The sequence below is a fragment of the Crinia signifera genome, chromosome 11, assembly GCF_055691185.1.
Source record: "Crinia signifera chromosome 11, ASM5569118v1, whole genome shotgun sequence".
Taxonomy (NCBI): Eukaryota; Metazoa; Chordata; class Amphibia; order Anura; family Myobatrachidae; genus Crinia; species Crinia signifera.
Genome location: NC_139227.1, coordinates 27920682 through 27992770, shown reverse-complemented (window position 1 = coordinate 27992770; position 72089 = coordinate 27920682). Strand labels below are relative to the sequence as shown.

The 72089-nt window shown below is 46.4% G+C and overlaps 2 protein-coding genes across 6 annotated transcripts; one reads left to right on the top strand and one right to left on the bottom strand.

Annotated features, from left to right (window-relative positions):
* Window positions 1–31605: 31605 nt before the first annotated feature.
* On the bottom strand, window positions 31606–45530 carry LOC146045985 (uncharacterized). 2 transcript variants are annotated; one of them, XM_083165138.1, is made up of 7 exons: window positions 45008–45530; window positions 43430–43575; window positions 41566–41664; window positions 39367–39468; window positions 37895–37993; window positions 34375–34456; window positions 31606–32680 (listed from the first exon to the last, which is right to left on the bottom strand). In XM_083165138.1, exons 1-7 carry the CDS (start codon window positions 45054–45056, stop codon window positions 31737–31739), a joined length of 1521 nt encoding a protein of 506 aa, XP_083021264.1. In that variant the 5' UTR covers window positions 45057–45530; the 3' UTR covers window positions 31606–31736. The 2 variants fall into 2 exon arrangements, with proteins under 2 accessions (XP_083021264.1, XP_083021263.1); XM_083165137.1 differs by having other exon boundaries at window positions 43430–43596; window positions 45008–45524.
* Window positions 45167–70655, top strand: MARVELD3 (MARVEL domain containing 3). Of its 4 annotated transcripts, none has more exons than XM_083165142.1 (4): window positions 45167–45334; window positions 56337–56898; window positions 59830–59939; window positions 68380–70655. In XM_083165142.1, the coding sequence occupies exons 2-4, from the start codon at window positions 56345–56347 to the stop codon at window positions 68967–68969; spliced, it is 1254 nt and encodes a 417-aa protein (XP_083021268.1). In that variant the 5' UTR covers window positions 45167–45334; window positions 56337–56344; the 3' UTR covers window positions 68970–70655. The 4 variants fall into 4 exon arrangements, with proteins under 4 accessions (XP_083021268.1, XP_083021266.1, XP_083021265.1 ...); XM_083165140.1 differs by lacking the exon at window positions 68380–70655 and adding an exon at window positions 64750–65589 and having other exon boundaries at window positions 45168–45381; XM_083165139.1 differs by lacking the exon at window positions 68380–70655 and adding an exon at window positions 64750–65587 and having other exon boundaries at window positions 45168–45334.
* The last annotated feature ends 1434 nt before the right edge of the window (window positions 70656–72089 follow it).

Below are 72089 nucleotides of genomic sequence, written 5' to 3'. Positions count from 1 at the left end.
ATATTACACAACTGCTTGAACAGTATTTCGAGAGTAGGTTTCTCTGTATGTCTTTCATACGAGATGAAATGTTTGAGTAGGTTTCATCAGCAGGTCTTTATACTGAAATCCTCTATTTGTTAAAGAGTTTTTTGTGCCGATAAGGAACTCTGATGCCAGGTTACAGCAAAGACAGGGCCAAGCTGTGAGCCAGCTGCAGTGTACAGAATTGAGTATGCAGTATTATTCCACCCGCAAACTACAGGTCTCTCCCCACGTATTACCCCAGGAATTATTCAAGAGTCAATGGTGCCAATAATGTCACTAAGCAGATAACGTGTAAATAACGCCAGACACCATTGCTGTGAGTCAGTCACTTGATCCAAATAACAATGAAATAATAATGTAGGGAATACAGGGGATAATTCGCTGCCTAGCAAGTAGGTAACCGCCACCCTGCTGAACGCCCCCTGCCCCCAGCGCATGCAGCCGCCTAGCTTCCCAGCTAGGCTGCCAGTCATATGCTAGCGGTTCGCTGTGGAGTGCTTACACAATATCGCTGGGCGGGACCTGGCATGCATGGGGGCCCCCTGGAGACTATCACTGGGAGCTGCGGTTTTGCAAAGTTTTTCCGAAAAGCTGCAACCAGTTCCGAATCAGGCCCCATATTCATAAAAACTCTCTGGCCCTTATTCTGATCGGTGCGGATATATCCGCGTGCGTTCGGCCCGCCGATGTTTTGTGTCTGCGCATGTGCAGAGGTGTCTCTGCGCATGTGCGAGCGGGGCATACGGCCAAATCCCGCATGATATGTGAACACTCCAAACAGGGGGTGAAGAGGGGCGTGAAGGGCTATTTGGGCTCATTACCATATGCATACGCCCCGCGTTTCATGGGAGTTCCCATGAAAACGCTGGGCGTACGTATGGTAATGTGGCCGTGACGCACGTGTAGGGGGAGGACATATGACATCGCCGGATGTCAGCTGCCCGCCCAGATCCCTGCTTTTGCACGAAAAAATGTCTGTGTGGTCTGAGGTTGCGGGTGCTGGTGGAGCACACGGTCCTGCATTCGATGGTCTGCGACCATCGAATGATGGGGGAGGTTCCCTTAGATGGAGGAGGCGTATTCCGTGAAAAATACACGTGCGGTCCGTTCGGACAGCTTCTTACCGCATACGGATGGAGTTGGCGATCCGTATGGAAGGCGGGGTTTCGCACGCACGGCCCTGGCCGCACCGATCAGAATAAGGGCCTCTATGTGGTAGCCAACTGTCAGTAAATTACTAACTACCAGTGATTTGTAAAACGCATGACACAGAACATATGGTTACACTTAAGTCCTAGGTCCCCACCATTCATTGTACATTTTAGAATGACATCAATTCTGTGTCTATAGAACATTCCATAAGGTTATCAATGCTGATGTTTTCATGCATCCTTCCCTATACCTGTAGGCTGTATCTGTTCCTGTGCGAGGACAATTGTATCTGTGATTCCAGCACACACACCTCTGATACGTCAGCATTTCAAGGCCAGCTTGTTCCACCTCCAGTCCCTACTGATTGTATGTTGTGATGACACATTTAGCCAGGCTTCTCAGAACTGCCAGGAAGAGTTCACCAGAGGGCATACAGCGCCCAACAGCCTCTTACATCATCCTGCCCCCTGCGTGCAGCTTACGCAGTGTACCTGAGATAACGGCTCCGTGGAAAGACGCACATCTAGACTGAGCATCACAACTTGTGTTGTGACCGGGCCTGGTCTTCCCACCTAAAAGAACCAGTGACGTGCACATTGGACTCATAAATTGTCAGATGTGTTGCTGATCAACCATGTCAGTTCCAAACACATTTTGACAATCCAGTGCAATTGCTTCTCTGGCTATGCCTGATCCAGTGTTGGTCCGCCCGATCCAGTGCTAGTCCACCCGATCCAGCGCTGGTCCGCCCCATTCAGTGCTGGTCCATCTGATCGGGCGCTGGTCTGCCCGATCTAGTGCTGGTCCGTCCAATCCAGCGCTGGTCCGCCCGATCCGGCGCTGGTCCGCCCGATCCGGCGCTGGTCCGCCCGATCCGGCGCTGGTCCGCCCGATCCGGTGCTGGTCCACTTCGCTTAAATAATAAATGCATAGAGAATGGTTGTACATGCTGCTATAAATAAGCAGTGTCAGAGTTTTACCGTATATGCTACCACTCTACTGTCCCACTGTGTTCAGCTTAAGGGGGAGTTTATCAAATTTTGGCAAGAGATAAAAGTGGCACAGGTGACCATACCAACCAACCAGCTTGTCTTATTTTACAAGCTATGCTATAGACCAGGGGTGGGGAACATCAGGCCCGGGGGCCGTATGCAGCACCCGTAGCCAGGCTGAGTGGCCCGCCCACTCGCCCGGACGCTTTGCGGGGAGTCAAGTACAGGGGAATTCTCGCAAGAGGTCGGTCGTTCTCGCGAGATTCCTCTTCATCAACAGCAGCCGGAGACTGTCAGTCCTATTCATCAACAGCAGCCGGAGACTGTCAGTCCTATTCAGCAGCAGCCGCCGGAGACTGTCAGTCCTATTCAGCGGCAGCCGGAGACTGTCAGTCCTATTCATCAACAGCAGCCGGAGACTGTCAGTCCTATTCAGAACCAGCCGGAGACTGTCAGTCCTATTCAGCACAGCCGGAGACTGTCAGTCCTATTCAGCAGCAGCCGGAGACTGTCAGTCCTATTCAGCAGCAGCCGGAGACTGTCAGTCCTATTCAGCAGCAGCCGGAGACTGTCAGTCCTATTCAGCAGCAGCCGGAGACTGTCAGTCCTATTCAGCAGCAGCCGGAGACTGTCAGTCCTATTCAGCAGCAGCCGGAGACTGTCAGTCCTATTCAGCAGCAGCCGGAGACTGTCAGTCCTATTCAGCAGCAGCCGGAGACTGTCAGTCCTATTCAGCAGCAGCCGGAGACTGTCAGTCCTATTTAGCAGCAGCCGGAGACTGACAGTCCTATTCAGCGGCAGCCACCGCAGTGTGGGACGGCTGCAGCAGGACAATTTGTAAGAATTTTTTACTTACGGCCCCCGAAGGATTTTTTCCCCATACAAACGGCCCTTGACACAAAAAAGATTCCCCACCCCTGCTATAGACTGTCGGAAGCTATGAGAACTTCTCTACTCTCTCTTTTGTTTCATAGATCTCCCCAGGTTATGGGTCATTGGGTTAACCAAATTTCAGTCGACAGGTATTGAGTCGACAACTGAAATAGGTTGACATGGCTAAGGTTGACCTAAGCATTAGGTTGACAGTGGAAAGGTCAACATGAGTTTTTCAAGGGTTTTGTCCCGTATGTCAACAGTCGACATGGACACCATCAAAGTGTACCGCAGTGCTCACCATTCTTTAAGAACGATGCCTCACTGCTCTGGGCGCAGTGTTTTATTTTCCCACCACGCCACAGTGGATGGAAGGGCATGAAATACTGTCTGTCGGCACAAAAACATAGCTTGAAAAACTCATGTCAACCTTTCGACTGTTGACCTTCCCATTGTCCAATTAATGCTTGCGTAGACATTAGCAATGTCTACCTATGTCAGGTATATACCTTCAGGGGTCGACCACTTAAATGGTGTCAACCTAGTGACCATATCCCTCTCCCCACTGGTGAGAGAGGTGTCAGCAGTAACTGTGAGTAGATCTTTACCAGTGATTAATCCATCAGAAGCAACAACATAACTACTGTGCAAATGCCGATTCTTCCAATGACGAACAGCCATAAGATCAGATCATTCAGGAGGACAAGCGTCTTTCTCCGGCCATAAACAGACGTACAGTGCGGCTGAAACACGTGAGTCACAGGGTGGTTTTGCAATAAGTTTGGTTACTTTCCCAATAAAAAGCCACAGCAAACATACCGGTTCTGGTGTCACAACAGTATTTATTATTATTATACTTTGTATTTCATTACAGACAAAAGTCAGACACACATACACAACGGGTGAATGTAATAGGATAAGAGATTCAGAAAGTGAGAGATTTGGGGGGAGATTCTCTAAGAATCTCCGCCCCCCTTCGCCGCCCATCGCATTTATAATTATCGCATATGTTGTAACATATGCGATAATTATAGCAAAGGACAGCTCTTGCATTAAGAGCTGTCCTTTGCGGTGAGAGTCGCCGGGTCCCAGCAGGTCCCGGCGGCTCCCCCCTCCCTCACACACCCGGCGCTGCTGCTGCTGCGCCGGGCTCTCCTCCTCCCTGCACCTGGAAGAGGATCAGTGCAGGGAGGAGGTCACAGGTATGGGCAGCACAGCTCTGTGCTGCCCGGACACAGGTGAGGGGGCGATGCGGGGCGGCGGGGGTCCGTGGGGGGTCGGCGGAGGGTTGCTGTAGAAGCCCATTGGCTTCTATGGGGCATCGCAAGATTTTTCTGGCGATGCCCCCCGCCGCAGTAACCCGCATTTTTTTTTTTTTACCGCATTTTTAGCTTAGAGAATCTCCCCCTTGGTAAGTAATCTCCAGTTTATTTAAAGCGGCAATCATTTACACTGCAAAATCATACTGGTTTTGCAGTGTAAATGATTGCCGCTTTAAATAAACTGGAGATTTCTTACCAAATCTCTTACTTTCGGAATCTCTCATCCTATTAAATTTCCCCCAATATTGCTACATAAACAGGTAAGGCGTTAAACATTGACCATATAAAAAATATCTGTTCTGTTAAACAGAGAATGAATAAATTAGCTTCAGACAGACACAATGCCATTTACCTGGAGCAAAACACAGCATAGAAGGGAACAATACAGTAGTTGGTCACCGCATTATTCACAGCGACAGGACAATATCGCTTCCTTTCGGTCATATGAGGCCCCATTAGGGTCATATTTGCTTTGTGAAACATCAGCAATTTCTATATTGTCTACATTTATATGTTATATCTGATTCCCAAACTCACTCACATGCCTCAGTCCAAGTTTGTAGGAAATCCATGCTTGAGCTCAGGTGACATACAGGTTGATACCTGGTCCTGCGAGGGTGGCTTCAGGGCCACTGTGCTACGGGATCATTTTAAAGCCGAGAGGACCATTCTCCATATTTTCTGTATACTTTGGGGATCACAGTGAAAGTGTAAAAGAGCGAAACTGCGTGACCTCTTCAGGCGCGCTACGGTCACTAGGTCTACAAGCATTAGGTCGACACCACTAGGTAAACATTCATGAAGGTAGACATGACTGAAAGTCAACACGGGATAAGTCGACAAGCATTAGCATGGGGATGGTTGATGGTCCTGTTGTTTGGAACCGTCATGTGCCAGCAGGTGGTATTCGATGCTCTACCATCCACTAGAGCAGTGGCGTCAAACTCATGGCCCTCCAGCTGTTGTGGAACTACACTTCCCAGCATGCCCTGCCACAGTTTTAGCACTCCATTAAATAAAATCTGTGACAGTGCATGCTGGGACGTGTAGTTCCACATCAGCTGGAGGGCCATGAGTTTGACACCGCTGCACTAGAGCGTGGTGGGAGAATAAAATAGTGCGCCGAGCGCAGCAATGTACTCTCCCCGAGGCATGGCGAGCGCAGTGAGCCATGTGAGGGGACGCGGTGCTAGGTTTTAGGATCCATGTCGACTGTCTTGAAATTCAGGAAAAAACACGAAAAACCCCATGTCGACATTTTGACTGTCGACCTTCCCCATGTCAACCTAATGACCCTGTCGACCTAACCCATGTCGACCTTCCTGCATGTCGAACTAGTTGCTGTCTATCCAATGATCCCATTCCCTTCAGGCTATTATGTAGTTGTACTAATAGCCATGTATTATGGCTCTGCCTGGTTGGCACTGTGGTAAAGTCCTGATCAGGCTGCATCCTGGAGCGTTGGAACAATAGATCCGCGGCTGTACCGACTACTGGAAGCCGCAGGGGGAGCCAGGTTTCTGTAGATCCCATGCGGGCGACATATTGCAAAAATGGACTCCCAAAAAAAGCCACCGCCTTCTAGGAGTAAGATGCAAGAGGTTCTACTAGACCTGTAGCATTTGTCAGGGAAAGGCAGTGAGCCCAGAATTACCGGAAATGCAGAATCTGGGAACAGTAAATCCCCTGGCAAAGGGCAGTCCTGTCTCCTACAGATCTGGCCTATAGGAGGGCAGTCCTGTCTCCTACAGATCTGGCCTATAGGAGGGCAGTCCTGTCTCCTACAGATCTGGCCTATAGGAGGGCAGTCCTGTCTCCTACAGATCTGGCCTATCGGAGGGCAGTCCTGTCTCCTACAGATCTGGCCTATAGGAGGGCAGTCCTGTCTCCTACAGATCTGGCCTATAGGAGGGCAGTCCTGTCTCCTACAGATCTGGCCTATCGGAGGGCAGTCCTGTCTCCTACAGATCTGGCCTATCGGAGGACAGTCCTGTCTCCTACAGATCTGGCCTATAGGAGGGCAGTCCTGTCTCCTACAGATCTGGCCTATCGGAGGGCAGTCCTGTCTCCTACAGATCTGGCCTATCGGAGGGCAGTCCTGTCTCCTACAGATCTGGCCTATCGGAGGTCAGTCCGGTCTCCTACAAATCTGGCCTATCGGAGGTCAGTCCGGTCTCCTACAGATCTGGCCTATCGGATTGCAGCCCTGTCTCCTACAGATCTGACCTATCAGAGGGCAGCCCTGTCTCCTACAGATCTGACCTATCAGAGGGCAGTCCTGTCTCCTACAGATCTGACCTATCAGAGGGCAGTCCTGTCTCCTACAGATCTGACCTATCAGAGGGCAGTCCTGTCTCCTACAGATCTGGCCTATCAGAGGGCAGTCCTGTCTCCTACAGATCTGGCCTATAGGAGGGCAGTCCTGTCTCCTACAGATCTGGCCTATCAGAGGGCAGTCCTGGTAGGAAACACGGTATCCGGACTGATCATAGACTGACTCAAGATAGACAGTCATATGGTCACCATTAATGACAGTCAAAAGGTTGACAGGGTCAAAAGGTACACAGGGTTTAAAGGACGACAGGGTCTAAAGGTCAACATGGTCAAAAGGCCGACATGGTCAAAAGGCCGACATGCATTTTTTTTACAAACTTTTCAGCCAACATGTGCCGACAGGTGGTATTCATGCCCTACCATCCACTAGGGCGTGGTGGGAGAATATAATAGTGTGCCGAGTGCAGCGAGCCCAAAGCATGGTGAGCGTAGCGAGCCATGCGAGGGGACGCGGTACACTTAGACAGCGTCCATGTCGACCTATGTCGACATAGACATCCTAAACACATAAAAAAATCATGTTGACGTCTTGACCATGTCGACTTTGTGACCATGTTGACCTTTTTTATGTTGACTTTTTAACCATGTCGACCTTTTGACCCTGTCGACCATATGATTGTAGACCTAGACACTGAAGAGGTTTTATACCATAACCGGACACACCACAGTGCCTGAGGGAGATTCTGTGGCCACAGATGGAGGGGGGGGGATGTTCTAACATCCGCACCCCAGCTCCGCCCCCCTTCACCGCCATCGCATTCATAATTATCGCATATGCACTAACATATGTGATAATTATGGCAAAGGACAGCTGTTACGTTAAGAGCTGTCCTTTGCGGTGAGAGTCAGCGGGTCCCATGGGGACCCGGCGTATCCCCCCTTCCTCCCTTACCCGGTGCGGCTGCTGCTGTGCCGGGCTCGCCTCCTCCCTGCACCCGGAAGAGGATTACAGTGCAGGAAGGAGGAGGTCACAGGTCCGGGCAGCACAACACTGTGCTGCCCAGACACAGGTGAGGGGGGTCGGTGCAGGGCAGCGGTGGGTTGGTGCGGGGCGGCGGTGGGATGCGGTAGAAGCCCATAGGCTTCTATGGGGCTTAGAGCTTCCCAAAATGCAGTAAAAACCCAGATAACAGGGTTTTTACTGCATTTTTAGTTTAGAGAATCTCCCCCGGAGTCCTCTTCCTCCAAACACTAGAGCTCCTGTTGCACCCCAATTCTATATTCCCTTCATCATTAATAATAAATCTGTCTCAATAAATTCATCTTTTTTATTATATATATATATTGCTATATACATTGTAAATGCTGGGTTTAGTAAGGAGTAATACTATACATAACGGGGGTGATTCTGATGCATGTGTATGGTATATTATGCACATGTGCAGGTCCCCTTAGCGAACGGCTTAGGATCTGGGCTGCCCAGGGGCAGGGACAGGGGTCGCCCATGGGAACACCAAGCTTTTTTGGGGCGTCCCCATGGGTACATCACAGGACGTCAGCCTCCTGCCGTCTTAGCCCCGGCTGCCGCAAATAAAACTCCGTTTCCACTGACTTTTATGTGCAAAAGCAGGAGACATGAGAGGAGATGTGTTTTCGTTACACCTTCCCTCGCATCTTAAAGAGGGGAATCGTCGTGGCGGGGGGCGATGCTTGGACCAGCGGCATCTCTGGTGCTTGGTAAGCTGCGATCCTCTAGAGCCAACTAGAATCACCCCCAACATTCCTTTGGGTCCGGAATGCCCACCAAAACTGTCCACACCTTGGGATTGCCAAGACCGCCTCTATCACTGATGAATTACTGACACCAGATCATCATAACAAGGACGTGCACTATTCAGTACCACTGTTACCAAATACAAATGCACTCAGTGCGTAATTATATAACAAAATGTGCTGATACATTAAAAATAAACTAGTATATTACATTTCCTATTCGTACCTGGAATCACTGCAGTCATCTTAATACTGCCGCTACCTAGAAGTAGCATAAAATCCATTAGGGAAAGGTAAAAGTGACGGTTCTCCTTTGCTCATTTAGGGGGTTATTCTAGTCCATTCTTTCTGACAAAATCCTTCTTAGATGGACAAAACCATGTGCACTGCGGGTGGGGCAGATGTAACTTGTGCAGAGAGAATTAGATTTGGGTGGGGTTTTTCATCAAAGTGAGATCTATATTAAAGTGTAAAATCATGCAGCCAGTATTTACCCTGCACAGAAACAAAATAACTCACCCAAATCTAATTCTCTCTGCACACGTTACATCTGCCCCCCTGCAGTGCACATGGTTTTGTCCATCTAAGAAGGATTTTGTCAGAACGAATGAACTAGAATAAACCCCTTGGGCGGGATGTTGTAACATCCGCGCCCATTATCGCCGGCTACCGCATTATTAGTAACGGCATATGCTATAACATATGCCGTTATTCATGCAAGGGACAGCTCTTGCGGTAAGAGCTGTCCCTTGCGATGCGGTGCCGGCGCTGGACTTCCGGGTCTGTGACCCGGGAGTCCATCTGCGCATGCGCAGACCCCGGCGCCGGCCGCAGGGCACGCTGGGAGGGATCCGTGACGGATCCCTCAAACAGCGCTGCGGTAAGAAGCCCATAGGCTTCTGCAGGGATTCGCCAGCTTTAGCTGGCGATTCCCTCCGCAGCGCTGACACTGCGGAGGCGCCATATAGCATATATAGATGCGGTAGAAACCCCGAAAACGGGGTTTTTACCGCATTTCTGCTATATAGCATCCCGCCCTTTAAGAGCCAGATGTATCAATCTTTGAAAAGTGATAGCATGGAGAGTGATAAACAACCAGCCAATCAGCTCCTATCTGTGATTTCTCAAACCCACCCTGTAACATGGCAGTTAGGAGCTGATTGGCGGGCTGTTTATCACTCTCCATTTTATCACTATTTGAAGCTTAATACTGTACATCTGGCCTTATGCACCTGACACAGACGTTCCCTAATAGCCATACAGGATGTATAAAGGACGGAAAGCAAGCCTACGCTGGTTCTAGCCTTTGCACATATGGAAAGTGTTTGCCTGTTATTGTACTTTCTGCAGCCGCCTCTCCCCTTGTGATCCTCAGAGCGAGGGGCAAGTTTGCGGAGAGCTTAGTGTACACAACGGCAAAGAACAAATAGTTCGGCTTCCCGCTGTAAGAAAATAATTCAGCTCCCAATAAACACAGCAAAGTTGCAACATCATTCTGACTGCACGGAATGTTAAAGCATAAGGACTCAATGCAAGGCTTTAGGGGAGAGAGTGTGGCTCCGTACTGCGAGCTGGACAATGGTGAAAGCAGGAAGGCCTGGGAAGCCAGGTTCTGCTCAGCCGTACAATACTAAATTACATTGTAAACATACAACTCATCCTTTTCCTCTAGGCCCCTAATTACAGGCCTGCTTTGTACACAATAATAGATCATTTAAGAAAATACCTACTGTGGTCATCACTGCTAGCTGTGAGTACAAGTGCCTGCACCTCGGGTAGGGACCACAATGTCACAATCAAGTGGGCATACTTATCATTGCATTTGGTTAATCCTGCCATCTTGTCCAAAATAAACTAAGGCTTGGAGAACTGCCTATCTGTTAACCAACCAATATGGGGGGAATTTACTAAAGGAAATTTGTAAAAAAAATAGGTGTATTTGTATCCAGAAATACACTTATTTTTGACATTTACAATCCCGAAAATACGGCAATTCGTATTCGTATTGATAGCACAACAATACGAATACGAATTGCCATATTTTCGGGATTGTAAATGTCAAAAATAAGTGGATTTCTGGATACAAATACACCTATTTTTTTACAAATTTCCTTTATTAAATTTCCCCCTATATTTCTTCTTACCAATTCCTCCCTTCTCTTGGAGAGACTTTATTTTTCAATGAGCTTTCACGATATATAATTCAAATATTTTTATAAGTATTGGTACCACTCCGGAGCGCAGGGCTGGTGCAAGGCACCGGAGCGCCCCAGGCGAGTCGGAGTGGGGGCGCCCCGGTGCCGGGGGAGGGGTACCTGTCCTGCGGCGCTGTGTATTTAAAGCTGGCGGCGTGACAGAGAGGGGTCCCTGCAGTCAACGAGCGCTATCCGCTGGGCTATGCGGAAGCGCTTCTGTTGTGAAAACACTGACCGCACAGCGCACGCTGATTGGCTGAATCTCAGCCAATCAGCATGCGGACAGTGTTTTTACAACAGAAGCGCTTACGCATAGCCCGGCGGATAGCGCTCGTTATTTCTTATTGACTGCAGGGACCCCCAGCAGCCGCCGCCAGCTTTAAATACACAGCGCCGCAGGACAGGTACCCCCGCGACACGGGGGGGGGGGGGGGGGTGGGGGTCAAAATGCCGCCCTCCAGTGGCCGGTGCCCTAGGCAAATGCCTAGATTTGCCTAGTGGTGGCTGCCGGAGCGGGTTGTAACAGATCAATATCATCTGTTTTCTAAATAAGATATTGAGGAGCTGTTTTTTATTTTATTTTCATTGTTCTGTTATGTATGCTTGATTAAGTTTGCAGTTATGCTTTTATAAATGATATTTTTAATTGATTGCACTAAGCTAATATATATATATATTTTTTAATTATAATCTTCCAGTTGTGTGGCACTCTCTTTTACAGCTACAGAGTATTACATATATGCACACTTGATTAATTGTTCTGTACTAGTAAAATTATCCAGAGGGGCTAAAATGATGCAATTTTAGCCCCTCCCTGCAGACCCGTGAAATTCGGAATTTTATACCGCGGGGAAGGGGGGAGCAGGGGCTGTGGCAATAATGTGGGAGACTTACACACCTTCCCGGGGGGGGGGGGGGGGGGGGGGGGGCGGGGACCCGATTTGCTGGACCTTCCCGGCCATTCCAGGAGAGTAGGCAAGTATGCCACAGCTATGTTCTCCACCACATAACGGAACCTGAGCGGGACCGTTAACCACAATTGACTTAATTTTTTTTTTATTTATCCATAAGAAATGTTTGGACTAAGGCTGCCTTGAACAAATGCTGATATTCTAAGGCCCCCTGGTTCAAGAAAGTGTGGGAACCACTGCTCTAACACATTTTAAGCACCTCTTAATTTAACTAGAGCATGTATTTGCTGATTAAACACTGGCGTTTTACCATCTCTTTACTTTTATTAACAAATGGAAAAATCAGCCGTTTGAAATCTTTTATGAGCACCAAATATTTGACTTTTGACCAGTAATAGATCTATATGTTGTCCAATATTTGCCATTTCTAACGGTACAGGCTGATTTCCCAATTTTTCAACATGATTAACGCAGCTATTAACAGCAAAAGTTGCCGCTGCAGTTTTTCCTACAAGCGCACAGCTGCGTTAACCTTTTGAGTACCAACGTTGCTTTGAGAGAGTACCTGGAGTACCCCCACGCAAGTACGGGGAGAATATACAAACTCCACCCAGTTGGGACCGTGGTGGGAATGGAACCCATGACCTCAGCGCTGTGACAGTAACGCTAACCATTGCACCGTCCGTGGTTCCAGCAATAACGAAAATGATTTATATTGCTCGACTTTGACTCTGGGATTTTTAGTGGATAATTAGCCCATCTATCACAGGATTGTTGGCACGCAAATGGTTACTCAGGCACATTAATCTCAGCTGGGTAATCTTGCAGCTAATGGCATATGCCCCGATGATTAGAAATTGGGTGTTTTCATCCAACAATATTAAACCATGACTAATAATGAGTTAGTTATTGGTGTAAAAGGTTTGCAAAAAGTTAAGATTGTGGCGATCCATCCTAGACCTATAAGCTCCAGGGAACTGGGACAAGGGGTCTACAGCAAAAAGGTAGACAACCATTAGGTAGACAAGCAAGAAGGTCGACAAGCAAAAGGTCCAAATGGGGTTTTTCACTGTTTTTGTACCCGAATGTCAACACAGTCGACATGGACACAGTTTGAAGGGCACCGCATCCCCTCGCCACACTATTCTATTCTCCCTCCAGGCCCAAGTGGATGGTAGGGCATGAAATACCGCCTGTTGGCGCATGGTTAAAAAAACAGTGAAAAACCCCATGTCGACCTTTTGACTGTCGACCTAATGGTTGTCTACCTTTTTTACTGTAGACCTGTTGTCTGGATCCCGAGGTTCAGTATTCTCTGTAACATTGCTCCAATGGAAATCATTGTCTAATGTGCTGATGCATATTCTAGGGCCAGCGTTGCTCTAACAATGCCAGCATCGCTCACAGCGACTGTTCTTTTAGTATAAATAAATACCCATACAGCCAAGTCACTTAATAATAGTTTAGTTAAACATTGCACCTAAAAAAGAACAGTCGCTGTGAGCGGCGCTGGCATTTTTATCAGATATGTTGAGGGTCTCTCACAGCAACGTTGAGGATCTCTCACAGCAACGTTGGCACTCATATGGGTTAAAGACACTGTAGACGGCTCATCTCCCGGCGGGGAAAAGGATCCCATAGGGCTGCAGCTTAAAATGCGGATCTCTGAAAGTGTCTGAAATTGTACTGTATTAAAAATAGCAGATTACAATAACTCAGTGCAGGTCTGTAATCCTGTCATATCCTTTCCCTGTTGGTTTGGAGCAGAAAGCTGTGCAGTCAGCATTGCACAGCACTCAGCCACAGCTGGGATCACCATCAGGGTAAGCAGAGAGGTCATTTCCTCCAAGTGAGTTGGGTGGTTCAGCGCTAACCTTTTTTTTTACAGCAGCTCCTATAAATTGGTTAATTGATAAAATGGGAAAAAGGAGCGCTATTTTAGTGATAATGTTGAGAAAATATATTATAGGGTACTGGTAGTATTGGGGTGCTGGGTATATATAAAGAGTGGTACCTGTAGGGAAAATAGGATTTTTGGTACCTACCGGTAAATCCTTTTCTCGTAGTCCATATGGGATACTGGGTTCACTACTATGGGGATTGAGACCTCCGCAGGAGAGACAGGCACATAAAAGAACTTTCAGTGTGGGTGCACTGGCTCCTCCCCTCAATCTCCCTCCACTAGTCAGTTAATGCAAAAACTGTGCCGAAGGAGAGCATGTGAGGAGTATGTGATAATGTATTGTGGTGAGATTCATCCAGCACACCCAAACGAACAAAAAGATCTAAGAGGTGAATCCTAACATCTTCAGAGGACACCTGTAACTAGAAAAAATCTATATACATATATATATATATATATATATATATATATATATATATGTATTCCGTCCTATAGAGAACAAGGCAACAAGCCTAAACTGAACTATGTAGTAGAATCTTTCAGCAGAATAGCCGCACTGAGGCGGGCTCCCAGTATCCCATATGGACTACGAGAAAAGGATTTACCGGTAGGTACCCAAAATCCTATTTTCTCTACCGTCCAATGGGATACTGGGTTCACTACTATGGGGAGGTCCCAAAGCTACCAGAACGGGTGGGAACGTGCGGAGTCTGCTGTAGAACCGCATTCCCGAACTGGGAATCCTCCCTGGCCAGGGTGTCAAACTTGTAGAACTTCACAAATGTGTGTTGACCTGACCAAGTAGCGGCCCTACAAAGTTGCATGGCCGACACCCCTCGAGCAGCCGCCCAAGAGGTACCTACAGATCTGGTTGAGTGTGCCTTTACTGAAAAAGGAAGTGATAAACCAGCTGATGCATAAGCCTGTTGGATAGTACAGCAAACACAATGGGCAATCTTAGGCGCTGTATCTTCCTTTTCTTTTCGCAGTGTATTCAATCTCTGCGTCCTGATGTTCAAAATAGGACACTGTCAACTGACCTGTAATCAGTGCCCTATGTGCACATCAAGGTTTCTTTGGCTTTCGCAAGATATCAGCAGGGCATCAATTCCACACTCCCACACTCTGATTACTAATAGGATAGAACTCACCGAGGGTCAGAGCCCTATGTTCATCAAAAGGTTTCTTTTGGAATAGGTTCCGTGTACCCCAGGAATCACCGATGTCCACTCCAGTTGGTAAGGTAATACACTTTATTCCATACACCAACACTCCAATAAAATACGATAAAAAGTCCAAACAGGGGGATACACCTGGCTCTTTGCAAGTTTAGATGGGTAGCTCTCCAATCCGGATAGAAAGTTTCCCACAGCCGAGGATGACAAACAGCAAAACTGTGCAAAAGCACTCTAGGTGATCCACCTCCTCCCACCAACGCGTTTCAGGCTATTACTAGCCCTTTTTCAAGGTGTGGAGGTAACTGGTCAGTGACAGGTTTTTATACCTGTCCACCACCAGGCAATACATAAAACATGGCAATTTAATCCAATAGTTCAAAATGCAATTAAAACAAAAATACATTATATCAGGCACAAATTAATATTCACATTTCATATATATACACCGCTAATGCTAATACATACTGTTTCGACCTATCTAAATAGATACTATGCACTTATAATCAGTGCAGGTTGGCGGTTCTGTTTTCCATGTTTTTACTGAGCCGTCAGTCCACAGGTGATAATCACTTAAGCCAGCGTCGCTTACGTTTTCGGGTTGCGTCCCGGATGTACTTGAATACACTTCCGGTACAGCTATCTTCATTGGTCGCGTCTCCTTGACGCCAGGCGGAAGTGCGTCACTCGACTTGCTGGAACGCACTCTTCCTGGTGTTTGACCCGCACCTAGTGTTTCACCTTATTTCTTCCTTATTAGGAATGACGCTCTGTAATCATGGTTCCGTGCCTTCAATTGCTATTTGTATGCAGTATGTTTCTCCATTGACAATGTGTATGCCATAAAACGAGAAAAAAAATAAAAAATAAAAAAATATATATGATTAAGACAACGGGAATATATTTCATAGTGTACTATAATGACTTCTAATGGATGTATCATCACATTCTATTAGTGATGTTGTTCTAAACCGCATGACAATCCACAATAAATTAACCCCTTCACGACATTTGACGTATATATACGTCATGGCCGGGAAGTACTTCCCGACCGTTGACGTATATATACGTCATGGCTTAAAACTGTCACTGCGTCTAGAGACGCAGTGACAGAGGGACGATGTCTGCTGTCCCTGACAGCAGACATGTCCGATGCCGCCCCCCCGTCGGCGATCGCTGTGATTGGCTGTTCATTGTGAACAGCCATTCACAGCGTTTTCTGTGTCACCGGCGAATAACGTTCGCCGGTGACACGGGATCGGAGGTGATTGGTGCTGTAAAGTACAGCACCAATCACCGCGGGGTGTAAGGGTGACACTGGTGTCACCCCACCTCACCCCGCCCGCCCCCAAAGGCCGTGATTGGTTCGTCGGACCGACGGACCAATCACAGCCAAGGAGGGGGGTTTAAACTAACGGTGACTGCACTGCAGACGCCATTCCGGTCTGGAATAGCGTGCAGTGCGGTCACCGTGCCCAGCTGCCGCCTATACTGACCAGAACCCATCCAAAATACTTACCTGATCATTGATATTGCTTATGCTTGTGACATCTTGTGACATCCTGTGACATCTTGTGCTGCTGCGATTTATTAGATAGAGAGAGAGTTAGAGAGAGAGAGATAGAGAGAGATAGAGAGGCCTAGTGCTATATTTTGTGCTGCTGCAGTGTGATAGAGCTATAGATAGAGAGATAGAGAGAGATAGAGAGAGATAGAGAGAGAGAGATAGAGAGAGAGATAGTGACAGATTGTGCTATATATTTTTTATATAACTGAAAGAGATAGAGAGAGATAGAGAGAGATAGAGAGGCCTAGTGCTATATTTTGTGCTGCTGCAGTGTGATAGAGCTATAGATAGAGAGAGATAGAGAGAGAGAGATAGAGAGATAGTGACAGATTGTGCTATATATTTTTTATATAACTGACTGCTGCCCCCCCTTTTGTGCTGATCAGTATAAATTAACTGATCAGCAACTTTTTGGGGGCGCAGGTTTTTTTTTATATATAGATATACCTGTCAGTGCTGCTGCTGCAGTGTCATAGAGTGATAGATAGTGAGAGATAGAGAGATAGAGAGAGATAGTGACAGAGAGTGATAGAGAGTGCTAAATTTTGTGTCTGCTGCCCCCGCCTTTTGTGCTGATCACTATATCTGAGGTGATCAGCAACTTTTTGGGGGTACAGAGGTTTTTTTTTTTATATATACCTGTCAGTACCACCAAAGGTTGTGCACCTGCTGCCCCTCACTGGTAATCAGTGTCGCATCACTGATCACCTTTTTTTATTTTTTGTGAGTGCTGTGGGGTCTTTTTCACATTTTTTTTTTTACACACACTGTGATTTTGTGTGTGTCCTGTGGCCACTGTGCGCTGATCAGTGACGTACATCACTGATCAGCTTTTTCGGCACAGGGTTGATCTATTTTTTTTTTTTTTTGGATCAAATTCCTGTTGCCTTTGAGCGCTGTTCAGTGACGGACGTTACTGACCAACATCTGTGCTCAATTTTTGGCGCAGGACCTTTTTTTTTTTTTAACCCCTTCCATTTTTTTTTTTTTAACCCCTTCCATTTTTTTTTTTTTTAACCCCTTCCATTTTTTTTTTAACCCCTTCCATTTTTTTTTTTTGAACCCTTCAATTTTTTTTTTTTTGTATTTTTTTTTTTCTGCACTACATACACACTACACACTACATACCCCCCGGGTTGAAATAAAGTTTGTACCCCCCCCTACACTATACACGTGTTGAAACATTTCACTACCAGTAACACAAAAATATAAATGGCATCCCAAATGTCATCCCAAATGTCGTCCCAGTCATCCAGGAGAATGTATTCGGTGGAGGAGGCATATGCCATGCTTGCCTCTGACTCTGACACAGCCAGTGAGGCAAGCGGGGAATTTGAAGGATTTGTCTTAAGCTCCTCTTCCTCCTCTGATGATGAGGGACCCCCTCAAAGACGCCCCCGTAGAGCAGCTGAGACCCCCCCCCCCAATAATTGATCTCGTATGGACCCCACCACCAGACAATTTTGAGCCCCAGGTTCCTGAGTTTTTGGCCATCCCAGGAATCCAATTTGATTCAACAGGTCTCAGAGAAATTGACTTTTTCAAATTATTTTTCTCTGATGATTTTATAAATTTAATGGTGGACCAAACTAATTTATATGCCCAGCAGTTTATTGCTCAAAACCCCACGTCATCATTTGCTAGGTGGACCCCTGTAGATGCAGTAGAGATGATGACGTTTTGGGGTCTGGTGTTACATATGGGCATAGTAAAAAAGCCACAAATTAGGCAATATTGGAGTACAGATGTTCTGTACAGCACCCCATTTCACCGTATGGCCATGCCCCGGGCTCGTTTTGAGGCAATCCATAAATTTATACATTACACCGATAATGCACAGTGCCCACCCAGAGATGATCCCACCTTTGACAGGCTATTCAAAGTCAGGCCGGTCATTGATCATTTCAGTGCCAAATTTGCAGAGCTATACATCCCTGATAAATGTATTAGTATCGACGAGTCCCTTATACATTTTAAAGGAAGGGTTAAATTCCGCCAGTACCTTCCCAGTAAGAGGGCAAGGTATGGCCTAAAAATGTATAAGCTGTGTGAAAGCACCACAGTGTACACCCACAAGTTTAGGGTATATGAAGGGAAGGATTCAAGAATTGAACCACCAGAATGCCCCCCCTCCCTCGTAGGTGTTAGTGGAAAAATTGTCTGGGATTTAATGCACCCCTTCCTGGATAAGGGTTATCACCTCTATGTGGATAACTTTTACACCAGCATCCCCCTGTTTAAGGCTCTTGGTTCAAGAGGTACAGCAGCTTGCGGTACTGTGCGCAAGAACCAAAGAGGCCTCCCCAAAACGCACATTGCCCAAGTAATGAGAAGGGGTGAAAGCAGGGGAATATGCACCGAAAATATGTTGTTGGTCAAATATAAGGACAAGAGGGATGTCCTTATACTGACAACAATTCATGGAGACAGTACCACCTCCATCCCTGTACGAGGTACCAGTACCCACACCTCAAAACCAAATTGTATCCTAGATTACAATAAGTACATGGGCGGAGTGGATCTTTCAGATCAGGTACTGAAGCCGTACAGTGCCCTGCGGAAAACAAATATCTGGTACAAGAAGCTGGCCGTGTATATCATCCAGATGGCACTGTATAACGCTTACGTGCTATTCCGTTCTACCGGCCAGAGGGGGACATTTATGCACTTTCAAGAGGAAGTCATAAAGAGCCTAACATTTGGGAATCAGCAGGCAGAGGGCCCCAGTACTTCTAGTACTGGCCCCCGTATTGTACCAGGGCAGCATTTTCCCAACGAAATCCCCTCCACTGCAAGAAAGGGCAGGACACAAAAAAGGTGCAAAGTTTGCTATAAAAAGGGAATAAGAAAGGAAACTATTTTCCACTGTGAAACTTGCCCCGACAAACCCGGCCTATGTATAAAGGAGTGTTTCAAAATATACCACACATCTATGGATTATTAGGTTCATCATTTCACCGTGCTTCGGGGGTCTTGCTAATGCCACATAGCACCCACCATTCATTCCACCAGAATCTGAGCTGCAAAAACCAAAAATCACTCCTTCCCTTCTGAGTCCTGCCATGCACCCAACTGGTATTTTTTGGTCACATGTGAGGCATTGCCGTACTCTGGAGAAATTGGGGCACAGATTTTGGGGTGCTTTGTCTCCTTCATTCCTTGTGAAAATGAAAAATTTTGAGCCAGAATTACATTTTTGTGTAAAAAAATGTATTTTTTTCATTTTCACTGCCCAGTTGTACCAAAATTGATGAAACCCCTGGGGGTTTGAAATGTACACTATACCCCTAGATGAATTCCCTGAGGGGTGTAGTTTGCAAAATGGGGTCACTTGTGGGGGGGTTCCTTGTATTGGTAATGCAACATAGCACCCACCATTCATTCCACCAAAATCTGTGCTGCAAAATCCAAAAATCACTCCTTCCCTTCTGAGTCCTGCCATGCACCCAACTGGTATTTTTTGGTCACATGTGAGGCATTGCCGTACTCTGGAGAAATGGGGGCACAGATTTTGGGGTGCTTTGTCTCCTTCATTCCTTGTGAAAATGAAAAATTTTGAGCCAGAAGTACATTTTTGTGTAAAAAAATGTATTTTTTTCATTTTCACTGCCCAGTTGTACCAAAATTGATGAAACCCCTGGGGGTTTGAAATGTACACTATACCCCTAGATGAATTCCCTGAGGGGTGTAGTTTGCACAATGGGGTCACTTGTGGGGGGGTTCCACTGTATTGGTAATGCAACATAGCACCCACCATTCATTCCACCAAAATCTGTGCTGCAAAATCCAAAAATCACTCCTTCCCTTCTGAGTCCTGCCATGCACCCAACTGGTATTTTTTGGTCACATGTGAGGCATTGCCGTACTCTGGAGAAATGGGGGCACAGATTTTGGGGTGCTTTGTCTCCTTCATTCCTTGTGAAAATGAAAAATTTTGAGCCAGAAGTACATTTTTGTGTAAAAAAATGTATTTTTTTCATTTTCACATCCCAGTTATACCAAAATTGATGAAACCCCTGGGGGTTTGAAATGTACACTATACCCCTAGATGAATTCCCTGAGGGGTGTAGTTTGCAAAATGGGGTCACTTGTGGGGGGGTTCCACTGTATTGGTGCTTGGGGGGTCTTGCTAATGCGACATAGCACCCACCAAAATTCCACCAGAATCTGAGCTGCAAAATCCAAAAATCACTCCTTCCCTTCTAAGTCCTGCCATGCACCCAACTGGTATTTTTTGGTCACATGTGAGGCATTGCCGTACTCGGGAGAAATTGGGGCACAGATTTTGGGGTGCTTTGTCTCCTTCATTCCTTGTGAAAATGAAAAATTTTGAGCCAGAACTGCATGTTTGTGTAAAAAAATGTAATTTTCCATTTTCACATCCCAGTTATACCAAAATTGGTGAAACCCCTGGGGGTTTGAAATGTACACTATACCCCTAGATGAATTCCCTGAGGGGTGTAGTTTGCAAAATGGGGTCACTTGTGGGGGGGTTCCACTGTATTGGTGCTTGGGGGGTCTTGCTAATGCGACATAGCACCCACCAAAATTCCACCAGAATCTGAGCTGCAAAATCCAAAAATCACTCCTTCCCTTCTAAGTCCTGCCATGCACCCAACTGGTATTTTTTGGTCACATGTGAGGCATTGCCGTACTCGGGAGAAATTGGGGCCAGATTTTGGGGTGCTTTGTCTCCTTCATTCCTTGTGAAAATGAAAAATTTTGAGCCAGAACTGCATGTTTGTGTAAAAAAATGTAATTTTCCATTTTCACATCCCAGTTATACCAAAATTGGTGAAACCCCTGGGGGTTTGAAATGTACACTATACCCCTAGATGAATTCCCTGAGGGGTGTAGTTTGCAAAATGGGGTCACTTGTGGGGGGGTTCCACTGTATTGGTGCTTGGGGGGTCTTGCTAATGCGACATAGCACCCACCAAAATTCCACCAGAATCTGAGCTGCAAAATCCAAAAATCACTCCTTCCCTTCTAAGTCCTGCCATGCACCCAACTGGTATTTTTTGGTCACATGTGAGGCATTGCCGTACTCGGGAGAAATTGGGGCACAGATTTTGGGGTGCTTTGTCTCCTTCATTCCTTGTGAAAATGAAAAATTTTGAGCCAGAACTGCATGTTTGTGTAAAAAAATGTAATTTTCCATTTTCACATCCCAGTTGTACCAAAATTGGTGAAACCCCTGGGGGTTTGAAATGTACACTATACCCCTAGATGAATTCCCTGAGGGGTGTACTTTGCAAAATGGGGTGACTTGTGGGGGGGTTCCACTGTATTGGTGCTTTGGGAGTCTTGCTAATGCAACATAGCACCCACCATTCATTCCACCAAAATCTTTGCTGCAAAATCCAAAAATCACTCCTTCCCTTCTGAGTCCTGCCATGCACCCAACTGGTATTTTTTGGTCACATGTGAGGCATTGCCGTACTCGGGAGAAATTGGGGCACAGATTTTGGGGTGCTTTGTCTCCTTCATTCCTTGTGAAAATGAAAAATTTTGAGCCAGAACTGCATGTTTGTGTAAAAAAATGTAATTTTCCATTTTCACATCCCAGTTGTACCAAAATTGGTGAAACCCCTGGGGGTTTGAAATGTACACTATACCCCTAGATGAATTCCCTGAGGGGTGTACTTTGCAAAATGGGGTGACTTGTGGGGGGGTTCCACTGTATTGGTGCTTTGGGAGTCTTGCTAATGCAACATAGCACCCACCATTCATTCCACCAAAATCTTTGCTGCAAAATCCAAAAATCACTCCTTCCCTTCTGAGTCCTGCCATGCACCCAACTGGTATTTTTTGGTCACATGTGAGGCATTGCCGTACTCGGGAGAAATTGGGGCACAGATTTTGGGGTGCTTTGTCTCCTTCATTCCTTGTGAAAATGAAAAATTTTGAGCCAGAACTGCATGTTTGTGTAAAAAAATGTAATTTTCCATTTTCACATCCCAGTTATACCAAAATTGGTGAAACCCCTGGGGGTTTGAAATGTACACTATACCCCTAGATAAATTCCCTGAGGGGTGTAGTTTGCAAAATGGGGTCACTTGTGGGGGGGTTCCACTGTATTGGTGCTTGGGGGGTCTTGCTAATGCGACATAGCACCCACCAAAATTCCACCAGAATCTGAGCTGCAAAATCCAAAAATCACTCCTTCCCTTCTAAGTCCTGCCATGCACCCAACTGGTATTTTTTGGTCACATGTGAGGCATTGCCGTACTCGGGAGAAATTGGGGCACAGATTTTGGGGTGCTTTGTCTCCTTCATTCCTTGTGAAAATGAAAAATTTTGAGCCAGAACTGCATGTTTGTGTAAAAAAATGTAATTTTCCATTTTCACATCCCAGTTGTACCAAAATTGGTGAAACCCCTGGGGGTTTGAAATGTACACTATACCCCTAGATGAATTCCCTGAGGGGTGTAGATTGCAAAATGGGGTGACTTGTGGGGGAGGTTCCTAACTTTTAGCACTTATGGTGCCTAGAAACCTACATGGTGCCTAAAAAAAAATCTCATAAAAAGGAGGCTCCAAAATCAAGTAGGTGCTCCTTCTATTATGAAGCCTGTGGTTTGGTCAACGTGCACACTAGGGCCACATATAGGATATTTTTGAAAACAAAAGAATTGGGGGAATCAATTTTTAGTCACATTTCTCTAGTAAAATCTACTGTATTCGTTAGAAAAATGTATTAAAATTGAAACTCTGCAAAAAAAAAGAAATTTTGAAATTTCACCTACACTTTGTTTTAATTCCTGTGAAACACCTAAAGGGTTAACAAACTTCCAAAATGCTGTTTTGAATACTGTGAGGGGTGCAGTTTTTGAAATGGCATCATTTATGGGGGTGTCTCACATACAAGTCCCTCAAAGTCACATCAGAACTGAACTGGTCCCTAAAAAAATCAGTGTTTGAAATTTTCATGAAAATTTGAGAATTTGCTATTCATATTGTAAGCCTCCTAGTGTCCAAAAAAATTAAAAGGAAGTTGAAATAATGATGGAAACATAAAGTAGACATATGGTCTATGTTAGTTATTAACTATTTTGAGTGGTATGATTATTTGTCTCACAAGCAGAAAATTTAACATTTTGCAAATTGCTAAATTTTCCATTTTTTCACGATATTTTGGTATTTTTCACAAAAAAACACAGACTGTATCGACGAAAATTTACCACTAACTTAAAGTACAATGTGTCACGAGAAAACAATCTCAAAATCACTGGGATAAGTAAAAGCAAAAAAAAGTTATCCCCACTTAAGTGAGACATGTCAGATTTGAAAAAAAGGGCTCTGTCATGAAGGCACAAACTGGCTCTGTCATGAAGGGGTTAATATCGACAGCATACTATATGGTATCTGATGCGAACCATCTATACTTTGAAAACAATTGAGCCATTGGGTCTGAATGTGAGCTTTGAGCTCAAATGTTTTCTATGATATGCTGCTAGGAAAAGCTGCTATTCCTTATGAAATACTGCGGGTCTGCATGATATGCTGCTATGTTATCATTTTTATAATGTTATTTTTATACAATTTTTATGAAAATGTTTTTATATAACATTTTTTATATATTTATAATATTTTTATAGTATGCTGTCGATATTAATTTATTGTGGATTGTCATGCGGTTTAGAACAACATCACTAATAGAATGTGATGATACATCCATTAGAAGTCATTATAGTACACTATGAAATATATTCCCGTTGTCTTAATTATATATATTTTTTTATTTTTTATTTTTTATTTTTTTTCTCGTTTTATGGCATACGCATTGTCAATGGAGAAACATACTGCATACAAATAGCAATTGAAGGCACGGAACCATGATTACAGAGCGTCATTCCTAATAAGGAAGAAATAAGGTGAAACACTAGGTGCGGGTCAAACACCAGAAAGAGTGCGTTCCAGCAAGTCGAGTGACGCACTTCTGCCTGGCGTCAAGGAGACGCGACCAATGAAGATAGCTGTACCGGAAGTGTATTCAAGTACATCCGGGACGCAACCCGAAAACGTAAGCGACGCTGGCTTAAGTGATTATCACCTGTGGACTGACGGCTCAGTAAAAACATGGAAAACGGAACCGCCAACCTGCACTGATTATAAATGCATAGTATCTATTTAGATAGGTCGAAACAGTATGTATTAGCATTAGCGGTGTATATATATATGAAATGTGAATATTAATTTGTGCCTGATATAATGTATTTTTGTTTTAATTGCATTTTGAACTATTGGATTAAATTGCCATGTTTTATGTATTGCCTGGTGGTGGACAGGTATAAAAACCTGTCACTGACCAGTTACCTCCACACCTTGAAAAAGGGCTAGTAATAGCCTGAAACGCGTTGGTGGGAGGAGGTGGATCACCTGGAGTGCTTTTGCACAGTTTTGCTGTTTGTCATCCTCGGCTGTGGGAAACTTTCTATCCGGATTGGAGAGCTACCCATCTAAACTTGCAAAGAGCCAGGTGTATCCCCCTGTTTGGACTTTTTATCGTATTTTATTGGAGTGTTGGTGTATGGAATAAAGTGTATTACCTTACCAACTGGAGTGGACATCGGTGATTCCTGGGGTACACGGAACCTATTCCAAAAAAAAACCTTTTGATGAACATAGGGCTCTGACCCTCGGTGAGTTCTATCCTATTAGTAATCAGAGTGTGGGAGTGTGGAATTGATGCCCTGCTGATATCTTGCGAAAGCCAAAGAAACCTTGATGTGTACATAGGGCACTGATTACAGGTCAGTTGACAGTGTCCTATTTTGAACATCAGGACGCAGAGATTGAATACACTGCGAAAAGAAAAGGAAGATACAGCGCCTAAGATTGCCCATTGTGTTTGCTATATTCTGTTCAAGATTTTAGGAGTCTTGGGGTGGATCTAGGGCTGCAGTGTCTGGAGCGTGGTCATTATTCTATAATTTTGTTATTCTGTTGGATAGAACACCTTATCCACCTGGCTATGGTACGCGTTGAAGCAGGTAACCCCTTCTTCTGCGCATCATAAAGCACAAAGAGGCTGTCCGTTTTTCGGATCCTAGCTGTGGGCTTGACATACCCTTTAAGGGTGAGGACCACATCCAAGGTATCTGGTATATCCGGGTGTGCCGCGCTAGAAGGGACCACAATAGGTTGGTTTAGGTGGAACCCTGACACCACCTTCGGAAGAAATTGTGGTCTAGTCCTGAGCTCCACCCTATCGTTGTGGAACACAAGGTAAGGACTCCGACATGATAAGGCCCCAAGCTCGGACACCCTCCTGGCCGAAGCCAGAGCCAGCAGTACAACCGTCTTCCAAGTGAGGTGTCGCAACTCAGACTCCTCCAGTGGAACAAACCGAGCTGATCTTAGGAAAGTAAGAACCACTTCCAAATCCCACGGTACAGTGGGAGGCACAAAGGGGGGCTGAATCCTCAGAACCCCTTGTAGGAAGGTTTGTACTTCTGGTAAGGCCGCAATCTTTTTCTGGAAAAACACTGACAACGCGGAGATCTGGACCTTTAAGGATCCCAATCGGAGTCCCTTCTCCAATCCAGCCTGGAGGAAGCGTAGCAGGCTGTTTAGGCGAAAGATGGCCAGAGGCAAGTCATTCTTCTCGCACCAGGCAATATATTTACGCCATATGATATGATAATGAGAAGCCGTCACCGGTTTCCTGGCTTTTATTATGGTAGTGACAACAGAGGGATGTAGACCCTTGTGGACTAAGATCTGCTGCTCAACCTCCAGGCCGTTAAACGTAGCCGCTGTAAGTCCTGAAAGACGAACGGGCCCTGGAGGAGCAGGTCTTTTCTTAGGGGCAGACGCCACGGGTCTTCCACTAGCATGGCCTGAATGTACCAGGCCCGTCTTGGCCAATCTGGTGCCACCAGTATGGCTTCCGTCCCTTGATGCCGGAGCCACTTTAGCACCCGTGCCAACAATGGGAGCGGTGGGAACAGGTACACCAATTGGAAATCCCAGGTCCAGGTGAGAGCGTCCACCGCTATCGCCCCTGGGTCTCTGGTCCGTGCACAGTACGTCTCTACCTTGTGATTCAATCGTGAAGCCATCAGGTCGATCTGAGGGAGCCCCCACAGATCCACTATGGCTTCGAACACTTGAGTGTGAAGGCTCCACTCTCCCGGGTGAAGATCGTGACGACTCAGGAAGTCCGCCTCCCAGTTGTCGACCCCCGGAATGAAAATTGCAGACAGGGCCTGGACATTCTGTTCCGCCCAAGATAGTATCTTTGACGCTTCTCTCATGCAAGGCATGCTCTTGGTACCACCCTGTCGATTTATGTAGGCCACAGTTGTGGCATTGTCCGACTGGACCGCCTTCCCCTGTAACAATGGAGCTGCCTGTAACAGGGCATAGTAGACCGCCCTCAACTCCAGCTTGTTGATATGCAGGCCCGACTCCAGTGGAGACCACCGACCTTGGAGGCGGACTCCCTGTGTCACAGCCCCCCAGCCCCTCAGGCTGGCGTCCGTGGTTACCAGAATCCAGTCCTGGATCTGGAAACGTCGGCCTGCCAACAGATTGGATGAATCTAGCCACCACTGTAGCGAGATCCTGGTTCTTGTTGCAAGGCCAATCCTTCTGCGCATCTGCAGGGGGGAGCCGGACCATTTCGTCAGAATATCCAACTGCAGGACTCTGGAATGGAAACGGCCAAATTGTATTGCTTCGAATGAAGCCACCATCTTGCCTAGGAGCCTGAGGCAAAGGTGGATCTGTACCAGGGGAGTCTGTAGAACCTCCCTGACCAGCTGTTGTATATTACTGACCTTTTCCATCGGCAGAAAGACCCTTTGTTCCGATGTGTCCAGGATCATGCCCAAGAATACCATCCTTTGGGTCGGAACCAGCGATGATTTGGACATGTTCAGGATCCATCTGTGGTCTCTTAGCACTTTCATGGACAGATTGAGAGCACTGCTCAAAGCTTCTGCCGACTCTGCCTTTATTAGCAGATCGTCCAAGTAGGGCACGACATTCACCCTTTGAAGCCTGAGCAGTGACATCATTTCCGCCATTACCTTTGTGAAAACCCGCGGGGCTGTCGACAGGCCGAAGGGCAAGGCCCGGAATTGGTAATGGTCGTTCCCTAAGGCAAACCTGAGGTAGATTTGGTGTGGGGGCCAGATTGGGATGTGTAAATAGGCGTCCTTGACGTCTATTGAGGCCAAGAACTCCCCTTTCTCTAGACTGGCAATCACCGACCGCAAGGATTCCATCCTGAACTTGAACACACGCAGAAAGGGGTTCAGTGACTTTAGATTCAGGATGGGCCTTGCTGAGCCGTCTGGCTTCGGTACCAGGAATAGGTTGGAATAATATCCCTGGCCTTGCTCCGTGCTTGGCACTGGCACAATTACCTGAGACTGAAGGAGCCTGGTAATGGCCCCCTGAAGGAGAACCTGATCCTCCTGGGATGCTGGAAGGGCCGACTTGAAGTATCTTCTGGGAGGGGGTTTGTCGAATATTAGCCTGAAGCCTAGAGAAATGAGACCCCTGGCCCAGGAATCCAGGCCGGAGGCGTCCCACACATGGCTGAAATGCAACAATCGCGCTCCCACCGCGAGAGATTCTCGTGGCGGGAAAACCCCGTCATGCTGCAGGCTTAGAGGTAGCCGCGGCATTGGGACGGTCTTGGGTACTGGAGGTGTTAGGCTTCCGAAACTTGCCTCTCGTGCCTCTGCTGGCATTGGAGGCGCCCCTTGCCTTGGGGCGAAACCTGTTCCCACGAAAGGACTGCTGGGAATTACCTGTGAAGGTGCGCTTTGTTACTGTGGGAACTGATGGAAGGAAGGTAGATTTTCCCGCCGTGGCCTTGGAAATCCAACCGTCTAATTCACTTCCAAAAAGCCATTCTCCTGTAAAGGGAATACCCTCCACACTCTTTTTTGAATCCACATCCGCAGACCACTGACGTAGCCACAGGGCCCGTCTGGCTGAAACCGCCATGGCTGAATTGCACGCGTTTATTGCGCCCAATTCCTTTTGCGCCTCGCACAGGATCTTAGCGGTATCCTGAATGTGACGCAGGCTGTCGCCTATCTGGGCCACAGTCATGTCACCCAACAACCCTTCCTGAATCTGGGTTGACCAGGTATGAATGGCCTTAGCCATCCAGCAGCTGGCAAGAACTGGGCGCTGGGAGGCCCCACTAGCTGTGTATATGGACTTGAGGGTAGCCTTCAGCCTCCTGTCCGCCCCGTCCTTAAGGGTGGATACACCTGGGACTGGTAGCAACACCTTCTTAGAAAGGCGGGAGACAGATGAGTCCACTACTGGTGGTTCCTCCCACTTTTTCCTGCCCAAAGGTTCAAAAGGATAAGCATTAGTGAACCGCTTTGATAGAGTGAACCTCTTATCAGGGTTTTGCCATGCAGCCCTGAAAACAGTTTCTAACTCCGCCTGCTCAGGGAAGTATACTGGCTGTTTCCTCTGAGTCATGAAGAAAGGATCACCTTCTGCGGATGCCTCCACCGGGAGATCTAAAACATCCCTTATGGCCCTGATAAGCGGTTCAGGACCATGCACTGCTGACTCAGGGACTGGTTCCAGCAGAACCTGCTCCTCACCCTCCTCCAGTATGTCCTCATCGTCATCATCTGAATCAGGGGCGATCGCAGCAGCCGGCCTCTTTTGGGGCTGTGCGGGAGTAGGAGGTACATTAAGAGTATGAAGAATATCTACCCTGGCAGCTAACATGGACAATTCCCTCTGAACCCTCTGCGTTTGCTGAGTGTTAGTGGAAAGCTGTGAAGCCACAGAATCCAACAATGTCTTTATGTTGGAGGCCCAAACAGGCTCCTGCTCATCTGCCTGAGATGGCCCCACAAGCTGTGGGGGCACCCCACTGATCTGAGTGTCAGCACTACTGGGCTGTGGTGACATACAAGCCTCACAAGTAACTTGGGACTGTGATTTGGGCACAAACTTGGAGCTACACACCATACAAGTGAACTTTTTCACCATGATGAGACAGTACTTCTGTGTACAGCAGTACAACTCAACCCCCACGCAGTCACACACGTGCACACACCACACCACTGGATGTTAAAACAGACTATGTGCTTGCTTTATGTGTGTCTTGTAACTAATCAGTGGGGAAAAACAGAGCAATTGGAGAACCAAGTGCACCCTTAACCTGAACTCACAGATCTGGGTGAGCTGGTAATGCTAAACACAGTGATATTAACAACACAGTGTCTATAATGAGCCAGATAGCGCAGCAGCGCTAAATCGCTATAAAACCTGCTGTCTCTGCCGTGCTACAAGGACCCGGATCCACCACGCCAGTGAGGAGCCCTCTGTAATGGAGTCTAGCAGCGTGTGAAGAAGCAGGAAGTGACAGCGCGCGCCCAGCAGAGCTTGGTCCTGCTCTGAGTGAAGCCCCGCCCCCTTGTACACGGAGCTGGCGCTTCCATAACGTTTATACTGACATAAGTAATAAAGGTATAATATTATATATATAACCTGAGGGGTGTCCCTGGTGGTCCAGCGGCAGCACCCCTATGCCAGTTACCAGACGCGGGGTTCACGCGGTCCCTGCTAGAGGGCCGCCATTACTGCCCGTCGTCTTGCCGCACCAGAAATGGCTGCGGGGTCCCCTTGTGCCTGTACTCACCACTGAAGTCTTCAGACCTGTCAGGGGTGTGCGGCGGCTAGGGGGCTTGCTCGCCACAGCGCAATGCTGTGCGGTGACAAGCCCCACACAGGACCGAATTGTCCTGTAGCAGGGTCAGCTCTGAACCTGAAGAGGTCGGGGACTGACCCTTCCCCTGACACCCACGAAGCAGGACAGCTGTGTGGTCACCACAGCGCCCCAAAATAACAAACTTTGAAAATAAACGTAGAAAAACTCTGGAGCATCCAGAAGCACTGCCTCTCCTGAGGCACATTTTTCAAAACTGACTAGTGGAGGGAGATTGAGGGGAGGAGCCAGTGCACCCACACTGAAAGTTCTTTTATGTGCCTGTCTCTCCTGCGGAGGTCTCAATCCCCATAGTAGTGAAACCCAGTATCCCATTGGACGGTAGAGAAAACAGGAAAAAAACCCATGTCGACCTTTTGACTGTCGACCTAATGGTTGTCTACCTTTTTTACTGTAGACCTGTTGTCCGGATCCCGAGGTTCAGTATTCTCTGTAACATTGCTCCAAAGGAAATCATAGTCTAATGTGCTGATGCATATTCTAGGGCCAGCGTTGCTGTGAGAGACCCCCAAAATATCCTCTAACAATGCCAGCATCGCTCACAGCTTTTAGTATAAATAAATACACACACAGCCAAGTCACTTAATAATAGTTTAGTTAAACATTGCACCTAAAAAAGAACAGTCGCTGTGAGCGTCGCTGGCATTTTTATCAGATATGTTGAGGGTCTCTCACAGCACTACTTTTGGCACTCATATGGGTTAAAGACACTGTAGACGGCTCATCTCCCAGCGGGGTAAAGGATCCCATGGGGCTGCAGCTTAAAATGCGGATCTCTGAAAGTGTCTGAAATTGCACTGTATTATAAATAGCAGATTACAATAACTCAGTGCAGGTCTGTAATCCTGTCATATCCTTTCCCTGTTGGTTTGGAGCAGAAAGCTGTGCAGTCAGCATTGCACAGCACTCAGCCACAGCTGGGATCACCATCAGGGTAAGCAGAGAGGTCATTTCCTCCAATCAATAAAAAGTGTGGGATGGGAGAATATTTTAATTGGCTTTAGAACATGTTTGCTGACTTTTGGTTATTTCGGTCCAAGTGGTAAGTACAGGGGTCATGGCAACCAGATTAGCACACCCACAGCGTATTAGGGAAGTGGGCAGGTCCGGGATGATTGTTGCTCTCCCTGGAGTGATTGAGACAGGAGTGGGGTTATCAGTGAGTAGTTGTCTCCTGACTTGGCAGCAGCCAGTATCTAATGAGTTGTCCAGACTTGGGTTAGTATTATATAGTTTCCAGGGTGATGATACTTGCGCTCACCTGATGTCTAGGTGTATGTGGCTTAAATCGCAAGTAGGGAAGTACAACCCCAGAACTGTAAAGAGGACATTTTCTAGTTTCAAGGCAGACTCTTGGTCAAAGTTTGCTTCCCCAGGCTCTGGCCCGACCCTGGCCTCCCCCGACTCTGGCCCAACCATGGCCTCCCCCGACTCTGGCCCAACCCTGGCCTCCCCCGACTCTGGCCCAACCCTGGCCTCCCCCGACTCTGGCCTCCCCCGACCCTGGCCTCCCCCGACTCTGGCCCAACCCTGGCCTCCCCCGACTCTGGCCCAAACCTGGCCTCCCCCAACTCTGGCCCAAACCTGGCCTCCCCCGACTCTGGCCCAAACCTGGCCTCCCCCGACCCTGGCCCGACCCTGGCCTCCCCCGACTCTGGCCCGACCCTGGCCTCCCCCGACTCTGGCCCGACCCTGGCCTCCCCCGACTCTGGCCCAAACCTGGCCTCCCCCGATTCTGGCCCAAACCTGGCCTCCCCTGACTCTGGCCCAAACCTGGCCCAACCCTGGCCTCCCCCGACTCTGACTTCCCCAGGCTCTAACTTAACCGTGGCTTCCTCAGGATCTACCATTACCATTGTCCGGGTCTCTCGTGAAATGAGGAAGAGCGTAGAACTCTCTTAGTTCGCATAATGCTTTCCTGTTGACTATCAAAGTAGTAATTATGTTCTGGACTATAGTCCGGGTCACTGCTGTCATTGTCTGTAGAAACAGAAGAATCCCAGGGCCAGCTGCCCACGTCTGTAGGTGTCGACGGTGGGCTCAAGTCACCTTCAAGAGATTGATCCTCTGTCAGTTGTTGGCAAATATACTTGCTGATAAGACTCAGAGGTAGCGGTGTCATGTAAACCCTCGGCTGGTACCTCCACGACATCAACCCTAGAAGTGAAGGCTCACCCTCTGCACTTTGATCTATGTTCAGCATTTCAGAACCGCGTGACACAGGGGCCTGTTGCTCATGGACAGAGACTTTGATTGGACGTTCATCCGACACCTCCTCTGCAGCTTCTCCCCTCCGCATCTTGCCACGTGAGGTTTTGGACCTTTCAGCCAACCAGTCATGCAAGCTATACGAATCTGTCTCCTGACTCAAGACATGATCTGTTTCCGGAGTCTGGAGAGGATCTGGAGGAGAACATTTCCTAGAAGGTCTTACTTTAGAACTTTCACTGCAGTCAAAACCAAAAATGTCAAAACAGGGAGAGTGATGCTCATATATCCCCGAATTACAGTCTGCAGTGTCTCCACTACTGTGGCTACATACCGGATCTTCTGTCCTCCTAGTGAAAGGGTTCTCCTCCGAACTATCGCACTGTAATACAATTGGTTCATAGCCCCCGTGGCCTTCACCGCTACGGGAACCTTGTTTGCTTTCGATACAATATTGCTCCATATACTCCGCTCGTTCCTCTTCTGCTGAAGAGCAGGTCACAATGGAGGGTAATGAATGATCTCTGTTCTGCTCCATCCTACTCCGATCCTCAGTATAAATAACATCAGAGATAGTCGAAACATCTATGTTAAAACAAACAAAAACACAGAACACAAAACTGGCAAGATAGTTGTCAATGCTTTGGAATATGTATGAATTAACATCTGCAGTATTACAATAGACTTCTACTTGAAATATGATACATTAGTGTTCTTGGCTAGTCACTAGTATGTCAAATGGAACAGTAGAGCGAGTGAGGCAGATGTATATACAGTAGCCATATTATGGCATTCTTTAATTTCCTTTATTGCCTATTTAAAAGAAGGCACTTTAAATTAACAACCCATACCCAATTTATCCAAATTGCAAAGGGTTGCGTTCCATGTACCCATACTATGTGGGATATTTGTGGCATAATCACAGCAATGGTAGCTCAGCAACAGCCTCTTCTGGTTGCAGCGGGCGGGCGACTGTTTAATGGCAGATTGAGCATTATTAGTATTGTTATTGACAGGTTTTTGTCGATTGCTGATTGGACAGCTGCTTAGTTGGTTCCCCCTGGACAGCGAAGGCTCTGCTATATGGATTGATAGACAGACTCTGGGAGTTTTAAGTCACCAATGTTCCATACACATAGGGCAATTGTATGGGTCATTGGGTCAACCTAAATTGGGTTGACCCAATGACCCATACACACTTGCAGATGATGACCGGTGGAGGTGGGCATTCTGTAGCATGGACCTCATTAATGATGTGCTCCATCTTCTTAACCTTTTGGGCGGCGAGCAGTGGAGAGGGGGTATAGTAACAGCGAGGATGGCTTTTTTTTAGTGAGGGAAAAGCCCTCCTCGCTGGCCGCTCGCCGTATTCTATGATCCAGGGAAATTCTCACTGCCAAAGGGCGGCAAGGATTCCCCGGAATGGCCAGGTTTAAAGCAAATGCAGGGAGCCCGCTCACAGCGACTGTTCTGTTTTTTGGGTGCAATATTTAACTAAACTTCAATGAACGGACTCGGCTGTATTAATACTAAAAGAACAGTCGCCGAGAGCGGCTCTGGCGTTATTAGCAGGATATTTTTGAGGATCGTTAACAGCAACATTGGCACTCAAGGGGTTAATGACCCCAGAGGGGGTCATTACCGACCCGCGGAAGCGCACATCGGCCGGCGTTGGTGGCGTACACACTGGGTGATATAATGAACGATATTGCTCAGAAGCAGCTAAATGATTGACATCGTTCATTATTACCATTATACATGGCTTATTACAGGGCTGGGCAATTGCAGCCCTCCAGATGTTGAGGAACTACACATCCCAGAATGCTTTGCATTAGTTTTGCTATGTGGCCATGTTGAAACTGATGCAAGGCATGCTGGGATGTGTAGTTCCTCAACATCTGGAGGGCCGCAATTGCCCAGCCCTGGCTTATTAGGAGGCTGGCAGCTGTAGTACAAATAGTACTAATGACGTTCTACCTGTGCCCACTATATCGTCAATAAAACAGTCACATACTGTACTGTAAAATGTATACTTTATTACATAAATAAGAGGAGTAATAGATTCTAATCCAATCCTAGTAAGCCGTGTTCTAGAAACATACAGTACATGTGTAAAATAACCTATTTCCAATCTTATAAAGATAACACAATGTTTAACCTCTTAGAGGCAGCGGAGCACATTATCGGGACAGTGCTGTGTATTAATGTGTTAGGTTACAGACAAAACAGTGGCCCAAGAATTGGTCGCCGACTATCCTCAACAGTCACCATCAACTTACTGAGCAGTCCGGAATGAGGGGGAATGGGGAGAGCAGAGAGGTGTGCTTTCTCTACAAGCGGTACCGCCGAGCTCTGCGGAACCTTGGATAGAACAAAACGCATAAAACAAAAGAAAGCAATGAAAAGCCAACAATTATAAGGTTTACTCAGCGAAGTGATTGGAAGATGACAACGTATATATTTACTAGTTAAACAAGATCTAGGTCGACATCTGAAATAGGTCGACACGGCTAAGGTTAACAGAGTTGGAAGGTTGACACAAGCATTAGGCAGATGATGGGAAGGTCGACAGTTTAAAGGTCAATATGAGTTTTTCACGTTTTTTTTGTCCCGAATGTTGACAGTCGTCATGGACACCGTCAAAATGTACTCAGTGCGCTCGCCATGCTTCTGGCACACTATTTTATTCTCCCACCTCGCCGTAGTGGATGGTAGGACATGAAGTACCGCCTGTCGGCACATGTCGGCTAAAAAAAAAAAAAACTTGTGAAAAACTTATGTCGACATTTTGACTGTAGACCTTACCATTGTTGACCTAAGGCTTGTGTCGACCTTCCAACCTGTTGAACTTAGCCATGTCGACCTATTTCTCGTGTCGACCCAATGCATGTCGAGCTAAATAGGGTTGACCTAGTGACCGTATCAAAGTTAGGAGATTAAATAGAGAGAGATAAAGTACAAATCAGCTGCCTACTCTCACTTTTAGAACACAGCCTGTAACATGGCAGCTATGAGGATGATTGGGACAGCACTTCTTTGTCTCTCTCAACCTTATCACTCACCAAGCTATGCGACATCTACCACGTAACTATTTTACAGCGAGATTAGATTTTGTCAGATTTTACCATAAACAAAAAAAACCCTAAAAATTAACAACGGTCCCAATAATGCAGAATACAAGGCCCACAGGATCTTTCAAAGGGGCTCAGGAATCTATACATCCATTGGTATCAACAGAGAACCTTAAAGAAGTTAGATGCTAGTTGTAAATTATTATGCACAATGGCGACCTGGCCCTATATCCCTGCAACAAGGGACATGGGGCCTGATTCTGGTTCACTCACAAAAGCTAATTTTCTCTCTAATGTACAACACCATGTGCACCGCGGGGGGGGGGGGGGGGGGCAGATATAACGTGCCTAGAGAGTTAGATTTGGGTGGGGTTTGTACTTCAAACTGATATCTAAATTGCAGTGTAAAAATAAAGCAGCCAGTATTTACCCTGCACAGAAAAAAAATAAGACTCAAACCTAACTCTCTCTGCACATGTTACATCTGCCCCCCCCCCCCCTCCCACAGTACACATGGTTTTGTCCATTAGAAAGAGAATTTGCTTTTGTGAGTGAACCAGAATCAGGCGCATGATGAACTGTAAATGTTATATTTATAATAGACTTAAGGTCTATACACACTGGGTGTTTTTGCCCAGCGTGTATAGACAGCAGCTGTCATTGCTGGGGGAAAACCACTCAGTGCATACACACTGGGCAGCTTTCCCCCTGCCCGGCACTGTCAGCGGCGGGCGGACGGCTTTGCATAGCGCAGCACTATGCAAAGCCATCCAGCAGATGAACGGCTTTTCTGTCGATGATGCGGGAGCGCGCATCACTGCTCATCCCCCAGCCATACACACTGGGCAGCTTTCATGCTGAAAGCCGCTCAAACAGAGGCGTAACTAGACATTCATAGGCCCCATAGCAAAAGTTTGTATGGGCCCCCTATTTAGAAACTGTTGGTAATAAATGAATATAGCACATATACCTTAGACTGTAAAGATGGGCCCCCTTCAGCTCTGGGCCCCATAGCAGTTGCACCCCTTGCACCAATGGTAGTTACGCCTTTGCGCTCAAACAAAAAAACTGGGCGGTTTTCACGTGTAAGTCGCCCAGTGTGTGTGGGCCTTTATTGTAGTAAAAAGAATGAGCACTAGAGGGCAGCGGTGTACATGTTTGATATGTTGCTTACTGAGCTGTCCTGTTAGGAAGGACATGTGACTGCAGGGAAGACAACATGAGTGTTGAGGGCTGATTACTGTAAGAGATAAGGATTGTTTTCAGGTACAGTATTGTGTAAGCCTGTGTTTTCCAGCTCCTGTCCCCATGATTCACAGGTCTCACCACTTTCCAAATGTTTATAGGATGTGGGAAGTAGTAGGAGCTCAAGTCAAACACGAGAAGAATGTGTAAACTCTACACAGATAGTGCCTTGGTGTCACTAGACCCTGTGACTTTGCAGTAGTAACTTTCCACATGTATATAAGTTATGGGAAGTAATGGGAGTACAATTCAAAGCTGGGGAGAACACCCTATGACTTTGCAGTATTTATGAGGTCCCTGCATTGTCCTAGACCAGTGGTTCTCAAACATGGTCCTCAAATACTCACACAGTTCAAGTTTTCCATGTCAACCAGCAGGTGCACAGGTGCATTCATTACTCGCTGACACATTTTATAATTGTTTTGATTTGAGACCTGGAAAACGGGTGTGGTAAAGGGGTCCGACAGTCGGGATCCCGACAGTCATTAGCCCGACGTCGGGATGCCGACTGGCCGGACCCAGACATCATGATGAGCGCAACTAAGCCCCTTGCAGGCTCGCTGCGGGCACGGTGGCTCGCTATGCCCGCCATCTATTCTATTCTCCCTCTATGGGGGTCGTGGACCCCCACGAGGGAAAATAGCAGGTGGCCGTCGTGAACCCGACTGTCTGTGTTTTGACAGTCGGGTAAATGCCTATCGGGTTCCCAACTGTCGGGACCCCGTCCGGCACCCCTGGAAAACCTGCACTGTGTGGGATCCTGCGGACCGAGTTTGAGAACCCGTTTCCTAGACTTCCCATTGTGCCCATCAGAATATCTTTATGGCGTGATGATTTGAACGTCAAGTTCAACATAAAGGGAAAAACATTTCCATCTGACTGCACTAAATATGGTATCCCTTAACCATTTGAGCTCCAACATCTGTGAGAAATGTGCAAAATATCCACTAAAAATGCCAACATCACTCACATTTGTTATATAAATTCAAATAAAAAATTAAAAAAAGATTATATTTCCTATATAAGGTAACATTACAGGTCATTATGATGAATGGAAATGTCTGCTTGGCAATTTTCACACCTATTTGACAAATTCAATTGGCGGTCAAAGTACAAGTGGCAAAGATAAGTACAAGTGGCATTTTATTTTTCTGATCCCATGACATCACGGAAGTGAGTGGACGTAACACCTCCGCCAGCATCGGGACACTGGTGGTGCTACCCACTATGTTTTGAGCCGATATACCAGTCTCACACCACTTGTTTCCTGCTATCTAAATTATTGCTCGATTTCTACATGTCATGTACACTGGAAAATTAAGATGTATACCAAATACAAAAGGGGACAAGCAAGTTCTCCAAGTGAAACCTCTCATTCCTGTGGTTACACAAAGTACAGGGAATGGACCTCACCAGGATTTCCTTTCTAGCACAGATTTCTATTTCTATTAGCACCTCCTTCCCCACCTGAACCGTTTCCTACCTGGTGGGTGAGAACGGATTGGAAACGGCAGAGAAATTCCCAGAGAAGTTTTTCTAGAACATCCATAAACTGCTCCCCGTAGTCTGTGTTCATTCTGGTCTGCAATAAAGATGTTACAATATTTACATCAAAGGGGCATCGATGCTAACTCCAATTAGATCAGAAGATCTAGAGACAAAGCACTACAAAACGTTAGATTTGACCCACAATGGATGAATACGGTGTTTCCCAAACCCGTTCCTTGTGGCCCACTTACAGTCCAGGTACTACGGATATCCATGCATGATAATAATTAGTCAGGTTTTTTTAAGTTTACCTATGCAGAAGCAGAGCTATCCTTAATATCTGGACTGCAAGGTGTAATTTTACTAAGCTGGGATGTTGGACCATAGCAACCAATCAGATCATAGTTATTAATTTAGCACCGTCTATAACATAACAGATAGAATCGGATTGGTTTCTATAGGCAACATCCCATCTTAGTAAATTTAACCCTAAGTGAGCCATAAGGAGAGGGGTATGGGTCATAGTGTCGACAAGAGCAAGGTCCACAGTGTCGGCATGACTGAAGGTCGACGTGGGGTTAGGTTGACAGGGTAATTAGGTCGACACAAGCAGTCGGGAAGGTCGACATGGGGTTTTCCACAAATGTCGACACAGGTGCCGTAATGTTGCACTACGTCCCATCGCATGGCTCGCTATTCTTCGGGCACACTGTTTTATTCCCTCTCCATGGATTTGAGGGCATGGAATATCGCCTGTCGGCATATGTCAGCTCAAATAAAAAAAAACCATGTTGACCTTTTGACTGTGGACATTTCCCATGTCAACCTAATGCATGTGTAGACCTAATGACCCTGTCGACCTAACCCCATGTCGACCTTCATGTGTGTCGACCTTCAGTGGTTGACCCAATGCAAGTCGACCTTCCCATTGTCGACTTGGTGACCGTATACCGAGGAGAATTTGGCAAACATTGCTGTAAGACCATTTATTGACCAGTAGATGGCACTACAGTATTTTTGAAAATTACAACAGAGTTTCCCAAACTCTGCCTTTACAGCCCAGGTTTTAAGGATATCCATGCTGGTTTGATTGATGCATGAAAGATGGAGGCTCGGCGCTGCCTAGTCTAAGATTATGGTTTGAGTAGGAAAGCAGACATCAGTCTTGACGGTATCCGACGGGTCCGCTGTCATCGTGTAAGTAACCCACATGTCCCTGATACTTGTGTGCTGGATTGGGCCTGCAGGGGTGAGGATAATCCAATAACCAACCCGAGCATGAGCGAGATGGGGCCCCTCCAGCTACAGCACCCCTCTGGTGCTTCTTACCAGTCAGGTGAGAAATATCTGGCCTCATATTCAATTCTGGGTGTTAGGTTCACTTTGAACAACGTGTCTGCTGTGTAATGGGCACCACTGTTATTCTCTGTGCAATGGATCGGGACGGCAGTGAGGTCTTCCTCTTACCGCCACATAATTCTGCCGGAATTTCTCATCACGGATCATTCGAAGAACCAGCTTCCGAAAGTGCATCTTTACTTGTCGGGCTCTGGACAGATCACGTCGGGACTGTAGGGACAGACAGCAAGAACATGAGGTGGAAAAAGCCTGTTTGATAACTGGAGGGAAAATACCCTTGCAACGAAGCGGCGAAGCCGGAAAAATATGCAGGAATATACTAGATATTTTGCATAGCCCCACCCCTCCTGCACTCTGATTGGTGGATGGCCAACCTTGAAGCAACATTCCTCCCCCGCCCGGTCTGCCTGCCACTGGATCTGTCACCACTGATAGGTTTCATTAATGCAGTGGTTCTCAAACTCTGTCCTCAGGACGCCTCAAATTTCATGTTTTCCAGGTCACCCGGCAGGTGCACTATGTATCACCAACTTTCACATTTTAAAAACCCACAGGTGACTTGGAAAACATGCACTGCGTTGGGTCCTGAACACCAAGATTGAGAACCTGTGGTCTAATGGATACTACAGAACAATTAAACACATTTCCCAATCAGCTGCTACGGGTACAGCATGTATCATAAATACCAGCACCAATCTAAAGTATATTTATTACGTCTCCCTGATGTCTCCTATGCTGCCCAGAACTCACCACATCCCTCTTTTAGACTTTCTCTACGAGTCTCCAGACTTTCACCACAAACCTTTACAACATCTTCATAAAAGACTATACGATGTCCTCATACCTCATTACTCTACCTCACTGCCCCCCAACTTAACTCTCTTCCCAATTCACCCACCTACTGTTTATTGTCCTCCCTTTGGACCTCACATACACCCCCCCCCCCCATTCCCCCCTCTTTGTTTGGCCGTATTGCTTTGTTAATAGAAACATAGAATTTGACGGCAGATAAGAACCATTTGGCCCATCTAGTCTGCCCCTTATTTACCCTTCAGGTAATCTCAACCCTTTTTAATCCTTATTCCTTTGTAAGGATATTCATATGCCTATCCCAAGCATGTTTAAATTGTTCTACTGTCTTAGCCTCTACCACCTCTGATGGGAGGCTATTCCACTTATCCACTACCCTTTCTGTGAAGTAATTCTTTCTAACATTTCCCCTGAACCTACCTCCCTCCAGTTTAAGTGCATGTCCTGGTGTTCTTTTACTTCTGTACTATGTTAAAGCCCTTGATATATTTGAAGATTTCTATCGTGTCCCCCCTTTCCCTTCTCTGCTCCAAACTATACATGTTAAGATCTTTTAGTCTTCCCAGGTAAGTTCTGTGATGTAGGTCATGCACCATTTTAGTTGCCGTTCTATAGTTATTCTATGTATGATAATCACTGAACAGCACTGCGGACGGCCCGGTATGGGTCAATAGGTCACCACAATGTTTGTCAACAGTCATTAGGTCAACATGCATGAAGGTCGACAATGAGTCTAGGTCAACAGGGTCATTAGGTCGACATGGGTGTTTTTTACATTTTTTTCGCCCCGAATGTCGACACAGTTGACATGGACACTAAAACATAGCACCGCCTCCCCTTGCCATGCTTCGGGCACACAATTTTATTCTCCCACCATGCCCTAGTGGATGGTAGGGCATGAAATACCACTTGTCGGCACAAAAAAATTGTGAAAAACCCCATTGAGTGTCGACCTAGACTCATGTCGACCGTCATGGTCATGCTGGTGACCCAATGACCATGCCCCCTGCGGACACCCTTTGGGGCCATACACATAAAAGATCGTAGTAACAGTGTGCACATAGCAGATGCAGATCCAATACGAGAAATAATTCCCACCAGTTCAGAAGAGATACATATGGACAGTTGATTAGAATAAAGGTGCCCATACACTAGTAAGATTTATCTTCAGATCTGGCTGGTTGGAACAAAAACATGGTTATGGATGAGTGACAGTTTGTCAGTTTTCCAGCATTTCCAAGCAAATAGTCAACTGTCATTTGCTCTCATCCATAACCAGGTTTTTGTTCCAACCAGACAGATCTGCAGATAAATCTGCGTGTGTATGGCCACCTTAAGGTTTTGGTTGCTGCAATATAATGTTCTCAGCCTGTCCGCAGGATGATCTTTAGGGTACATGACACATTTCAGAAGTTTCAGCAGAAGAGATGACTGCCCGCCACTAATCGGGCACAGGATGGTATTATGCAGGCACATCACAAATAGGACGTTACTTACTGCTGTGGAGACATCTGTGAAGACTGGTGGAAAGTGATTGTTTAATGATTTCAGAATAACCAGCAAAGGTTTCTTCTCCTCAATCATGTTGAGCACTATCTGTAAAAATCAGACACAGTGAGTGGACGTAACCCTACTGGACGTGCAAAGCTGATGTCCGAGGGGGTCATTTAATTGTTTCTTTACATGACTATGTGTAATCATAGGCAAACGCAGTGGGGGTTTCTGGTTGCACAGACACCCCCATCCTCTCGGTAAGTGCCTTAAATTATGACAACAATAGTGCTGGTATATAATATGATCAGTAGAGCTGCCACCACACCATGCAGTGTAAGGGACAGAGCAGAGCTGCTGCACATGCCCAGTGTACCAGCTTCTTCTACCACATTTACTGTATGTGTGCATCTGAGCCCTCAAACATCGCACTGGACCAGAGAGCAGCTGCCAGGAGGAAGAGACAGGAGCCTTACCATGAAGTGGGAGATTGTGAGCATAGATAGTGCAGTATTTGTTTTATTATGTTTGTGTATTTATTTGTTTGTGTCTTTATTATATGTTTAACATTTTCCTGACCACTTGTCTTATTTAATTGTGCGAAACAGCCTATAGACCTGGGGTAGCCAACCCTAGTCCTCGAGAGCTACCAACAGTGCATGTTTTGCAGGTCTCCTCAGGAATCACAAGTGAGCTAATTAGCTCCATCTGTGTATCTTTTAAAATGTGTCAGTGATTAATGAGTGCAGCTGTGCAGCAGCTAGGTTGTCTGGAAAATGTGAACTGTTGGTAGCTCTCGAGGGCTAGGGTTGGCTACCACTGCTATAGACCATCTGTACTGTTAAATATTAATACTGTATTCCATACTGTATCCAGTGTATTAAAAGACCAATTTTCAGGGCTGTTACCGCTCCCTCAGACTCCGATACTTAGCACAATGCGCTGCAGAGTGGGAGATTTTGGATTGCATTTGGAAACCCCCCTCTAAAAATCCTGTGTATGCCATTGGTAATAGGAGCCCATCTAAGATATTCAATTGTTTCTGCTGAACAGCGTGAATGCCACAGGTGCCCTAATTCCGTTTTGCAGCATACTGAGGTGAGAGCAGGAATCAGCTACTTACCACTTTTACACTAAAACTGCAGGGTCGCACCCGGGTTTTGTGCCAGGTGGGTGACACCGGTGAAGTCGGGACATCATCTTCAAGTGCCAGGAAACCCACCGCCTGACACCCCCGCAATGCCGACCGACGCGCTGGGGGCAAGCCCAGCACCCAGGTAAGCTGCTGGGCTGCCCCCAGCCTCCGTGCGCCCCCAGCCTCCATCCATGAGGTGAATGGATGCCGCACACAGGCATCCATTCACCTCTGCTGCTGTCTGCATAGTACCGCAGACAGCAGTGGAGGCTGTACACGGCCCCTGCCCAACCTCCGGACTGACCGCAGGATGCTGCAGTCCGGAGGTTGGGGCTCCCTGATTGGCATAAATGAGTCCCTGGGTTGGATGACCCAGGTTACCCATTTACACGGCCCCTGACTCCGGGGAAGCCCCATGCTTGACCCTGAACATTTGCCGGGTCGGACACCAGGGAACAGAACCCAGGTTATTATTTTTTTTCTACCCCTTTTATACCAAGCCCCGGCCCGGACTGGAGCGGCAATAACCCGGGTCTCAGCTCTGGTGTAAAAGGGGTATTTGAGGAGTGCAGGTGCTTTACACAACTAAACCCAGGTAATTTGGGAATGATACATACCATAAGGAAAACAGTCCCGCCACTGGCAATACAACTAGCTCCACCAATCGCGCATTACTTATCGCCATCCAAAAAAATAACACAATTCCCCTCTTCGGGACACTGCCACACATCTCACCTTTCCTCTCAGGCCGGAACTGAGCTTAGCATGGTGTCTGTAGCAAAGCAGACCTGGAGCCTGTTCATGGGTTACTTCTAAGAAGTCTAGAACTCTCCCAAAGTTCTGAACATCCCGACTTTTCAGCACCTGCCAAACGACCTTGGCTACCACAGGAAAAGAGAACCCTAAGAAATCAGAAGCAGGACAAAGTAAACAGTAATAATATGCCCATTGCCTCCTGCATAATTTAGGATTTATGTTTCATAAACATGTATTTATTTCCTGCAAATCTACCTACAAAATAGCCAACAATCTGACACATACTGCCCTCACCCCATTCTGCAGGACACCCGCACGCGCCGCCCTCACCCCATTCTGCAGGACACCCGCACGCGCCGCCCTCACCCCATTCTGCAGGACACCCGCACACGCTGCCCTCACCCCATTTTGCAGGACACCCACCACCCTCACCCCATTTTGTAGGACACCCGCACACTCAGCTCTCATCCCATTCTGCAGGACACCCGCACATGCCGCCCTCACCCCATTCTGCAGCACACCCGCACACACCGCCCTCACCCCATTCTGCAGGACACCCACACACGCCGCCCTCACCCCATTCTGCAGGACACCCACAAACTCTGCCCTTACCCCATTCTGCAGGACACCCACACACGCCGCCCTCACCCCATTCTGCAGAACACCCGCACGCACCGCCCTCACCCCATTCTGCAGGACACCCGCACACGTCGCCCTCACCCCATTCTGCAGGACACCCGCACACGCCGCCCTCACCCCATTCTGCAGGACACCCGCACACACTGCCCTCACCCCATTCTGCAGGACACCCACACACACTGCCCTCACCCCCCTCTGCAGGACAACCGCACACGCCGCCCTCACCCCATTCTGCAGGACACCCGCACACGCTGCCCTCACCCCATTCTGCAGGACACCCGCACACGCCGCCCGCACCCCATTCTGCAGGACAACCGCACACGCCGCCCCCACCCCATTCTGCAGGACAACTGCACACGCCACCCTCACCCCATTCTGCAGGACACCCGCACATGCCGCCCTCACCCCATTCTGCAGGACACCCGCACACACCGCCCTCACCCCATTCTGCAGGACACCCGCACACGCCGCCCTCACCCCATTCTGCAGGACACCCCACACGCCGCCCTCACCCCCCTTTGCAGGACACCCACACACTCTGCCCTCACCCCATTCTGCAGGACACGACACTGACACATACTGTCCTCACCCCATTCTGCAGGACACCCGCACACACCGCCCTCACCCCATTCTGCAGGACACCCACACACGTCGCAATCACCCCATTCTGCAGGACACCCGCACACGCCGCCCTCACCCCATTTTGCAGGACACCCGCTGCCCTCACCCTATACTACAGGACACCCACACAAACTGCCCTCATCCCATTCTGCAGGACACCCGCTGCTCTCGCCCTATACTACAGGACAGGACACACACACTGCCCGCACCCCATAATGCAGGACACACATATACTGCTTTACCTGTCATACTGGCACCTCATACCCAGCAGCACCTCCATAACCAGATAGTAATTACCTATTTCTCTGGATCTCTGCTGCTGGTCCATCACCTCCATCACCATCATCAGCTGCTACTACATGCCCGGACTCATCTCTCCCGCACTCAGCCCAGCTTACAGGCGCCGGCCAATCACATCTCTCCGCTGACAGCGCGCCCCCGGCCATCTCGGCGGCGCGCGCTGTTCATTCCGGGCGCCCGCAGCAGCAGCAGGTGATTGTGCCGCAGACTTCTAGTGCGCGCTCTCAGGTGTGTTGCGGGCGTCGGGTGCGCGCACTCAGGTGTGTTGCGGGCGGCGGGTGCGCGCACTCAGGTGTGTTGTGGGCGTCGGGTGCGCGCTTACAGGTGAGTTTCGGATTGTTTGTTCCCGGCGCAGACGATAACAGAGAACTGTGAGTAGAGAGATAAAGCAGCAGGGCATTGTTACTTTGTGTGTATAACAAGTGGGACAAAAGCGCAGAAGTCAGAGGCTCATATAGCACATTATACAGCAGAGCCTCGTATATCACAGTATACAGCAGAGCCTCCCAGGAGGTCAGATACTCTGCAGACATGGGCAGAGCATTTCCTGGTGCAGAGCATTACCAGCAGTCTCATTTCTCACCTTAGTTGTGTGACTGGGGGATGTACTAAAAGGATGATTGCAGAAAGGGATGATCGGGATGATTGAGTGCAGTTCACCTCCAATACACTAGATGTCACAATTTTTACTGATTTCAACCTTAACGAACTAAAAAAAAAGGTGTAAACATCAAATTATATGTCATTCAGACCATCTAAGTGTCTTTTGTCCAGGGGGATGATGGCTATATCTTTTCTATTTATTTGGGATGATCAGGTTTTTATCGCAGATAATTACACCTGGGACGGTTTTGAATGTGTTTCCAGGGGGATGATGGCTATATCTTTTCTATTTACATGGGATGATCACCTTTTTATCGCAGATAATTACACCTGGGACCGTTTTCTTTGCGTTTCCAGGGTGATGATGGCTATATCTTTTCTATTTACGTGGGATGATCACCTTTTTATCGCAGATAATTACACCTGGGACAGTTTTTAATGCGTTTCCATGGGGATTATGGCTATATCTTTTCTATTTACGTGGGATGATCAGCTTTTTATCGCAGATAATTACACCTGGGACAGTTTTGAATGCGTTTCCAGGGGGATGTTGGCTATATCTTTTCTATTTACATGGGATGATCACAATTTCATCGCAGATAATTACACCTGGGACCGTTTTCTTTACGTTTCCAGGGGGATGATGGCTATATCTTTTCTATTTACGTGGGATGATCAGCTTTTTATCGCAGATAATTACACCTGGGACCGTTTTCAATGCGTTTCCAGGGGGATGATGGCTATATCTTTTCTATTTACATGGGATGATCACGTTTTTATCGCAGATAATTACACCTCGGACCGTTTTCTTTGCGTTTCCAGGGTGATGATGGCTATATCTTTTCTATTTACGTGGGATGATCACGTTTTTATCGCAGATAATTACACCTGGGACAGTTTTTAATGCGTTTCCATGGGGATTATGGCTATATCTTTTCTATTTACGTGGGATGATCACAATTTCATCGCAGATAATTATACCTTGGATGGTTTTGAATGTGTTTCCAGGGGGATGGTGGCTATATCTTTTCTATTTACATGGGATGATCACCTTTTTATCGCAGATAATTACACCTGGGACAGTTATTTATGCGTTTCCATGGGGATTATGGCTATATCTTTGCTATTTACGTGGGATGATCACAATTTAATCGCAGATAATTACACCTGGGACAGTTTTGAATGCGTTTCCAGGGGGATGATGGCTATATCTTTTCTATTTACCTGGGATGATCAGCTTTTTATCGCGGATAATTACACCTGGGACAGTTTTCAATGCGTTTCCAGGGGGATGATGGCTATATCGTTTCTATTTACGTGGGATGATCACGTTTTTATCGCAGATAATTACACCTGGGACCGTTTTCTTTGCGTTTCCAGGGGGATGATGGCTATATCTTTTCTATTTACATGGGATGATCACCTTTTTATCGCAGATAATTACACCTGGGACAGTTATCTATGCGTTTCCATGGGGATTATGGCTATATCTTTGCTATTTACGTGGGATGATCACAATTTCATCGCAGATAATTACACCTGGGACAGTTTTTAATGCGTTTCCAGGGGGATGATGGCTATATCTTTTCTATTTACATGGGATGATCACAATTTCATCGCAGATAATTACACCTGGGACAGTTTTCTTTGCGTTTCCAGTGGGATGATGGCTATATCTTTTCTATTTACGTGGGATGATCACGTTTTTATCGCAGATAATTACACCTGGGATAGTTTTCAATCCGTTTCCAGGGGGATGATAAATATAAAAGTTATAGCCATGTGGGATGATCAGGTTTTTATTGCCAATATGTATACCTGGGACTGTTTTTTATATGCGTTTCCAAGGAGGTGAAGGTGAAGGTAACAGCCCCATACACACTGTGAGACCTACACCTGAAAGACTATCAATTTATTCACCTGAGCAGCTTTCATCATGAAAGTCACTCTGGGCCAGATTCTATAAGCTTCAAAAGTGATCAAATGGAGAGTGATAAACAGCCAGCCAATCAGCTCCTGCCTGACATTTTTCAAACACAGTCTGTGGCATGGCAGGTAGGAGCTGATTGGCTGTCTGTTTATGACTCTCCATTTTATCACTTTTGAAGCTTATAGAATCTGGCCCCCAGTGTGTATGGGGCAGCGGTGAGTGCTAATGAGCGCTCCCACATAATCGCTGACCCATACACATTGGGCGATGTTGCCCAGACTATCGATAAAGATGATGAGGAAAATTACTGACCTGAAAACTGATGCTCTGTGCATACACTCTGAGCGATTTTCGCCCTTATCAGTGATTTATCCGGGGGTGGACGACTTTCCACCCTGTCGTTCATCCGCTGGTAATACCATCATCCCACTGTAAACGCGTAGAACACAGTCCCAGGTATACATAGCTACTTTAACCCCTTGAGTGGTGGGTTTTGCTGGGGCAGGACAAACCTATCAGGGCAGGTTTGTCCTGCCCCAGAAGTACCGACCACATAAAGTTGCAAGCCCCTCTCCCTCGCCTCCGCTCCGGCGATAGTACGCCAGCGCTTCCCTGCAGTGCTGCCGCTGTCCCCTCTGCCTAAGCCGCCTGTCACATTCAGCAGTGAAGTCGGCGGCAAGCTGGGGGATGTTCGCGGCGGCTCGGGAGGAGTCTGGTGCCTGAGCACTCCCGAGTCCCCTCGAGCCGCGCCGACCACACCCGAGCCTGCCGCCGACGGGCGGCTGGCTGGCGGGTCACCGGAGGTCCAGGGTATCGATTGACGGAGCGAAGGTGACGGGGGGACTGGAAGGGTGTGGGAGAGGGCTCTAGAGGTGCTGCACCAGTGTTGCACACCTGGACACCACTGGTGCACACCTATTCTGCATTAGTGATATGACCGGAAATATTCCGGGACAGCCCGCTGCGGCAGCGCAGCTGAGCCAGGAATATCTCCGGGCATACCACTCAAGGGGTTAAGGGCCTTGTTCTGGTTCACTCCTTTTGGCAAATTCCTTCTTAGATGGATAAAACCATGTGCACTGCAGGCGTAAATGTCCAGAGAGAATTTTTACACTGCAATATAGATCTCACTATGAAGTAAAACCCCACTCAAATCTAACTCTCTCTGCACATGTCACATCTACCCCACCTGCAGTGCACATGGATTTGTCCAACTAAGAAGGAATTTGGCAGAAGGAGTGAATCAGAATAAGGCCCCTAAAACGTGATCATCCCTTGTAAATAAAAAAAAAACATATAGCCATCATCTCCATAAAAGCACATAGAAAATGGTCCCAGGTATACATATCTGCGATAAAAACCTGATCATCCCACGTAAATAAAAATGTTATAGCCTTCACCTCCTTGGAAACGCATATAAAAAACAGTCCCAGGTATACATTTTGGCAATAAAAACCTGATCATCCCACATGGCTATAACTTTTATATTTATCATCCCCCTGGAAACGGATTGAAAACTATCCCAGGTGTAATTATCTGCGATAAAAACGTGATCATCCCACGTAAATAGAAAAGATATAGCCATCATCCCACTGGAAACACATTCAAAACTGTCCCAGGTATAATTATCTGCGATAAAGACGTGATCATCCCACGTAAATATAAAATAAATAGCCATCATCCCCCTGGAAACGCATTGAAAACTGTCCCATGTGTAATTATCTGCGATGAAATTGTGATCATCCCACGTAAATAGAAAAGATATAGCCATCATCCCCCTAGAAACGCATTGAAAACTGTCCCAGGTGTAATTATCCGTGATAAAAAGCTGATCATCCCATGTAAATAGAAAAGATATAGCCAACATCCCTCTGGAAACGCATTCAAAACTGTCCCAGGTGTAATTATCTGCGATGAAATTGTGATCATCCCATGTAAATAGAAAAGATATAGCCATCATCCCCCTGGAAACGCATTGAAAACTGTCCCAGGTGTAATTATCTGCGATAAAAAGGTGATCATCCCACGTAAATAGAAAAGATATAGCCATAATCCCCATGTAAACGCATAGATAACTGTCCCAGGTGTAATTATCTGCGATAAAAAGGTGATCATCCCATGTAAATAGAAAAGATATAGCCATAATCCCCCTGGAAACGCATTGAAAACTGTCCCAGGTGTAATTATCCGCGATAAAAAGCTGATCATCCCACGTAAATAGAAAAGATATAGCCATAATCCCCATGGAAACGCATAGATAACTGTCCCAGGTGTAATTATCTGCGATAAAAAGGTGATCATCCCATGTAAATAGAAAAGATATAGCCACCATCCCCCTGGAAACGCATTGAAAACTGTCCCAGGTGTAATTATCCGCGATAAAAAGCTGATCATCCCACGTAAATAGAAAAGATATAGCCATAATCCCCATGGAAACGCATAGATAACTGTCCCAGGTGTAATTATCTGCGATAAAAAGGTGATCATCCCATGTAAATAGAAAAGATATAGCCACCATCCCCCTGGAAACACATTCAAAACCATCCAAGGTATAATTATCTGCGATGAAATTGTGATCATCCCACGTAAATAGCAAAGATATAGCCATCATCCCCCTGGAAACGCAAAGAAAACGGTCCCAGGTGTAATTATCCGCGATAAAAAGCTGATCATCCCACATAAATAGAAAAGATATAGCCATCATCCCCCTGGAAACGCAAAGAAAACTGTCCCAGGTGTAATTATCTGCGATGAAATTGTGATCATCCCACGTAAATAGAAAAGATATAGCCATAATCCCCATGGAAACGCATAGATAACTGTCCCAGGTGTAATTATCTGCGATAAAAAGCTGATCATCCCACGTAAATAGAAAAGATATAGCCATCATCCCCCTGGAAACGCAAAGAAAACTGTCCCAGGTGTAATTATCTGCGATAAAAACGTGATCATCCCACGTAAATAGAAAAGATATAGCCATCATCACCCTGGAAACGCAAAGAAAACGGTCCGAGGTGTAATTATCTGCGATAAAAACGTGATCATCCCACGTAAATAGAAACGATATAGCCATCATCCCCCTGGAAATGCATTAAAAACTGTCCCAGGTGTAATTATCTGCGATAAAAAGCTGATCATCCCACGTAAATAGAAAAGATATAGCCATCATCCCCCTGGAAACGCAAAGAAAACTGTCCCAGGTGTAATTATCTGCGATAAAAACGTGATCATCCCACGTAAATAGAAACGATATAGCCATCATCCCCCTGGAAACGCATTAAAAACTGTCCCAGGTGTAATTATCCGCGATAAAAAGCTGATCATCCCACATAAATAGATAAGATATAGCCATCATCCCCCTGGAAACGCAAAGAAAACTGTCCCAGGTGTAATTATCTGCGATGAAATTGTGATCATCCCACGTAAATAGAAAAGATATAGCCATAATCCCCATGGAAACGCATAGATAACTGTCCCAGGTGTAATTATCTGCGATAAAAACGTGATCATCCCACGTAAATAGAAAAGATATAGCCATCATCACCCTGGAAACGCAAAGAAAACGGTCCGAGGTGTAATTATCTGCGATAAAAACGTGATCATCCCACGTAAAAATAGAAAAGATATAGCCACCACCCCCCTGGAAACACATTTAAAACCATCCCAGGTATAATTATCTGCGATAAAAAGGTGATCATCCCACGTAAATAGAAAAGATATAGCCATCATCACCCTGGAAACGCAAAGAAAACGGTCCCAGGTGTAATTATCTGCGATAAAAACGTGATCATCCCACGTAAATAGAAAAGATATAGCCACCATCCCCCTGGAAACACATTTAAAACCATCCCAGGTATAATTATCTGCGATAAAAAGGTGATCATCCCACGTAAATAGAAAAGATATAGCCATCATCACCCTGAAAACGCAAAGAAAACTGTCCCAGGTGTAATTATCTGCGATAAAAACGTGATCATCCCACGTAAATAGAAAAGATATAGCCATCATCACCCTGGAAACGCAAAGAAAACGGTCCCAGGTGTAATTATCTGCGATGAAATTGTGATCATCCCACGTAAATAGAAAAGATATAGCCATAATCCCCATGGAAACGCATAGATAACTGTCCCAGGTGTAATTATCTGCGATAAAAAGCTGATCATCCCACGTAAATAGAAAAGATATAGCCATCATCCCCCTGGAAACGCAAAGAAAACTGTCCCAGGTGTAATTATCTGCGATAAAAACGTGATCATCCCACGTAAATAGAAAAGATATAGCCATCATCCCCCTGGAAACGCATTAAAAACTGTCCCAGGTGTAATTATCCGCGATAAAAAGCTGATCATCCCACATAAATAGAAAAGATATAGCCATCATCCCCCTGGAAACGCAAAGAAAACTGTCCCAGGTGTAATTATCTGCGATGAAATTGTGATCATCCCACGTAAATAGAAAAGATATAGCCATAATCCCCATGGAAACGCATAGATAACTGTCCCAGGTGTAATTATCTGCGATAAAAAGCTGATCATCCCACGTAAATAGAAAAGATATAGCCATCATCCCCCTGGAAACGCAAAGAAAACTGTCCCAGGTGTAATTATCTGCGATAAAAAGGTGATCATCCCATGTAAATATAAAAGTTATAGCCATTATCCCCCTGGAAACGCATTGAAAACTGTCCCAGGTGTAATTATCTGCGATAAAAACGTGATCATCCCATGTAAATAGAAAAGATGGTACATAAATCCTGTAACTTTTTTTTAACTATAAATATCATTGAAAAGCTTAATATGATTTCTGTATTTTCTATATTCTGTTAAAGTAAAAAAAAAAAATAGTGACATCTAGGAGGTGTGAACTGGAACTGCAGGCAATCATCCTGATCATCCCTTTTTGTGATCATCCTTTTAGTATATCCCTGTGACTGGGGCCTCTGTGCCTCACAGGTGTCTATAGCAGATGTACAATACACTACCTACCGTATACGCTTTACACTAACAAAATAAAGTTTTTTTTAAGTGTTACAATATGACCTGCTACTGTGTGTACTACTATACTATTACTACTGCCAATACTATACTATTACTCCTACTGTACTGCTACTAGTACTATTACTACTGCCAGTACTATACTATTACTCCTACTGTACTGCTACTAGTACTATTACCACTGCCAGTACTATACTATTACTCCTACTGTACTGCTACTAGTACTATTACTACTGCCAGTACTATACTATTACTCCTACTGTACTGCTACTAGTACTATTACTACTGCCAGTACTATACTATTACTCCTACTGTATTGCTACTAGTACTATTACTACTGCCAGTACTATACTATTACTTCTACTGTACTGCTACTAGCACTATTACTACTGCCAGTACTATACTATTACTCCTACTGTACTGCTACTAGCACTATTACTACTGCCAGTACTATACTATTACTCCTACTGTACTGCTACTAGCACTATTACTACTGCCAGTACTATACTATTACTCCTACTGTACTGCTACTAGTACTATTACTACTGCCAGTACTATACTATTACTCCTACTGTACTGCTACTAGTACTATTACTACTGCCAATACTATACTGTTACTCCTACTGTACTGCTACTAGTACTATTACTACTGCCAGTACTATACTATTACTCCTACTGTACTGCTACTAGCACTATTACTACTGCCAGTACTATACTATTACTCCTTCTGTACTGCTACTAGTACTATTACTACTGCCAGTACTATACTATTACTCCTACTGTACTGCTACTAGTACTATTACTACTGCCAGTACTATACTATTACTCCTACTGTATTGCTACTAGTACTATTACTACTGCCAGTACTATACTATTACTTCTACTGTACTGCTACTAGCACTATTACTACTGCCAGTACTATACTATTACTCCTACTGTACTGCTACTAGCACTATTACTACTGCCAGTACTATACTATTACTTCTACTGTACTTCTACTAGTACTATTACTACTGCCAGTACTATATTTATTTATTTATTTATTTATTTATTAACAGTTTCTTATATAGCGCATACATATTCCGCAGCGCTTTACAGAGCATAGTTATGAGCAAAAACACATAACGAATTACAGCACAAGACAGTTTAGGACAAGTACATGGTAAATATGGATAGTTGCATCGGGGGACAGGACACTGAAGCAAGCATCAGGGTGGCAGAGGTTTATATATTCTAAGAAAGGCACATGAGGAGAGAGGGCCCTGCTCGTGAGAGCTTACATTCTAAAAAGGGAGGGTTAGACAGACACGGGTTACTCCTACTGTACTGCTACTAGTACTATTACTACTGCCAGTACTATACTATTACTCCTACTGTACTGCTACTAGTACTATTACTACTGCCAGTACTATACTATTACTCCTACTGTACTGCTACTAGTACTATTACCACTGCAAATACTATACTATTACTCCTACTGTACTGCTACTAGTACTATTACTACTGCCAGTACTATACTATTACTCCTACTGTACTGCTACTAGTACTATTACTACTGCCAGTACTATACTATTACTCCTACTAGTACTATTACTACTGCCAGTACTATACTATTACTCCTACTGTACTAGTACTATTACTACTGCCAGTACTATACTGTTACTTCTACTAGTACTACTGCTAGTACTATTACTAATGCCACTACTATACTATTACTCCTACTGTACTGCTACTAGTACTATTACTACTGCCACTACTATACTATTACTCCTACTGTACTGCTACTAGTACTATTACTACTGCCACTACTATACTGTTACTTCTGCTAGTACTATTACTACTGCCAGTACTATACTATTACTCCTACTGTACTGCTACTAGTACTACTGCCAGTACTATACTATTACTCCTACTGTACTGCTACTAGTACTATTACTACTGCCAATACTATACTATTACTCCTACTGTACTGCTACTAGTACTATTACTACTGCCAGTACTTTACTATTACTTTTACTGTACTGCTACTAGTACTATTACTACTGCCAGTACTGTACTATTACTCCTATTGTACTGCTACTATTACTATTACTACTGCCAATACTGTACTGCTACTAGTACTATTACTACTGCCAATAGTGTACTGCTACTAGTACTATTACTACTGCCAATACTGTACTGCTACTAGTACCATTATATTATTATATTATAAGACATCTGAGAGAAAGGTGGGAGGGTTTTTACTATGGTGGCAAAATAATTGATGTGGTCTGTTACAAATTGCATTGTGTGTTTTCCCTGTCCCCATACACTAGAACGAGATTGTACCCAAGCATACAATCTCGAGGGGTTTGCAAAACAGATAGTGTGCAGTGTGCGTTCCTGTGGGTCGAATGTTTGGTCCTCTAATCCGACCTGCTGGATGTCTGATCAGTCGTGATTGGGACCAGATTGCATGTGCTTTTAAGCACATTCAATTGGTTGTTTGACAGATCTGCCGCCTTCCCCCACACTCCCCCATCCTCCGCCGCCGCGTTCCCCCTCACTCCTCCGCCTCGGAGGAGACAGATTCTAGAGATCATATTTAACCTCTAGCATCTGACAGGGAGCAAAGCACTATGCAAGCCATGGCAACGTGCATTGACCCCTTGGCAATGAGTATTGACCCCTTGACAACTAGCACTGACCCTTGGGTGTATGCAGCATCTGGGTTGTACAACAGATTGTGTGCACATTGTGAATACATTGGGGTGTATTCAATGGTTTTTGCAAGCTGTGACAGTGAGCAGCGCTGACTGCTCGCTGTCACAGCTCGCAAGGTCAGTATTCAACTGATCCCCTGCACATGCCGTTTCCCCCTTGCTAGGTTTTTGTAGCGAGGAGGAAACTGCGTGTGCGGGCTCTAAAACTGAGATGCTTGTGGCTAAATGCAGTGAGCTTCCTGCATTAGCCGCAAGCCTCACTGTTTGGGGGAATCCTTGCCGTCCTGTGACAGCGAGCATTCACCTGGTACGTAGAATAGGGTGAGCGGCCGGCGTGGGGGTTAAACAGCGAGGATCGCTTGTTTTCGGCAATCATCGCCGTTTAACCCCCTCACCAGCCGCATTGAATACGGCCCATTGTGTGTCCAAAAACCACAAATTCTTCCGGGGAGTTGAAGGGAAATCTGGACACAATCATGATTGTAAGCAGGTCTTTCTGATGTGTGACCAGCTTTATTTTCCTGGCTGTATGGGCAATATATATATGTGTCCGGTTTGCACCAATTTTTTCTTGGCTTCTTCATATTTGCCTATGGAAGGTCCGGTCAGCCAAGTAGAGCGGTTTAAACATGAACGGATCGACAGAATTATATTCTTAAAAATCAAATATGGTTTGAGGTACAATATGTTTAAAAAAGGAGCAGTCTACATAGGCCAAATGGTTGTTATCTGCCGTCAGATTCTATGTTTCCCGTATCCTGCTCACTTCCCTAATAAAATGACTGCAGCGGCTGCATGATGCCCCTAAATTTGGTCTTTTGCTGTGGAGCAGGACCACATCCCCTGCACTTGCCACTATTGGACGAGAGTTCCACAAATTAATCAAATACAATGGGGGTGATTCAACACCATTCGGAATGAGGCAAATTCAGTCCCTTTCCAATGGTGGGGGGTCTGCGCAAGCGCGTATTTGGGCATGTGCATACCGTGGCCACCAACGGCTTTGGCAAGTTTAACACTTGCCGGGCCGTTCGTCCGTCTAATTTCAGCCATAGGTTTCTTGTGTAAAGCCTAATTATATCTGTACATTTTTATAGGTCTGACCATGGTAGATTCTGGTCCCTATCAAAGTGATGGGGAGAATCGGGCCCCCAGAAAACCCAGATACGAGAAGAGAAGTGGCCATACCGGTACACGTGACGGAAACCCCGAAATTCAGAACGGATATAACAATGAAAGGAGTGAGAGTAGGCACCAGAATGAGCGCAGTCGGAGCCGGCATCAGGACAGAGACGACCGCCGGGAAGAGAGGCCCCATGGTAGACACCACGATGACAGAAGTCACAGCCGACATCAGGAGAGGGACCACCACTATGAGGGAAAGGAGCAGAGTAGAAGCCAGCGGGAGCGGAGTAGGGATGGCTATAGGGAGAGAGATAAGTACCACGAAGATAGGAGTCCGTCCGAGAGGACCCGGAACCACTACGAGGAAAGAGACAGTTATAGCACAGACAAGAGTTACTACCATGAACGAGACGACTATCACAAAGAGAGGAGCCGAAATGATGATAAGGAAAGACGTCAAGAACGTTATCCACGTAGCATAGATAGACAGGGCCATCCGGAAAAGGACCCGGACCATTACTACCCATCTGAGAGGTGAGGACGAAGCTTGTGAGCGCTCTAAAACATGCCAGGTTTTCCGAATGAATATACTTCATAAAAACAAATGGTCTTAGCAGTCTAGATATATAACAGTGTTGCACTTGAGTATATTATGAAATATATCAATGTATTTTCAGGCCAAACCTCATTTCCTCGACAGGTCATGTTTTCAGGAATTCTGCCTGTGGTAGCAGGTGGGATATTTACTCATCTAGCGAAATAGATTAACTTACATTTGCATTATTAAAGAAATCCAGAAAACATGACCTGTTGAGGGTAATTGAGGACTGGGGTGGAAAACCACGGAAAGGGTGGAGAATGAACTGTGAAATACCCACAGATCCTTGTGCGCTAATACATGTGGGCTATCCGGGCAGGAAAATAGGTGAGAATATAAAACAATCCCCCACTACGTGCACAGCACAAAAAAATTGGACAGATGTGGATATAGGCTCGGAATAATAGCTGATTATTATTATTATATTTTACTCACAAAGCACCACACGTGGTTAGCAGCGCCATACATACAATACATGGTACCTAGAACAGTAACAAAAAACGAAAACAGAGCAGAGGTAACGATCAGCAGCAAAATCCTCAGTACACAATACAGCTGAGATGTAGGAAAGCAAAGGAGTAATCAGCGTACTACTAGGGCAGTAATTTCTAACCTTCATACTCCAGCTGTTGTTGAACTACACATGCCAGCATGCCCTGCTACAGTTTTACTATTTGGCCATGCTAAAACTGATGCAGGGCATGCTGGGATGTGTAGTTCAACAACAGCTGGAGTGTCAAGGTTAGCCATCAGTGTACTAGGGGTTGGCAGCCCTTGGAAAAGATTAACAGGTTACGAGTGAGAAGAGGTTCGGGTATAGATGGGCGTTGAGTAGGAGAGAGCTGCAATTAAAGAGCCAGTCAAAATGGCTAGGAGGACGGGAGGGAAGAGATCCCACCAATCTCGAGGGAACAGAAGAAAGACGGGTGACATAAGACCGAGCAATAGGGTGGCCTATTGGTAGGAAGTATGTAGGGCACAGATGGATAAGGCATGAGGCAGCGGTTTGGAGAGTGACCTCGACAGAAGGTTATGTGGCAGAAGGCTTCGCTTTAATGAATATGTGGCCTGTTGGAAGCTTTGCACGGTCAGAGAGAGTAAGGGAATAGAGTAAGGGGGCTTGCTCTAGTGAAGGGGGCAAAACAAGCTAAATCTTTGGGCTGGTGGGGCTGCTGATGTTGGACGGAGGGGGAATTCATGTCAAGAAGGAAGAGACAAAGTCAGTGGTAGTAAGGGAGAGAATCGAGTGGAGGTGATGATGCCGTTATAATGGGGTGCCGTGTGGTTGGGGCAGGATGATGATAGAATAAGATAGCGGGGTTGAGGGAATCTGAATTGTGTCTGTGCGTGGAGAGGAAACGAGGAGATGAGAGGGTGGAAAAGTCAGATGGATCACACCGGTGTGTGAAGACCAGGTCAAAGGGTATTGCCTTTGTCAATGTCCTAGTATTGACAGAGGCCATACTAGGAGGACAGGGTAAGAAGATTAGTGGACACAGGTCCAGTGATGTCAGTAGGGATGTTAAAGTCAGTGAGGATGATGATGAAAAAGCACAGGTCAGAGCAGATCCTGATTCCCGGGATTGAAATCAAGCCCCGGATGCTTCATCCCTACATGTTATATTTTGGTGGGCGGTGGGTACCATGCATGCTGCAAACATGCATTGTAGACATTGGGGGCGAGTGGGTGCATGCATGCTTCATTGGGGGGCAGTGAGTGCCATGCATGTTCCTGCATGGTGCACATTGGTGGGCAGTGGGAAGGGTGCAGTATATAAACATTGGTGGCCAGTGGTCATTAATGTACTAATATAAGCATTAGTGGCCATCTACTAATATAGCTGCGGGTGCCGGGGGCGGAGCCAGCGGTCGGATGCTGGAGGTGAGGGGCGGGGCACAGGGTGCAGCAGGACAATATAGCTCATGTCTATTGTCCCCCATCCACACTGAGCGATGAGTACAATATTGGCCGAATTGAGCTGCATGTCTGGAAGATATCAATGTCGCTAACGATGCGCAGGAGCGTGCATCGTTACCAATACTGCGCATACACAGTAAAGTGCTTTATGAATGATATCTCGCACAATATCTTCTAGTGTGTATTGAACTTTAGGCAGCATCCTCTCTTTTCATTTCTAGAAACTTTAGTAAATTTACATGTTGAGCTTCCACTTTATCATTTCTCCAGGCTTAATACATCGGGTGTGGTATATGGTCCCGCCTTGGGTTGCCGACTGGCCGCCATGAGGCAGAATAGCCGGTGGCCGTCGGGACCCCGAGTGTTGGGGTTTTGACTGTCGGGATCCCGACTGTCAGGAAACTGTCTGGCACCCAATACATCTGCCCCCATATATGCGTGCAGTTGCGGAGAACCTTGCAACGGCTTCAGGGGTCTTTTCTATTCTCTGGGCGGCTGCTTCGCACGTCTGTAGGCTGGAAAACCGCCCCTGCGCAGACTTGTGCGTACCAATAGGAAACACAGAAGGTGCAGTTGCGATGGGGCGGAAGGTAATTGGGAGTCGCAGTAATATAGCATTAATGTCACGGATGGATTTGAGGTTTGTATATGCCATAAGCTGTGATCATGTACCTAGAAAAAAGCGCCTGCGTCCGCACTGCTGTGTCCAGTTTTTGCAGCCATAGTGCTACCCCAGCAGCCAGTGCTCCTAGTTATTATGTGTAGTCTGCGTATATGAGTTTACCATGGCTCCGATGGGCCTCCTACTTCTCTGTGCGACAGCGATGATGAGAAATTCCGCAGCCTAGAAATTCACAGTTGCCAGTGCATACAAACATGAGATGTGTGCAGGAGACGGGTGCCCTGCATCCCTACCTACTTATCATAGTTATTACTTTGTGCCCCGTAGAACATTTCCTCCACATGATGGCCAGATGAACGACCTGGAATATTATGAACCGGAGTCGCCGGGTGGAATTCTGGATTGTCATAAGTGCAAATACCTGTGCACTGGCCGTGGTAAGCAGTGTGACCGCTGACTGTGGGTACGATCAGGTTAGCCTTTATGCTGAAAAAGTGTTTGTCGCAACGCAATGACTTGGACGCACAAGGACGTTGTGCTGAGTAATGTGACATGACACTTGTATATCTGTGTGTGACGGAGTCTCTGATTCTGTACGGATGCCGGACGCGTTCCTGACAGTCGGGATCCCGACAGTCATTTACCCGACGTCGGGATACGGACTGTCATTTACCCGACGTCGGGATACGGACTGTCAAAATGCCAACAACCGGGTGCCCGACGGCTATTTTCCCTTGTGGCGGTCCACGACCCCCATAGAGGGAGAATAAAATAAGTGGCTCGCGTAGTGAGCCACCGTGCCCACAGCGTGGCGAGTGCAGAGTGCCCGCAAGGGGCTTCTTTGCGCTCGCCATGCTGTCTGAGTACAGGCAGTCGGGATCCCGACTATCGGAGCCCCATACCACACCCATTCTGTACACAATGCTACAATGTAGCAGCCACAGCTTCCACATGTGTTGCAACTAATGCCGCTTTTCCACCAAAATCCCGGGTCTCACACAGGAATTTTGACCCGGGACTTTAGTGGATCTCCTTCCCATGTCCCCGTTTCCACTGTTTTTCTTGGGTTGATCCCTATTTCACTGAAAAGGGAAAGCATGGCAGCAGGAGGAGAGGTCAATTTCGGGGTCAGTGGCAGGGGTTTGCTCGGGAGGTCAGTGTCTGGAGTCAGCGGTGGGGGGTTTGCGTCAGGGGTCTGTGGTGGGTGGGCACCGGCAGGGGACAGTTATATGCGGGCATTGGCGGGGAAGTCAGTGTCGGGTGGGAGGCGCCGGTACAATGACCAGCTTCCCCTGCCCAGGTCGATAAACCCAGGTAAGGGCCGTTTCCAAGGCTCGTTGCCCAGGTTTTACCCGCTAAATACACAGCTCGAGTCCCAGGTAAAAATCCCAGGTTGGTGCGGGTTCACATGCAAAAACCCAGGATTTTTAGGTCGGTGGAAAAGGGGTAAAAGATGCATTTTCAGCAACAACCAAAAGGGCGTTAGCAGAGTTGGGAACTGGTGGCACATTTATGCCAGGCATCTTGCATTGCATGGCATATTGAGGCTAGATGTTTGAGAAAACAATTGTATGTTGCAGGGCTGTGAAAATGCATTTCTAATGCTGCCCATACATATGGGAGATATCGCATGCAATCGTTTGATTTCGGCCACATCTGGCCAATAAATCGAATGATTGCATGCATTTTTAAGCTGACATTCAACGCGATGCGCAGGCACGCCATCGAATGTCGCATCGATAGATATTATGAGCTTCACATAATATTTATCGAATTGCATGAGCAATCGCATGTGGTTTTAAACCACAAATTGCTCGAATGCAATCAGCGGCGGGTTCGGGCAGCGGGGCTGGGATGGGGACCAGAGCGTTGGCGGGGAGCCGGTACCTGGCTGGGGAGGCATGGCAGCTGTGTAGCGGGGACCGGAGCGGTGGAGCTTTCAGGCGGCGGGACTCGGCAGCGGCAGCAGATGTGCCACCAGTTAGACAGGTGGCCTCAGCCAATCAGAGGGCCGTCCAGAGTTTCAAAGTCACTGCTGCTGCTGACAAGTCCCGCTGCTGACAAGCTCCGGTCCCGCCTACACAGCCCCACACCACCCCTCTTCCAGCACCCGATGTCCAACAATTCATGTCCCATCGCATAAGTGTATGGGCAGCAAAAGAATCACGTCCCTGTCCCTCCCACCTGGGCGTGACCCCCGACCCCCCTTACCTCTTAGCTCCCAAAGGCAAGAGAAGAGTAGCTGGCATCCGATCCATCAGATTCCTCCTATTTAACACTTTTCAGGAATGCCCCACACGCCCCCCCCCCCCCTGATATATGTAAAAGTGAAAGTTTAAGCCAAGATCCAGTAACTCCTATTTTCCCGTCCATGTCTTGAAATGAAATAACAACAATGGCTTTTTGGCCTCTAACTCAGATACTGAACCGTAGATAGAAACTGTTCAGCAAAAGTGGCATTTCCAGTTCTGCAGGTGGAGTGTTGAAATGCCAGCTTCACAGTCGGGCAGCTCCAAGTCAGCACTTGGTAGGGAGGTAATAAGGGGCTGCGTGACAGACGCACTTCTCTGTTCTCTTATCTGATTATAGGGTCTGACCGCTGGACATTGTGTCTCCTTTAACAAAAGTAAAATCCATAAACGTCATTCCAGGAACAAGGAAACACTGTGTGTGCATTTTTTTCCTGTTATTTAAATAAAACTAATAATCCCAAATCTGCTAAAAAGGAAAAAGCATCTGTCCCCAACAGGTCTTTTTGTTGATGTTTGGGGATGTTACTCAGATCAGTTGATCCAATGCGCCATTGGCAGCGGCAACTTTTCACTTAAGGCAACTTTTGTGGCTTTAGCATAATTTCACACAGGGTTTCGGTATGATTTCCCTACAATCGGGATCCCGACAGCAGACTGGAACGCAACGAGGCCCCAGGCGGGCTTGCTGCACTTGCCATGCTGCGCTAAACATGCTGTGGGCGCGGTGGCTCCCGGCGCTTGCCACAAGCTTCTATTCCCCCTCTGTGGGGCTCGTGGACCTCCATGAGGGAGAATAGACCTTATGCACTGGAATTCCTGCTGGCGGGAATGTCGTCTTAGGGATCTTGGTGTCGGCAACCTGACCATTGGGATCCTGTCTGTTGGTATATAAATTGCATCCCTCACGCTTCATAGGAAGACATCACGGCTGTGCTACAATGCCCACCTCCGAATTGTCCCCAAAGTCACTTTTATTTAATTAAATCAGTTGTAAAAGAGAACAAGGGGTTTCTTAAGTGGACCTATACTCTACAGACATTGGAGGTTGTTGCCCAATACTCTCCTTACGTGTCTCATGCATCAACAATGAGACTAGTTTGTGACAATATAACTACCTCTAGTATGCGAGCAGGGAGAGGGTGCACGTGCAATAACCAGTGTGACATTTCCTTTCTTGCTGGGATCATACTCTGGTGACATTTTACGGTGCATTGATCTCTTGTAGAACTTTGTACCTCAAACATTGAAGCGAGGTTTACTAAAAGTCATGTGGCGACTACGTACATCCTCATTGCCCTATAATAAAAATATGACTACCGTATATACTCGAGTATAAGTCGACCCGAATATAAGCCGAGGCACCTAATTTTGCCACAAAAAAATGGGAAAACTTATTGACTCGAGTATAAGCCTAGGGTGGAAAATGCACAGGGTCTAGGGCAGGCATTCCCAACCACGGTCCTCAAGGCACACCAACAGTGCAGGTTTTAGTGATATCCAGGCTTCAGCACAGATGGTTTAATCAGAATCCCTCAGATACTAATTAAGTCACCTGTGCTCAAGCCTGGATATCTACAAAACCTGCACTGTTGGTGTGCCTTGAGGACCGTGGTTGGGAATGCCTGGTCTAGGGGCACACTGACACACACTGACACTGAGGGGAGTTTTAAGTTGTGGGACCCATGGTAGAGGGGTTAACAGTGAGGAGAAAGTGATTGATCCAAAGATGGCTGCTGTCACTGAAGGAAGCAAGTCCTCCACAATGCCTTTTACCTCTCTCCAGTGCCCAGCAGAGTGTACAGGGATCCAGGCACCTGGTAAACCTTAGCAGGGTAGTCAGGCCCTCAAGGTCCAGGGTCAGTAGGTGCAGCTCCGGCTGTAAAAGTCCGCGATTTTCGCCATGGAGCCCGATTCCCGGCCTGGCTCCAATATTTAGGCCCCAGCTTACCAGTCATGGTAGGCCTCAAGCTGAAAAACTGTCCACCAAGTCTGCAATGAACAGCGCTATACTCAGGGGTCATCTGGCTATCGGATGGAGCCCAAACTGAGCAGGTACAGCGCAGTTAGAGGGGAATAGGGCTGTGGGAAGGAGCATTAGGCCTGGATCCACTTCCTCACAGTCTAAACTACAGTTACCGTATTCACCCTAGTATAAGCCGAGGAGGTGCTTTTTCAGCATGAAAAATGTGCTGAAAAAGTCGGCTTATACTCGAGTATATACGGTAAGAAAGTTTTGGTGTTCTAGTTATATCAAGTCTACTTACCTAAAGGTAGATTTATAGTCACTTTAAGCTAAGGCTATGGTTAAGATTGCTCAGTGGTAGTCCTAAAGTAGTACAGGTGACACATTTTAGTGTGGAATAACCCAGATGAAGTTGCGGTTGATCAGCAGTGAAACGCATCAGCTCACCTACTGTCTGACTACCACTGGATCGATCTTGACAACATCCTCTGCTTCCATACTCTTGACAAGTCTTCAGAAGCCTTATTGCATTGATTATTTTACAGAGTTTGTTCTGTTTTCAGAACTAGTTCAAAGAATTAAAAATGAATCGCAAACAAGAATGCCAGTTCTGCGTAGAGATACGTACCCTCCCTATACCAGGAGGCACAGCACTAAGTCCCCTGTATCACCAAAATAATGAAGTGTATTTAGAACAGCACATTTGCTGAGGCTGCAGCTTCATCATGAAAAACATCCACCTGTAACCTTTGCTTCACCCTTTGTATCTCAAGGCCATCAAAATTGACATCATCTGGACAGTGTTAGTTAATGTATCTATAGAAAGCCAAAAATAATAGTGACTAGTAATTATATAAAAGTCTACGGTACAATAAGAAAGAAAGCAGAACATATAAAAAAATAAACCCTTTGCAGGAATACTTTGCACAGGTAGAAGTTAAAGTTGTGTGAAGGTAGAAAGGACATTCTGCTATTTATTCTTTTGTATCCACTCTGATCTAAACTGCTCTTGTCCACTCTCAATCTTTGCAGCTTGCTGTCAGCTTGTGGAAGTTCTACTCAACATGCTCATCCTGATCTGCTGCTCCGTGTCCTACAACTCCACAGGGGGGTTCACGGGGATAACTAACCTGGGAGGCATTTACTATTACCAGTATGGTGGGGCCTACAGTGGCTTTAGTGGTGCAGATGGAGAGAAGGCTCAGACACTAGACGTCCAGTTCTACCAGCTGAAGCTCCCCACAGTCATAGCCTCCATGGCCTTCGGGGGCGCCCTCATGGCTTTCAGTTGCCTGCTGGTCCTCCTAGGAGTGCTCCGCATTCCGTGGCGTTGGCCTGTGTGGCTCCTAGTGGAGTGTGCACTAGACGTTGGAATTGCTGTGGGCTACATCCCAGCTCTTTACTTCTACTTACAGCACCTGCTGGCAGCTTATAACACTCAAGTGTGTAAAGACCGAGAGGCTCTGTATAGCAGCAAAGGTTACCAGGGCTTCACCTGTGCCCTGCAGGCCGCAGACATCGCCGCCGCACTGTTTGCATGCATGGCAATAATCGTGTTCATCATGAGCGCTGTGCTTGCCTTTAAGGGATTCCAGACTGTCCGCCGAATGAAAAAGAAGCCAGTTAGTACGCTGGAGTTCTAGCCTTTTATAAGTTTATATTGTATATCTCATTGGCTACAGATTGTAGATACATTTAACGTGTCGCACTGTATATTGCTGAGATGCTTTTAAGTATTTGTAAAAAAAATAAAGTTATAATACAAAATAAACTAGAGAACAATAATTTACCACTTCCATTTATTCACGTCCTGAAGAGAGTGTTACAATTGTATTGGGATAAAGGGCCTGGTTCAGATCTTATAGCAAGGCTGCAAATTTTGCAGATGGACAAAACCATGCTGCAGGTGGGGCAGATGTAACCAGTGCAGAGAGTTAGATTTGGATGAGTTAGTTTGTTTCTGTGCAGGATAAATGCAGACTGCTTTATTCTATACATTACTGTGATGTATTGCAACAGTGTATGGGCCATCCAACTCCCTGAGCAGCGCGGTACCTTCCCGGGTGGCAGGATCCAATGCGATACATCGCATGCGTCTCTGCTCCCTGCCGCTGGGCAGGGGCCCGAGCCGGAGGTCGGACGGGCAGCGGGGTGAAATCGGCCCAAATCGTACTAGTGTATGGGCACCTTTTACACTGCAATTTAGATTTCAGTTTGAACACACCCCACCCAAATCTAACTCTCTGCACATGTTACATCTCCGCCTGCAGTGCAGCATGATTTTGTCCATCTGCATTAATTGCAGTCTTGCTAAAAGGTGTGAATCAGGCCCAACGGCATCTGTGCTAGCGGACACTGCTACAGTTATGGTGGTGCCGGCCAGGCTGGCCCTGCACTGATAGTTGTAGTTAGAGCACCACACCAGTCTCAGGAATCCGGGAGTGCCTGTAAGAGAGCTTCCTGTGTTAGGAGTCCCCCTTCCCTCACGTAGAGCTGTGCTGCTGTCTGTGAGGACTATGATTACATATGAAGATCTGTAAGAGCTTTTCCTTGTAGTTGTCTATGCAGTTCTGCTACACTACAGGACTGCTGCAGAATCCGCCTGCCCTCTCTTGTATGACACATCTGCCCGGCGTTAATGATATAGAAGCAGAGAATGTGACGGGTGCAGTTATTAAGATGAGAGTTTTGGGATAGGGCATTAGGGTTGAGTATTGGGGTCAGGGTTTGAACTGGGATCGGAACAATAGGGCGAACCTGTGAAAACAAGAAAAAGGTTAACGTTGCAGTAGTGGACACATAAAAAGGTCGACATTCATTTTTCATGATTTTTTACCAAATTTTGGACTTTTTCAATTTACCATGCACCTGGACTGTGATTGGTCAACGGTAAAGTGTGTAGTGCACAACGAGGCACCTGGCCTGGAGCATGGCGAGCGAAGTGGAGCACTAATTGGGGGTCGAAATCTACAAATTGACACCAAAAAAATTGTCGACCATTTGCATGTTGACCTAATAACTGTCCACCCTATGATCCACCCCCGTTTTGATTAAGGTGAAGGGTGGTAGACCGACTAGGATTGTGAGGGTGGGGAATATTAGCGTTGGGGTTTCCGATTAAGGATTAGGGTTACAGTATTAAGGGGGTATTCAGTCCGGCATTCCGACTGTCAGAATACTTGGACAGTCAGAATCCCAGGCCATTTTCGCTCAGCTCATCAGAAACTCGGCAGCCGGTATTCAATGTCCCGACTGTCGAGTGTGGAAAGTGGGCGTGTTGGTGGAATCGTCCGCGGATTGTCGAAAAACGGCCATTATTTCGGCAATCCGTGTCCGTTTCCGACATAACACATCCGACTTGTTTTAAAGTCGGATCTGTTTTGTGGGAATCTGCCTTCAATGCTGTCGGAAACAGCGGTATTGAATAGGCGGCAGCTGCTATTTCACCCGGTGGAAATAGCGGCAGATATTAGATACCCCCTTAGTGTTTAGGGTTAGGAATAACAGATTTATTTATATAGCGCACTTCATCCAATAGGTTTTCAGGGTTAAGGTATTCGGTTTGGGGTATGGGTTAGGGTATTAGTGTTAGCATTAAGGATGAGGTATTAGCATAAAGTTATTAGGCTTAATGGGGAGGCTTAAAAGAATCAGGCCCTTAGGGCCTTATTCTAGTTCACTCTTTCTGACTAAATCCTTGTTAGATGGACATAACATGTGCCCTGCAGGGGGGCAGATGTAAAACGTGAAGAGATAATTAGATTTGGGTGAGTTATTTTGTTTCTGTGCAGAGTAAATACTGGCTGCTTTATTTTTACACTGCAATATAACTTTGAAGTAAAACCCCACCCAAATCTAATTTTCTCTGCACAAGTAACATCTGCCCCACCTGCAGTGCGCATGGTTTTGTCCCTCTAAGAAGGATTTTGTCAGAAAGAGTGAACTAGAATAAGGCCCTTAGTTAGGAATTAACGCAAGACCTCGGGGCTGTGATGCAGCAGTGCTGACCACTACACAACCGGTGGTCCTGTCATTAATTAGCCAATAACACACGGTGGAGCCTTATTTAATAACAAAGTAATGTGAATTCAATTAAAAATGAACTGTGTACATTGCGTTGTAGCATCACGTTGGAAGCATTTGTGAGGGCTGGAGGAAGAAGGAATATCTACATGTGTCAGGTGTGTGTGTTTAAGCCATAGAAAGTATACCCATGGTTTATAAGCAGATAGAACATGGACAGTGCAACCATCACTAAAGCAAGCTCAATCATTGCAGAGAACGTTGAGTTTGTTTAAATCAGGCATGTCCAATCTTGGCCCTCCAGCTGTTGTCAAACTGCAAGTCCCATCATGCCTTGCCACAGTTTTGCTATTAGGGGATGCTAAAACTATTCCAAGGCATGCTGGGATGTGTAGTTTCAGCTGAAGGGCAACGGTTGGAAATGCCTGGTTTAAATGAAACAAAGCGTAGCGTTGGGAATAGTCTTTTAGGGCGAGATGGTGCAGATCATACTACAGTTTCCTATCTCTACAACATACATAGTGGTTATTTCTCTGATAGTGTCCTGCAAGATGTGTGTATAGAGGCCGGATCATGCAGCGTCTTGCAGAAGGACATGGAAAGTGGGATCTTAGCCTTTTCTCTCTCTCTCCCTCCCAGGTATTCTGCAGATGTTGGAGGTGATCCTCAACGCTCTGGTTCTGATTTGTATAATCTCCTCTTACTTTGTCCTTTCTGGGTTCAGCGGTGGCATGGCAAGTGGTGGCTTTGGAAGCGGCTATTACCCATTTGAGGGACAGGAGCTGAAGGACGTGCGTCAGTTGGACCAGGAGTTCACACTCCTGCGGTCTCCCTTGATATACGGGGGTCTGACCGTATCATTACTGATGGGGACCACGACGCTGGCCATGCTGGCAGCCGGAGCCAAGCCCCTGCTCAGCCTCTCTGACAGGTGGCTTCTTTTTGAGGCTGCCTTCAGCTCCGTGGCTGTGCTGGGTTATGGAGTCGCTGTGGGGGTGTTTCTACACTTCGCTCTCCAAATTAATTCCACAGACGTGTGCAAGAGGCGGGAGAGGCTGTACGCTCGGAATGGCCTCACCTGGATGAACTGTGACCTGGCCGGGACAGACGGAGGAGCGGCAACCTTTGCCATCTTACTGATTATATTATATGTGGCCAGCGTGGTGCTAGCTGTGCGTGCATACAGGGAAAGGAGAGAGCTACAACAGGGACCTGTAAGAATGGGCTAATATAATACCAGCTGCCCATTCTATACGTACCGCAGAACGCTAATCGCAGCAATATGTATAGCTAGCTACTCTTACATGAAACACCAAGACATTATACTGGTAGTATACTGCAGCCGGCCGTGTACAACCCTTTAACAGTCACATTCATTCTGCTTATGTTATTTTACAGTCCAGCAGATATTGCCTGGATGTGTATACGTTACATATGACCCATTCGGAAGCATTGTATTGCCATAGAAGCGGTTATGTGCTTAGTCCATCCAGCTGTTGTGAAACTACACATCCCAGCATGTCTTGCCATAGCTTTAGTATTCCCTAATATCAAAACTGTGGCAAGGCATGATGGGACTTGTATTTTCACAACAGCTGGAGGGCCACAGTTTGGACAGGTCTAGACTGACTCATTTCCGTCCGAATGCTGGGCGGGCGCTGACGTCATGTGACATCAGCCACCCGCCCACGCAGGTATCTACACGCCTGCGTTCCCAGGGGAATGCCCAGCGGTGTTATTGGGAAACCCATACAACACTGGGCGTTCTCCTGCCTGCCTCCTTCCCTGCAAACGTCTTGGCGAATGTGATACTCGTCTAAGGCGTTTGCACATGTGCATATTCGCCCATGCACAGACCCGCACCATCGGAAACGGAGACAAATTCGGCCCGACCGATCAAAACTGAATCAGGCCCTATATAGTATACAAGACCTTGGAGCACAGATGTATGGTCCCTGTTTTTCAGAACATCACCCAGTCGCCCCTATCCAAAGCAGAGATATATGGGTTGTGAGCAGTGATGCTAGTGCTAGGAACGTAGCCAATTCCGGCACCACATTGTCACACACACACATAGTGCCCTCGTACCTGCACTACTCAGGGCGAGAGATAGACCCTGCTGGCATTGTAGGTCTGTCTTTTCCTGCGGCATTAGTATACTTTAGCATCAATGACGCAGTGCAATTAGCGTCCATCCCTAGGACCTATTCACACCGCCCAGTGATCGGATTGACTGCATCCTCACAAATATTGGACAATTGGGAGTCTTCCCTCCTGATTACAAGAAGCACACACATGTCCAGGCTCATTTATATATTTTTTTACTTTGTACAGTATATCATTTAATGTACCTTTTGTTCAGGACACATTTCGCTTAGGCCTAGCAACATTTCAAGCCTTGCTGTTTAACCGTGGTCCACTATCTGGACAGCATGAGCCAAATATTTAAGCTCTATAATATGATACAGAAAACAAATCCGGTTCAGTTTTAATTTAACCATAATTTAGGAGTTTCTCAGAAAAAAATTATTACCATAGGTCGTCTGGTGAGGTGATATATTGATGACATTTAGAGGCTGGGAATATGTTCTAGACAAGCAAAACTTACACCAAACCAAAGTTAAACTAATTATATATATATGTATATATATATATAAATCACACACATACTGTATATCACACACGTACATCTGTACATGTTTATTGCTTTTGATAAAAATAAAATATTTCAATAATGGCTTTAAAGGTGTCACATCTTTGGTTATCTCTAGGGGGCAGTGTTACAATGCATCATGTATGGATTAAGGTGCAAAGTACAACCCTTCCTCCTTGCAATACAGGTCCAGCAAATACCCAATGGGCAACTTCAATGGGATCTTTATCAAACCTGATGGAGAGGTCAAGGGGAGATGTTGACTAATGCAACCACATCAGATTTAGCTACCATTTATCTAGTACAGGCATGTCCAAACTGTGGCCCTCCAGCTGTTGTGAAACCACACATCCCAGCATGCCTTGCCATAGTTTTAGCATTCCCTAATAGCAAAACTGTGGCAAAGCATGATGGGACGTGTAGTTTCACAACAGCTGGAGGGCCATCGTTTGGACATGCCTGATTTAGTACATTCTATAACTCACTTCCCCACACAGTTTGAGAGGCCCCCGCTCTAATTTCCTCAGACTCAATACTTTCCTGTTTACTCAAGCATTTATGGTTTATGAAAAGCTTTTTTGTACTTCATTGTTTCTGTACTGTGTCACATTCATACTATCTGTTAAGCGCCTTGAGTCCTATTGGAGAAAGAGCGCTATATAAATAAAATTATTATTATAAAATGATAGCTGGATTCTGCCTGGTGGCTAGGCTAACACCTCCACTTGTCCTATTTAAAAGGTAATTTCCCCCCATACCCAGGCATCTAGCCAACATCTGGGTACTTTTATAATAGGAAGGAGATTGACCTGTTAAGAGGAGGGATTGAGGGGTAGATGTATGAAGCAGTGGATAAAGGAGGAGAAGTGATAAAGTGCCTGGTACTTTATCATTGGCCAATCAGCTCCTGACTGTCCTTTTTAAACCCAGCCTGTAACGTAACAGTCAGGAGCTGATTGGCCGGTGATAAAATACCAGGCACTTTATCACTTCTCCTCCCTTATCACTGCTTCCTACATCTACCCCGTGGTCCTCAAGGCACCCAAATGGTCCAGGCTGTAAAGACAGTCAATTTGATTAAACCATCTGTGCTCAGCCATGTATTTACTTAAAACCTGCACTGTTAGGGTGCCTTGAGGCCCAAGTTTGGGAACCACTGGTATATGGTTTCATTGTAGTGGAGAAGGTGGTTTTATTAAAGGATAGCTGGTTATAGTGGAGATGGTCATTTTAGAACAGGAGAAAATTGGGAATAAGATGCTAAAAGGTAAACAGTAATGTAATGTACCATTTAAATCAAATCTGGAGAACACAACACCACAGCCACCGGCCTATGCATTGACAGAAATATGGATGGATAATGTAAAGTACGTTCCTTTTTTCAGAATAAAAGGGAAAGCCAGGAAGTGCTGAAGTGTCTTCCGAAGGGAGGATTGTAAAAGTTGTCTGTCGGCCTCAGTCACGGAACACAGTCCTCAAACACTTAAGGATGGCTCTGGTCTACATGTTAATATGGGAAAACCTCTCTAGCAGTATAATCGTCCGGTCAGGAATACTCCATTGGTGTCCTTAAATCACTGACCTATTCCAACAGCTTGTGTGTTGCCAGATCCATACAATAGGCCATCAACAACCAATGATGACCCTAACTGTCAGGATTTCGGCAGTTAGTATGCCAATATTGGAATCCCGACTG

Bases quoted from the DNA above. Each gene is read 5' to 3' on its own strand.
- LOC146045985 (XM_083165137.1), bottom strand. From the start codon at position 45,056: ATGATGGTGATGGAGGTGATGGACCAGCAGCAGAGATCCAGAGAAATA. The intron at 41,665-43,429 runs GTGAGATGTGTG...TGATTTTTACAG, and splicing joins GTTCCGGCCTGAGAGGAAAG to ATAGTGCTCAACATGATTGA. The intron at 34,457-37,894 runs GTAGGAAACGGT...GTTCTATCCAAG, and splicing joins AATCCGTTCTCACCCACCAG to GTTCCGCAGAGCTCGGCGGT.
- MARVELD3 (XM_083165141.1), top strand. From the start codon at position 56,345: ATGGTAGATTCTGGTCCCTATCAAAGTGATGGGGAGAATCGGGCCCCC. The intron at 56,899-59,829 runs GTGAGGACGAAG...TGTGCCCCGTAG, and splicing joins CATTACTACCCATCTGAGAG to AACATTTCCTCCACATGATG. The intron at 59,940-64,749 runs GTAAGCAGTGTG...CAATCTTTGCAG, and splicing joins ATACCTGTGCACTGGCCGTG to CTTGCTGTCAGCTTGTGGAA.